Source organism: Parasteatoda tepidariorum, chromosome 6 (genome assembly GCF_982258835.1).
Source record: "Parasteatoda tepidariorum strain Cologne lab strain chromosome 6, Ptep-v5.0, whole genome shotgun sequence".
NCBI lineage: Eukaryota > Metazoa > Arthropoda > Arachnida > Araneae > Theridiidae > Parasteatoda > Parasteatoda tepidariorum.
In genome coordinates, this window is record NC_141760.1 from 36,814,539 (window position 1) to 36,886,627 (window position 72,089).

The 72,089-nt window shown below is 28.8% G+C and overlaps 1 protein-coding gene across 1 annotated transcript; it reads right to left on the minus strand.

Annotated features, from left to right (window-relative positions):
- Positions 1–4,892: 4,892 nt before the first annotated feature.
- LOC147807780 (prolactin-releasing peptide receptor-like) lies at positions 4,893–32,995 on the minus strand. Its single transcript, XM_071178833.2, has 5 exons — positions 32,852–32,995; positions 23,561–24,037; positions 9,448–9,548; positions 6,960–7,050; positions 4,893–5,200 (listed from the first exon to the last, which is right to left on the minus strand). The coding sequence occupies exons 2-5, from the start codon at positions 23,999–24,001 to the stop codon at positions 5,087–5,089; spliced, it is 747 nt and encodes a 248-aa protein (XP_071034934.2). The 5' UTR covers positions 24,002–24,037; positions 32,852–32,995; the 3' UTR covers positions 4,893–5,086.
- Between the last annotated feature and the right edge of the window lie 39,094 nt (positions 32,996–72,089).

Genomic DNA, 72,089 nt, shown 5'->3' on the forward strand with positions numbered 1-72,089 from the left:
GAACAGTCTTTAGTTACGTATCCTTACAATTATTTATATTTTATGTTTACAACATTTAATTGAGTTTAAATTTTTGTATGACAAATTGATAGAGCATGTGACTTAAGAATTTTTTAAAAGTTAAAAATATAAGAAATTTTTAATTTTATTTATTTACAATTTGTAATTTATCCAGTAAGCGGCATATCTGATCTTATTGTTAGCCTTTTGGAGATGTTGATACAGTTGAGGAATTTATTGAAAATTGAATTATTGTTGGAATTAACTTGAATTCCGAAACGAAAATATTTTCACGGGATTTGAATAATTTAGTTTATATTTTGATTTCAGTGATAAGGATTTGCAATTAATTAATATGAAATTTAAAAAAAATAATCTGCAAAATCAATTTTTCCATATATTATTTTCTATAAAATAAAAATCGAATGTTATATATTTTATTCGAGTGTTACGTATTTTATTAATGAACATTAACGATATTTTCAGTGATTTTAAAGAATTTTTATTTATTCTTAGCAATAACATTTAAGAGCTTTTTATTTTCCACATTTATTACTCTATTAAATGATATTTGAGTTAAGATTTTAAATTGCCCATAACTCTTGAATTAAACTATTTTATTGTCTGAATAGAATGATGTAAATATTCTTTGGTTTTCAATAAAAATGTTTTAGGTAAATTAGAAGGAATGTTTTCAGACTTCCTTGCGTTTTGTTTTTGTGGATGTTACGGGAGCTTTAGTGTTTTTGCATCTGATTTGACCAGTAAGCAAACTTTGTTAATTTGAAAAATTTCTTCAACTCTTGTATTCTTATAACAGACAATTTCTTCAAAGCAGAACAAGAAATGATTATAGTGTTGGTTAGGTGTAATTTGCATGTGAAGTTTCTTTAGGTATCTGGTATTTACAGATCGTGAGGTGTTTTACATTCTACTTATGTATAAATTTATCTTCAAAGATTTATTTCTGCAATCAAATTTTGCTAACTAATAACAGAACGTAAAATATTCATATCATATATTGGTTCATAAAAAAATTTCAATTTTGTATGATTTAATTGGTCATTTTAACATTATTTATGTTACCGTTAATATTTTGGGTTGATCATTATCAAGAATTGCCATATTACAATAGAAAGAAATTGATTTTATACTGTTTGCCATAAATTGATATACTATATATATTTCAACTGCATTTTTAAAATTATTGTGGTTCATTTACAAATGTTCTTAAACTAACCCAGAAATGTATTTTAAATAATACTGATAATAATAATGATATACTTTATAAACCCTTATGCACACTTAAATTTTACAATTTAAATTGGCTTCAAGCTAATTAAGTTACTACGAAGTACTCATAAATATCAATAATTAACTCTCAATTTTTTTGAAATTTTGAACATTTCAAATAAGATAACAATACTTAAATAAGGAATATTGACATCTACACAAAAACACAATAGGGAATAACATGCTATTAAAATGTATTATAAGGATTATGCTATACCAAAGTGATTCTTAATCAGTAATTATAGTAGTGTAACATAATTTCACCCAGATTTTTTTAAGAATTATGAAGTAAAATAATAAACACACAATTACAAACTTTTGTTATCTTATGAAACCATGTTAGTCTGATATTCCAATCCTTTAGAAATTAGGTTGGTATGAGTGTAAAAATTAAAGATTTCAGCCTCTATATTTTTTCTTTAATTATAAATTCCATTAACTGTCTCATTGTTGCTGTTGTTTTGCATGGAGGCATTTGTGCGGAATAATTTAAAGTGATTTTCTTTACTAGGGCGCCAGGTAATTAAAATTCATTAAGTGACATGGATATATTTTTATAATAAAATGAACATAGTAATAAATAGTTCATCTAATATTTTTTTAAATTTTACAGTATCTATTATATTGAGCACAAATAATTTTTCCCTTAAGAAAGTAAGCTATATTATTCAATGCAAGTGCATATTCCATAGGGTTAATTCAAATAGTTACTCATGAATATTTTATTTTATCAAAACATATATAAATTTAGAAATTTTGTTATATAAAAAAATATTCTATTGATTTGAACAATGCAATTGTCGAATAATTTTTTTAATATTCTAATTATTATTAAATAAGTGTCCAACTGAGCTAAAAATATATTCATGATATTCAAAATAAGAATAAATGAGCATTCATATGTAATATGACAATAATATTTTCCTTCATTAAAATGAAGTGAATTTTTATAGATGCAGTAAAAAATATTAAAATAGTAATAACTTTTATCTTCTTGAATATAATATACTGCCATGATAGTATAAATGTTAATACAATGCATCAAGTATGCAAAAATTCAGGTTATAATCCTGATCATAGGCTTGCTATAACAATAATTCAGAAGTTGATAGGGTTAAGAAGAAAAAAAACTATAAAATGACTTTACCTTGAATTTAATACTAGATAGCTGTGATAGTATAAATGTTAATACATTGTGTCACAAAAATTCAGGTTGGAATCCAGATCACATGTTTTCTAGATCATATTAGTTAGTTCAAAGGTTAAAAAAATGTTTAATAAAAATATAGATATACATGTTGCATTTTTAGATAATTTTGCCTCTGAAATAAAAGAGATGATTTTATCTCTTGAAATATAAGAGATGATAATTTTGCCCCTTATGAAAAAGGGATGACTAAACCTAGGTAAATAAAATAACAGTCTGATCAACTGTTTAATTAGAGCTAAAATAAAAGCTCATATTTTTTTAAATGATATGCTCTGCTCAGTATGTTTTTAGTAATAAACTAAGGAATTTTATTGACACTTATAATTATTTGAATATTTCATACTAATAAACATTTTATTAACTTATAATAAGAAATATAGAATATGATATGATAAATTGCACTTATATGTTTAAATATTTTGAATTGTAAGGGTATGTCAATGTGGAAAAGTATTAATGACAATGAGAAAAATATTTGGTAAATGAAATGATTTTACAAATTATGTTGTTTGTTACTGATAAAAGTTTTCTCAAATTCGAAAGAAATTAGAGTATCCTGTTTAGGTGATGACAATGCTCAGCTAATTTTACATCAACATAAGATTTAATAACATGAATATTGAAAAAAAATATTTTTGAAGTATAACTATATGTCTAAAAAATTTTTTGAATAATAATTTTTCTTTACTATTTAACTATACATAAGTGTATATTATATGTTCCATGGATATATTATGCTTCAGTGAATACCTTGTTTTGTAACATGGGGGAGATCCATAAATTAAAAAAACAATATTACATATCTTTTTTACTGTGTCCAGCGGGGGTATATGTGATGCCACAATTGGCATTACATATTTATTTCCTATCTTTTAAAATATCTTTCATTACTTAAGCTTATTTTTATTAATAAAATATATTTAAAATAAATCAAAGACTTAATCTTTCAAAACGAACATAAAATATTTATTCTTCTCTTTTAGATCAATGTAACGGATACTTTTTATTTCATTACTATGCAGACTTATTAATTCACTGTCGCCTCTAATCGAAAACAAAAATCTATTAATAACTTTTTTATTCCAAAGTTTCTAACCGAAAATATTTTTCAATTGCATGGATGTAATAATTCTCATAAATTTATTGGTGACTCGTAATCGCCAAGATATTCTTTCAAACCCAATATAGATATGCTGGTTGGCTTTGTTTTGGCTATGTTATATTTTGATAATTCGCCAATTTTGGATCTCCTACCCATGCTTCTGCGTCGGTTGGGAACAAATTACATGTACTTTTTAATTGAGCTTTTGATTAAGCAGGTGGTGGGGGATTTGTCTCCCATGGCTTGTCCTTATTAATATTATTATGCAAAATTGATTCAACTGAAATTCTTATGGATAATATTTATATTTGGTATCTCGAGCTCTGCAAATATGTTAAATAAAAGCTTTTTATTAGTTCTGATCCGGTTCAAGTATTATTTTCATCATCTTCTGTTTGCATTATTATCTTCAACTATACACCATACAAATACAAACTCCTAACCACCTGAATATCCATCACCACTTAAATTGGCACACTGAATTATATATATATATATATACATATATATATATATATATATATATATATATATATATATATATATATATATATATATATATATATATATATATATATATATATATATATATATATATATATATATATATATATATATATATATATATATATATTCTTCATTTCGGGAAATATTCTTCATATATTCATATATTCTTCATATATAATATTCTCCGAAATATTCTTCATTTCGGGAACTGGCTGGCCAGATTGCGAATTGGCCACGATGTTCCGGCCAAAGTGCGAAATAATTGAAACGATCAGTGAATATTTTACTCTAACAGCCTTCTATAATAATATAAATAATTCTTATAAATCTTCTAATTTAAAAATATCAGGAATAGAAGTTTTTAAATTGTCTATTGAATAATCATTAATTTAATAATCATTATTAAATTGTCTATTTATTTGTTTGCCCTTTTGCTTTCTTTTTTAATTTAAAAGAATAAATATATCTTCTAATTTAAAAATATAAATAAATAGACAAGTTTTAAAATTTAAAAAATTTAATTTTTTACTTTGTCTCAAATGAAATCAAGAAAATATTGGACATTGACCGGAACATCGCGGCCACTTCGCGATCTGGCCGGCCAATTTCCGAAATAAAAAAATTTCAGACTTTGGCCAGTCAATTTACAGCGTTCTTGGCTAATTCGCAATCTGGCCGACCAGATCGCGAATTGGCCGACTTCGAGCTTTGGCCGTAACATATATATTTATTTGTGTGTGTGTGTAAGCAGAAGCTACATATATATAAAGAATTCAATGCTACACAGTTAAAGGATTTATTATTTCACATTTTTAGGACTGTCATACATTTTATCAATAGTCAACATTACATATAACAACAATAGTATACATACATTTATTAACATACATCCATGTATACATGCATTCATAAAAGCAGAATTAATAAAAAAAATTAATTTACAAATGATATTCGTGAAATTTAGGGAAGCTCATTTAAGCATATCTGGAAGAGAATGTGTCTGTAATAGAGGTAACATTTTGTTGAGGTTCGCGAAATATATTGATGCAGCGTCCCAATCTATTCCGAAATTCAGAGTTGAACTTTTCCTAAAAAAGAGCCAAATAATTTCATAATCTATAGTATATCAAGTATAAAATATGTATAAAGTATTCGTACAGTGCGGAAAATAAAAATTTGGAACTTCTTAAAAACCCTTTTTTTTATATTAATTGGATTTTCACGTATGCAACTTAAATTAAAATATTTGCCTTAATTAATTCGCATGCTTAAAGTTAGGACCTTAAACGATTAAGATAACATCATGGTTTAAGGAATCTGATTATGAGAACCTAAGTATCTGATAATGAGGTCCTGAAATATTTAGGAGAAGGTGGTGCAATACCGGGAAGCTGAGATTCGAAGACTTGTTGGAGCTTAGCTGTTTGACCTTGAAACTTCATTGTTTGGTTGTATACAATATATCATCCTTAAAAAGTCGTAACTATGCTATTTTTTAGTAAATGAATTTTTTTTTCAGAAAAAAGTCAAACGAACTAATATGGAAAAACCGGGCACACCTGTTGACTCTCTGAGGAAATCAGAACTACTGGAATTTCAGTGAGAAACTAGCAGACATTTCGATTTTAAAAACAATTCAAAAAGATTATGAAAGTAATTTTTGTGCGATGTGGTCAAGATCGTTCAATTGGTTAAGAGAGGAAAGGGATAGCTGTCCCCAGGTCCAGAACTGCTAAGGGCCCGACAGAAATTTCATATTAAGTTAAACTGTTTATTGTTTTTTCTTTATCTTTATATAAGACTACAATTTTGTATAAGGGATCTATGTGGCATGGATATAATAGCTCTATTTAACATCAAACCAGGTTATGTGCCAGTATGACGATGCAGAAACTGTATGCAAGTTGGCAAATCGCTTTCTCCAGAGATACCACTATAAACACGCGTGTGGTCATTTTGTAGTTCTGCACAGACTTATATTTATTAACAACTCATTTCTATTCATGCGCCCGACTTTGACTTTGATCTCTCCACTGAAAGCACTCTTGTCTCGGACACTAATTCAAAGATAACAAAGCACATATGTAACAGTCTGTGCCACTATCTACGTCTTCGAACTTTTAAATCCGAAATTTGTTGACTTGTAAACAACGTCAGTTCTCAACTCATTGCCTGGGAGGTCCCTTGTTGCCCTGCGGCAAGATGCTCGCCGTCTTGTCTGTTAGAGCACGTGGTCCACTGTACAACGTTTCGTATGCCCTTCTTGAACCCATATGTTGAATATTCTCTTGACAAAAAGAAAAGATCTTCAATCCATGTGAACAGCGATATTGCGCAATATGTAAATCGCAAACTAAGGCTATGCTTGTTCCTTGATCAGAACCAGGAGCGTATTGGTGAACCTTTTCTAAAGACTCTTTAGACGAAAACAAACGTTCAAATTCAAGCTACGTATGAGAAAAATGCTATCAACCCTATGTTGAAACGCATTTTCTATATTGCTTATGACCCAAAGTAAGTTACATCATTCTAAGACTCATTTATATAAGTAAATTACAAAATAAAGAAATATTTTACGGTTCGAAGAATTGTCTTAAGTAATTTAAAAGTACTTACCAAATAGCTTGAATCAAAAGTTTGCAAAACTAATAAAAATCGTAATATTTTACATTATAATGCCGATCACTGTAAAAATTGTGATCGAGTAATTCTTAGTGATTTTTTTATTTACTTCATATTTCTTAATAATTTGCATTTTCATAACACTTAATTTTGCATCCATAGAAAACATGCATAAAATATATAAACAGATAGGCAAGATATTTATTAGTGATTAAAATTACTCACGTTATAAATCGCATAGATAAAAGGATTATAACAGGAGTTACTCATAGCCAACCAGTGACAGCAAAACCATATAACATTGATGTATCTGTACCTAAATCATGATCAAACAGATATATTAAAACAAAACTGTTTGAACATTTTTTAAAGTGAAACTGTCTGTAGTTTGAAATTTATATAATAGAAAGAGTCGAGCTATTGAGTTCGAACTCTCCATTCAAAAATATGTTTACTGATAAGTAGGTATTGATTAAAAAATTAGTTTAAAATTTTATGTTTGTTGCATTAAATTTGGTATTAGAAGTAAAATAATTTATTTTATTTAATTAAAACAATGATACAAATTAATATTTTTTTTTAAAAAAAGTTTGGTTTAGATTTGAAACATCTTTAGAGGTATTGAGTAAGAAAATAGAAAATAGCATTTTATTAATTAGAAAAGCTAATCAGAAATAGAAATGAAACAGTATCCTTTCATTTATATGCATTATTTTTCTTATCCTTAGTTACTTAATACCCAACTGAGAATGTCCTTGGAGGCATTAAATGAAATGAGCTTGCAATCAAGAATTAATCTAATATATATAATTCTCTTACGTGGCTCCCAAATTTTGACTGTATTTCTTTTCCGCCGGTGGCAACGTTTGCTTTGTTTTGTTTACGTTACTATTTCTCTTACACGGCGACAAAAAAAGCCTCATTATAACTCTCCGAATGGCAACGCTAGAAAATCGACCAATGATTACCGCTAAAAATGTCACATGCCAAATCTAGCTGAGGTGGTTCAACATATAGCGCTTTTAAAAACGGAAACTGAAATAACCAGAAAGCATAAGCTGTGGCAATCTCATACTATTAAGCTAGGCAGAAGTGAATAGTCTTTGTCGATAGATGTGTGTGTCTATTTTAGTATTTTGTCACAAGCGCTTTTTTTCACGAATTTATATATTACGAATTTATTTGACGATTTTTGATTTATATCACGAATTATACTATAGCACATTTCTAATAGGTTTAACGAATCACATGTCATTTATTTGAATTCAAATTTATTTTAATGAATTAGTATTTACTAAAAAGATGTAACTTTTAAAAAAAAAGAAAAGTTTTTATATGGATTTGAATGATTGTTTTGAATTCTTAGAATTTTGTGCATTTGCAATGTACCTAAGTTAGTAGCGAGGCAAACCATTGTTTGCGATGCAAACCATATAAGATTGAGTAGCAATTTTCGGGGGTTGGCGAGCGTTAGCGAGCAAGGGACGCAGCCCACTAGTTACAAATAATATAAAATGCCAAGAACAGAACAGTTCTTTTAAAAATAATGAAAAGGAAACTTTGATTATAATATCCAAAGAAAGAAAGAAAGAAGGAAGTTTTAACAAATAATTTAATATCCGACGGGATGACAGAAAACATTTCATAATTTAATATAATGGGGTAAATTTAGTTATGATGAAGAATATTCCACACGTTAGGCCCTTCTTTTCATGTAACAATAATGTGAGAAATGATAGAAATATCTAAAGAGAAAATTAAAATAAATCTAAACTTTCTTATATTAAATACTGTTTAAAAATAGAAACAAAGCAAAATCACAATTCCATGATTTTACAGGGTGTCTCGTACCCTTATCAAAAATGAAAAAAAGAAATATATCAAATTTTGATCGCAAATTTGTATTTTACTGCAGAAAATCAAAAACTCTTTCAGAATGTGAGAAATCGTGGTATACACTTTAAAAAAATGAATTCTCAAATATCACGAAATTTTATTCTTTTTTGACGAAACCGTTTCTTGGTGTATGCTCATTGCAAATTTTTTGTCCAAGTGACGACATAACTATTGTCACATCGTCGAGGAAACAAATTTCGTTAAAGTTACTTATTTTGTCAATCTATTTCTTATAAAAAATATTAAAAAAACTTGTAGTGCCTAAAGGGCGTACATTTTCGAATAATCACTTTATCGTGGGCACCACATAGGTATATGAATGTCGCCGTAAGAACATAAAAAGAACAGACAGAGCAGATACATAAATTACTCACAAGCCCAATGTGGGATTCGATCCCGGGAACTTCCTGGTATGAGACCAACTTCTTGACCACCAAACAGTCTAGACGGCTTGCTTGGTCACTTTAGTTTTTATGGTCTCGTCTTCATTATAGTTTCGTTATTAAAACTAATCTCCCACAATGTATTACGATGAGGTTTCGAGTTGAAACATTTTCGTCTTACATTTGAGAAAATGCGTTTCGTCCTAAATCACGTGATTTCGTAACGAAATTATTCTGAAACTTAACGAAACATAGCTCAAGTATTGCTGAATCGTCAAAAGGGAAAATTTTGTTTCTCAGAGTGCACGAAAGGGGGAGCAATAAACAAGTTCGGTCATGGGAAGAATTTATTATTCTATCATTTATTATTCTAGAGGTCACGCTTATCATTACTTTGTAAGAGAAGATTTAAAAAAACAATACTTCTTACATACCTGTTTATCTCAGGCATAATTTCCTGAAATGCATTATAAAGTTGAAGAGGCAACCAACACACAGCGAACAACGTCACAACTATAAACATCATATGTATAACCTAAAATAAGGTGGAAAAACAATATTTAATTTTTTTATTGAAAATAATTTTTATCACAATTATTTTTAACAGATTTTAGATCTCAGTTTAAGTAACAGGTTTTGAAACAGAACAGGTATTTTTTAACAAGTTTGCTGAATATGTTCCGTAAGATCTTATTAAGTATATTGTATTTATATATATAAACTTAATTGGAACGGCACAGGTGACGTAGATTTCAAATTCGCTATTAAGAATGTGAATTATGAAGTAGTTTTTTTTTAATATTTTAAGTTACTTGTATATAGTAAAATAAATCATCAAAGATTGTAAAGATGGTCATTTAAATAATTTCATTAATACATTTAAGCCACTGGCAATTAAATTTACATTTAATATTTTTTTCGGAACATCATTAAGAATTATCACTAAATTTACGAAAACAGAGGCATCTAAAGAAAGAAATAATTTTTTAAAGAATAATTGAAAGATTTCTTCGAACTGTTGATTTGAGCATTTTAAAAATTTAAATAATACACCAGTACAGTGCACCAAATAAATAAACGAAATAATATTTGATCTGATAATCGGATTTTTGCGCAATAAGACTCACTCTTCGGTGTTCGAAAGTTAAATCTTAAACATATTAACTAAATATATAAGTAAAAAGAAACTAATTAACTAATGCAGACAGTATATTAAAATGCGAAATTAAAGCAAATTTTTTTATGAAATACTTTCCCAATCATGGTGTTAGGATTCAGTGACAGTTCCAGACGCAATTACATTATTTTAAAATCACGCATTTTCGGGATGTCCTCACTTTTTATCAAGGGTTTCTGAAAGGGAATTGGTCAAGAGATTTTCTTCAATGTAATCAAACGTCATCTATCTCGATTCCCATTAACACGTGACACCATATAGCCAATAGGGAACTTTTGGTATTTCTTTATGAGAATATTTCACGAATTTTTATCCATAAACTTCAGAAAATATTCTTTTAATTGGAATATTGAATTCATGGCTCTTGTCACTTCTTTTGACTCACATATGAGAATATATTTTAAGCTGTGGTTAAAAATTCTTTGGAACATTCTAGAACTAAAAAATTATAGATATTCATATTCATAATTTATGTATATTTTAAAAAAGAGGAATAAAACCTTAACAAATAATAATTGTTATGTCGTAGTCTAAATTTAAAACTAAACTAGCTGAAAAACAATAATTCTCGTCTCTGTGCTAATGTTGTTAAGTAGTGGTGAAACGGTTTTATATTATTTACAGCTAATCTCTTTGTAATTTACGTAATTTTCTACCATTTTATGCTTTCTACTATTTTATACTATATGTATTTTAATCTCGTTAAAAGTTTGATCACTTAATTTAGTGCTTTCTTCCGAGGTTGTTAAAAATAACTATAATATCTGTGTTTATTTAGATATTTTTTCTTTAAGAAGAATTATCCACTGCGAGTTCCTAGCTGTTTGGCAGTCCCCAGATCTTTCTTAAACTTTATTATCTTTAACAGGAAACCTTGGGGACGTAAACATTTGCTACAGAATACTTATAAATCTTACCTTACTTTTTCATTACCTTATAGTATCTTATATATTATTCATTTTCGTTTCGTGTCTTTGGGGCATTATGAATCTTTTTCGTACGGTACCTGCACAGGAAATATACTACCATAAGTCATTTCTGCTTTCTGTCTTATTGGTATATTATTGCTCCTTGAAAGTAATTTAGTTGAAAAGGATAAATAATGAGAAACGTGAATATATGAGCAATATAAATCGGCTGGCAACCTAGAGAAAGCGGTAAAACGCTGTTGAAGTTTATTTATTCGTAGTCCATTTTCAAATGGATATGTTTTACTTATAGAATTCTTTACGTTTAGTTACTTTTTATCATGAATTCAATTTGTTTATCAATAAATTTCTTCATTACTCATAAAAATAAGTTTAAAATGGAACCATATAAACTGATAATTTAAACCATTCTATTGTGCAACGTTTTTGAAATTTTAATAGGTTAAGTTAAAATTACACTCATGGACATAAACAATTAGCGCACCAAGAAGTAGTCGTCGAAATGAAACGAAGTTTTACATACGTAATGACTACTTTGATATAAGTAAATGATTAGAAAATCAAAGAAAAACGATAATCTTTGATTTTTCTAATCATTTACTTATATCAAAGTAGTCATTACGTATGTAAAACTTCGTTTCATTTTGACGACTCCGTCTTGGTGGGCTAATTTTCTTGCCCATGAGTGTATTTTCCGCAAACCTACAACATATTGTTAAAATGTGATAGTTTTATTAAAATAGTGTGATTTTATTTTTTTGTTTTACTTTTTTTACTTAAACTATGTCTCAAGATTCTGTACAATTATTTTTATTTACGCTTCTAAATTTATTTCAAATCAATACTTTTTTAAATAGTAATAATTATCTAACTTTCTAGCCTGTTAAGTTATAGCCTGCGTAGTAGCATTTAAAAATACCAATATTTTCACATATTTTGTTGGCCAATTGTTCGAAATGAAGAATGCTAATTTATTTGAAAAAAGTATCTGTGTTAAATCTGATTCTGTAACTGACAATATCGTCAACGCTTAATAAATAGCATATTTAGGGCAAAGATCCTCAAACAATTAAGATTGTGTTGTGTTCTTTTGTTCTAGGGTGTGGAAATTCAATCATTCGATTAAAAATTATTCAGAGAAACTATATATCTGCCACTCTATATCTTTTTGTAGAATCGAATGAAACTAAGCACGCGTGTATAAACAAATAATTTGAATTTTCAGTATTTTTAAAAAAATAAAAGTTATTTCTGACTTGAATTAATTTAAATTTTTGATATTGCTATCTCGATTTACTGTATTTTTTTAATTTTTTTACGGTAAATGAAATAAATCAATTCCAGATCAATAGAGCTGTTAGAGTAAGAGGTAACAAGGGTTGTTTTCGGAAACATTTTTCTGTCTTTTTATAAAAAGTGAGAGCTGAAAAAAATCAGAAGTTTTTATAAAAAGTTAATTTATCGACATTTTTACAAAATTTATTCAGTCAAAGTATTCTATATTGCTCTGAAGCACAAGTCTTGTCTTTTTCCCCTTATTTGAACCATCTTTGGAGCTTTAAAGTTTCGATATCGTTCAGTGCCGAAGCTGTTTTTACCATCTCCACATCATAAAAGCGCTTTTTTTTAGATATTTTTCCTTCTCGAAAACAGGAAAACGTCACTAGGAGCCAGACCTGGCACTGGCAGAGAGTGGGGATTGACAGGTCATCCATGAGTTGCTAAATGATGGCTCACTATTAAGGCTGTGTTTGAGCGAGCAACCCATTTGCAAATCCTCAGTCAAACCACTCTGTCACGAGCTCCAGCTCACCCCTGTCCCTTCAGAAACGTAGTAGAAAGTGAAACGATAATCCTTGTTGATTTTTGGCGAAATGCTTCAACGATTTCATCGTTTCACGATGATGAAAGGCACTGAAAGCGAGTATGGTCTTCAACACTCATCTCACCATGTTTAAAGCACACAAAATCACTTAAAAACTTATGGCTGCTTGTAGCATTCACCGGTTGAAGCATGAGGTAAGCTTTCGTTGCTAATATTTTAAGCGAGAAACAAAATTTTAATTCGCAGGTGGAAAAAATTAACAGTAAGAGGAACACAATATCACCCTCAAACTTTAGCTTAAGAACTGATTCCGTCTGCTCGTACTCGTTTCGTGAAGATCTCTACTATTTCCGTGTAGCGGAAGCTACTACGACTGCAAATGATGTCGAGCGACTGCAAATAACGTCTTTATTTATCGGGACGAAGGAGGTTCTTTCTTGTACTTAATTAAAGGTAATCAGTAAAACATTCCTGGTCATATTATGGTAGAAAGTATCAGCACTCAGGGTTACCGTAAAATCTCTTTTCACAGAATGTTACGGAACAAACAAATCTGGTATACTGTAATTTATACAATAATTATTACCGTAAAACCATCGAATCTCTTTATTTAAATAATTATTACTGTAAAATTTAGAGTACGGTAATTACAAAAATTACATTTTACAGTAAAAATGGGTTTAACGGATGATGCACCCAAAGTGCCGGTACTTTATACCTGATTTTTTACAGTGTAATTTCCCCTGCTCACTTCACTTATCAACCTATGCCAGCAAATTATAGCTGAATCACTCAGAAAACGATTGAAATCAGCATTATCATCTTATATGGAGCAACTGTTAAAATTTGAGAAATCTAGCTTGTCGGAAAGAGGTGGTCATTTCTATTTAAAAAATTCCATAGTTATTACCACGAAAGCAAGTTAATAAAACGTAGTAAAAATCCTACGAAAATAGACACAAGAAATTTGTCGACATGAAATCTTTTTTCGGAATCGAAATTTAAAGCACGTATCATCCAACTTCGATCGGAAATATTTTCAGGAATGATATGCGCCGCATATGAAACGCTTCCGAAGAGAATTTGAGTATAAATTTGTAGCAAAGGCATCGAAAAGTAATCCGAAATAAATATTTATTTTGTTGATTGTGTATCAATTTGCTATGCTTGACAAAAATTACTTACAATAGTTGTTATGCATTCTATGTACAAGAAAGTTTTATATATAAATATATTATTTAATTCGCTTATTTATACCCCTCTTCTCCTCTCGAAATCAGATGAGTAAAGGCTTAAGAGGAAAAGACGAAGTATGTTATTATCATTTTACTTGGAATGACTGACATTTTTAGGGCCGTGTGCCTTGGTGATGACTTAGTCGTTTGCAGAGGTTAGCAAAATTTCAGTTCGTAATTTTATTTTATTAACTAAATTTTAGAATTGAAACGATAAGCCATATTTATATTATTACAGTATAAATAAATTACGGGGCCTGGATAGCCTGGTTAGTATTGCGTTGGGCTAATGTTTAAGAGGTCGTAAGTTCGATCCTTGCCGGCAAAAGACTAAGACTAGTGCATGTTAAATCTGCCGCGTGACAAAGTCCCCCTTGTTCCCATTACAAATAATACCTCTGGGGGTACTGAATTGGAGATTGATTGCTCCCTCGTTCAGGTCAAAATTACGATCTGTGGATGAATGAATGGATGTATGATTGGGTCCGCCCTTTAAACGGGCTGTGACGAGTATGTATGGCTGAAGTCGTTTTCTCGTCCATAGATGGCGCAATTGAAAAACAACAGCCGCACTCTCTGCCTTAAATTCACTTGGTTTTACCAAGAAGGCTTGCTGGTACATTTAGCAAGTGTCATTATAAATAACAAGAACACAAGTAGTTATAAGTATCTTAAATAGAAATGTTGTAACATTCAGCCGCTTGCTAAACTTATAAAAAGTGTTTCAATGTGTAGGGGAACAACAACAGTTTAATTATAGCAGTAACTATATTTATAATGTTACGTTTTTAACTATATTTATAATGTTATCTAAATTTTGCTACTTAAGCTTTTAAAATTTCAGCACATATCAGTGCAAAAAAACTTGAAAAATAGCTAATACATTTTGCTTCGACTAGGGCCTTTAAGACTCCAAACTTTTATGAAACAAATAAAGAAAAACTAAAAAGGCTCCATTTCGATACTCTGCAACTGTTAGAGTAATTAGACTTATTCACAGTTACACTAAAAAACATGCTTCTACGAATTGCCAAAATGTGTTTGCCTCAGTATATTCTTTTTGTAGCTTTTGTGTCAGTAAAAAGAGAGGAATTAATGCAAATGGAAGATGATGTGGAATCTCGAAGTAATTAGTTTGATTAGGGGGACCAAGTGAACACTGCAGGTGAGTCCGAAAAATATTTCGAATAATCTGATTTGCGCTTAAAATACTAATGCTGAAGATGCAGAGCAATGCTACCAAAAGCAGCAGTAAGAAGCAATGAAGCGTGGATCGGTTAATTCGTGTAGGTGGACCAGCTGGTCACTGCAGGTGGCTAATAATATAGTAAAGATACGAGGTCTGTCTAAAAAGTATCCGACCTTAATTTTTCTTGCTCAAAGTAGTGATTCTAAGGCAGCGCCACTGTCCCCGGTGGAAGGAGGAACCTTAATGCACAGGCTTGAATTTTTTCTCCGCGTTAGCTTGAGCAAGTCGCTGGCTGGTAGTCGCCAAGTAAGGTGCTGTTCGTAGTGTTCGTCGGATTCAGTTTTCTCGCAAGATTGCTGAACGACTTGAGCAAAGATACTGCATCAAATTCTGTCAAAAGCTTGGTGATTCTCAAAGCCACACGATTCGTAAGATTCAGCAGGTGTGCGGAGAAGAAGCGATGGGTGTAACACAAATTAAGGAGTGGTGACGAAGATGGTCGCACATCAGAGGAGAGTGAACAGATTTGTGGCAGGCCCCAAACAACTCGGAGTGCAGCTAATGTTGAGAGGTTGCGAAATTTGGGGATGGCAGATCGTCGTTTGACAGTGTGGGAGATTGCAGAAGAGGTTGGAGTGAGTAAAGATTCCGCACATGCGATTTCGCATGAAGATTTGAACATGAAACGAGTGGCAGCGAAATTCGTACCAACGAGCCTGCACATTCATCCAATTGATCCTCACTTTCTTAGCCAAACATGGAATTACAATAGTTCGCCAATCTCCCTACTCTCCAGACCTAGCTCCTTGCAACTTCTGGTTGTTTCCAAAATTGAAGACGCCACTGAAAGGATCCCGTTTTGAGAGTAGTGAAGAGATAATGCTGAACGCGACGACGGAGCTGAACACCATTCCAAAAAACGACTTCCAGAGATGTTTCAAGCAGTGGAAAGATCGGTGGACTAAGTGTGTGCAAGCCCAATGGGCATACTTTGAAGGGGATTATGGTTCCAACTCCGTCAGGTATTCGAGATATTTTTTCTGGACAAAGGTCGGATACTTTTTAGACAGGCCTCGTATTACCCATAATTACTATATTGAATAAATATTTTAAAATATTTTCAATTTCTATAGATCGCTAAATTTAGCGATAGAAAGTGCTAAGCCAAACAAAACCATTTGAAACTGACCTAACTGGACTATTGTAACTTTGGTAATTCTTAAAGGTTAGATATCTACAAGTATTTACTTTTTAATTTATTGTTAATTCAGAATTATTTATTAATTAAGAAATATTTCATGGTATTAACCATATTAAAAGTTGATCCATTGCTAGCTAATATAAATTCTTAAATTTATAAATTATAATTCTATAAATTCATTCTTCAATATGGTATTCCAATTTGAAAATCGTTCGTTTGTTAAATATGAAGTTTTTTTTTCAGGTTAAGATAGAACAATTGTTGCAAAAATAACTATTTAAATACTGATAACTTTTGTTAAAAAAACTCACTATATTTAATTTATACCAATTTTAATTACAATTGTTGATGGGCTGGAGTTCAATAATGTAAATAACTACATAACTTTATGTTTCATGTAACTGTTCTAAGTTAACATCAAACATCGGCATGTCTAGAAGTTAAAAATTCATTAAAGAACATAATTTTAACCTTCTTAATGAAAGCGTAATCTCCTTAATTATGCTTTTAAAAGTTGTTGTAAAGTATACACGTGAAACGTGTAACATGTTTGAGCAAAAAATGAAAAAATCTAAAAATAAATTTACCTGACAACGTTCTTCCATTTAATACAGAAGTTATTTGCATCAAAGCAATACGAAATTAAAAATTCTTCTCTTTCTTCCTTGCGGCTTAAAGGAAGACCGGTAAAACATTCTTTGGATGACATACATTTTTTCCTTTTTGCTGCGCGTCTTCTCAAAACTTAATAAATCTTATTCGTACTGCTTGTTTTGATAAAATTATTTTTATGTTTATCGTGTAAGGTTAACTGAAATATCGGTTTATGCGTCACTCATATCTTATTTTCAGAATTTCGCGAAGCGCAGTATGGGACCGTTAACATGCAAGCAAAATAATAAATAAATAAGTTTATTTGTATAGTGTTGCGCTTCTTGACTCATTGAATGGAAATTAAAATATTTGCTGAAATAAATATTTTGATCATATCGATTGTTTATTTCCGTATTTTATCTAGTTTTATAAAATTTGTATCTTAGCTATATTTAATCCAATCATATTTTTTTATTTGCAGCTATATATTATTCAGCTATATATTTTGTTTATATCTATATTTTATCAGGCTGCGCTTTTCGATTGTATCTATATTTTACTCAGTTACATATGCTGTTAATTTTGAATTGTTACTCTTAAAAATGAAAAACAGTGAAAAGAAGTTTTGATTTTTACGTTATTTAAAACTAACCTAAAAAACATATCGACTGACAGACTGATGGTTTGTCCCATAGTGGACAGATCGTAATGCACGGTTCGCAATAGAACACTGACTTCAAGTATCACTGGCTGCAATCAGTGTACAGGTGGGTGACCACTTTAATCAGGCTACAAAGGGACCAAGGGTGTGTGGTTTCGAACCCAGTTAAACTGTTCTACCGTAAAGTACTCAGCTTCGTGCGCCGGTCGTCATGCTATCAACGCGAGCTCCTCCCACGTGATGGTATGTCTTCGGATCATCTTCAGGGATATTTTCCAGACCATCACAATCAGCCCATTGTGCAGCTCTAGTGTGACGTAAATAAACAACTGCTATCGACTAATCTGATAAAAATCTGAAAATTCGTGGTTTTTCACCGTAACTCTGTACTGTACTATGCTTTTGAAATCCACTGCCATCACCACACATAGCTAATGGGAGGCGATCCGAGTCAGTGTTTTACTGTCAGTGAAACTGCAAGGGAAACGATGATCGAATCACTTGAAATGGCAGTTTCTTTGATTATTATTAGTTAATAAAGTTATGAACTCACTAGCCAATGAATTAGAAACATGTATGATTTTCTATTAAGTGGATTTTCTATTAAGTGGTTGTCGAAGTATGCAACACCTGTGTATGACTTGGGTAAAGTTCCATCAAATGTCCATAAACGTAAGGTGCAAATAATCATTTAACGATAAACGCTTTTGCATAGGAAGGATGACAGATCTTTTGTCATTTGATAGTGGTTTTCTTGTTGGTGTCTGCTTAACAGGAGTTGCGGTTGTGGAGACAGCAGAACTAGCTGGATTATAGAAAGTAGCTATATTAAAGGTTTCAAAAGTTGGAAATAAAAATTACAGCAATTTCCTTAGAAGATGTAACTTTTTTACAAATATAATTCCCAAAAAACTGTCACCGGCTTTATTTCTACCGACTTGCAAGTCAGGAGGAGGGACTCTACTGTGTTTCAGCAGACAAAAACGTTTAAACAATGTACTGCCCAAGAGATTTCACCTCGATGAAGATATGCAGAGGAGAGAAATGAGTAGTCAGTTGCCCGAGAGAAATCCTCTCATTTCTGTCCAAAATGCTAGAGTTCGCTTACAGTGGAGTTGGGAAAAACGACGCTGGACATCTGAGGACAGGAAACAGTTAATATGGGTTGATGAAATACACTACGCCTTGTTTTCTCTGGTGAGAGACGATGAATTCAGCACGAACCTTACGAAACCATGAACCCCTCTTGTTTTTGATTTATCTTATCACCGTCGTTGGACAGCTGATCGAATTTTGAGTTTATGACAACTAGTAATCAACTACGTAGCGATTATTTTGTATCCGATCCAAACGACATGAAAATTCTAGTATCAAATATTGGGAGAAATTTGTCTTCGATGTGGACTTTTTGATGGAACTAAACCACATTTGCGTTACACCTAGAGCAAAATCACGAAAACCTTAATCGGTTAGAATGACGCCAAGGGGACACCCCCTCTTATTTGTACTGATCATGGATCTGGTGCGAGTATCATGATATCGAGAATGTTCTCCTGGACTGATAATGGGGCCCTGGTGTTTCTTGCACGTGAAGCAAACCCATGTAATATCCAAACATAACGGCAGATGAAGTGCATCCTGCAATGCTAGGCTCTTACTTCAAAAGTGACGATACTTCATGGACTATGATGCAATTAAACATTGTGCCAGAAGCATTTGAATTTGGTTCAATGAATAACAGTCGGGAGGCTAACACTTTTTCTGGCAAATGCGAAGCTCAAATTTTAGCCAATAGAAAATGCTTAGACCATGTTGGGAAGGCACATCCATTAGTAATCTCCACTTCTGTCAAATTTACAATTATTATACACATTAGATTGTTGTTCAAAGATCTAATAAGTGCTGAGCATTTTGCTTTTTCATAAACGGCACCTTTTTTTTTAAAGAAAAAAAACCTTTATTACCTTTATACCATGCACACTGCCACTCTTAAAAAGATGTTCTGATTATCTGGTCGTTCTGTTTTAGGGTTACATTATTTTTTAATCCCGACTTGGGGATTATTTCACTCACTGAATAATTTTAAAATCTGCTTCACCAGTGCATGATATACTAAGGACAAAAACGCACACCAAAAGCTAGTAGGATCGATTTTCTTACTAATATGGGCTAAAGGGGTCCAATAATCAAAGGTTTCTAATTCATCAGACAGTGTTTTAGAAGTTTATATTCTGGCTCAAAAATAATTTTGATTTAAATGAATTTATTTCATAATAAACACAGATAAATTAATAAAGCTACTTACATAATAGAAAAAGTTGTACAAATGTATATGCACATTCATTGATTCTGTGAACGAAAATCTTGTAACTTAAAATGGAAAGCAAAAAACTAAAACACAATCCTTATTCTTTAGAAATTGCCTGATTCTCAAAATTCCCAAAGTATAAATTATAATTTAAGTTAAAAAAAATAAACAATTTAGGAATGAAAAACTTAAGGTGAGTACATCGGTATTGTTATATTCAGTGAAATATTTTTTTATTCTCAATCTAAGTGCATTTACTTTTCATTTTTATTATTATTCCAAGTTAAAGGCTTGCGGCTAAACGTATTAATTATTAAACAGTTACTTTTATTATAAGCTTTGTGTCAGATTCTTCTCCATCAAGACATACATTTAAAGTAATAAATGAGAAAATGTAAAACATTCTTAGTAAATAATCTCTTACGCCAAAAACATTTAACGCGATTTCATAGCAACCATTAATTAAATGGAAATTTAAAAAAAAAGTTGTCGAGGAAGTTGCAATGGTAACCAAGAGAATTTGTTATTACAATGAAGTTTTCATTTTAAAAGTTATTTTATTAAAATGATTACTGAGAAAAATGACTTATGTTCACGAAAAGATTTTAGTAGAATCATAAGAGAAATTGCTGCTTTAAAAAAACCAAATAGTGTTGCAGGTGAGGCACAATAATTCTGGTTTGTTGCAACCAACAGTAAAAAAATGTCGTTTGTTTCAGCATATGCAGCTCTTGAATGATCACAATGGTACTACATTCGTAACTGCATTTGTATTACATTGGTAACTACATTCGCGAGATTGAATTTTTCCCTTTTTGCTTTTCCGACGCCATCATTTCCCCTTGTATCGACTCTAGGAACTATTTTATTTTATTTCATCATTTTAGAAGTCGAAATCCTCTGGTCTAATCTATGGATTCTGTGCTTCATCACATCTTGTAACATTTAATCCAACATTTTAGTTTTAAATGGTTCTGAAAACCTCACGTTTTTTAATCTCCACCTCATTTAATATTTTAAATCTATTATTCTTATAAATTAATTTATTAGACAAACTTCTCTGCAATAATCTATCTTTCTAATATGATCTTTAATTACGTACATACGATGGTTGGAGTTCAATAGATCAATAGATCAACCAGCAAGAAAAATATTTCTCAAAAAATACTGCTTTGTGAAATGAAATATTTATTTTTTCATCAGATTTCAGGTAAAACTTTTTACAAATACAATCCAGTTTATATACTGAGATTTAATATTCCTGGAATCATAGAATATTTTTATACGAATGAAGAAAGAAGGTGAAATTTATTCGTTTTTAGTTAAAAATGCAAAGTCTTATTTCTTTTCTCGTTGGCTTCGATAGCCTATATTTAAACCACCTAAAACAGATACAACAGAAAGAAACTATGCATTTTATAACAGAACTATTGGGTATTAAATTTATAAACACTTGGTGCACAGTAAACTTAGTCAACGATAGGAGACTACAAGGAGAAATAGGACATTTATTATGAAAATATTTTCTCTGGTGCAATATCACAGTTTCAGATTAATATAACTTACCTAAGAATGTATATTTTATTATAGTAAGTTTTATAGTATTTTATTATAGTAAGTTTTATAGTATTTTATTGTAGTAAGTTTTATAGTATTTTATTATATTATTTTATTATAGTAATTTTATTATAGTATTTTATTATAGAGATATTAGACTTATAAATAAAGTAAAATGTCTAAAACCATTTCAATCAATACATCGTTCGGAATGATTTATTTTTTTGAAAATCAAGAGCATAAGTAATTTACTAAATACTCCACAGAATAAATAAGTTTATATTATTTGTACTGCTACGTAATCATAAAACAACAACGGAAAAACTTTACTAAGGACTTGCACTTATGGTTAATTTTTGCTGTGTATTTTTTATTTAGCATTTTATCTTCTAAGTCGAACGAAAATGAAATAATAATAATAAATAATTAAATAAATTAAAAAAACTATTAGTTCCGTAAGTGAGGACTACTGAGTCTTAAAATACGCTTTCATACGGAATATTACTGGCATTTCAAAAAAATGGTTAAAAGTTTGTAAAATCAATTAAAGAAAAATGTAGGAAGTTGCAAGTAAATGAACGGTTTGGTACATTCTGCTAGAAAGTTAGGACATATGTTTATCAAGTTTCAAAATTAATAACAAAGTAGAGCTTGTGATTTTATTAGGTTCGAATATTACTGATCCCATCACAGCGCGTTATTTGACTTCGTTCGAAATCACTGACCCACCTGACTGTTGACACACCAAAATTGTTAAATATTGAACTCTTGTAAGTAATATAAGATCATGATTGGTGTCTAGTTTTTCACAAACAACGCATCTGCCTCGAAACTTCATGAAAAAAAAACGATTATACATACAATTATCAATTTTTTAAACAATCTTTTGCAATTTTCGAACATATTTTCTGCTAATAACCTGTCTTTGGCAACCACCTTGGTCATCTTTACAAAATTCTCTTACACAAAATAAAAACTATAACAGTAGCCTGGACGAATTCACAGCTCAACTTAATTTAAATATTCTAATTCTTCAGCTTCTCCTCCTACCCTAACACATTATTTCGTTTTCAGTAATATATTAACTAAATTTATTTTCCGTCTAGCTGTTGCTCGAGCAAAATTACTTTGATTTCAATTTTAACTATTTTTAGGAGACGTTCACGATATTATTAAAGTTCTTTATGTGTTTAATTTTAATATTAATATAAATTCTCTCAGACAGCCATTAAATCAAATAAATCACCATAAGTATGAGTTTGGGACATTTCAGCACAGTAAGCAGTAGAAGTATTAAAATTATCTCCATTTCTGTCATGAGATAAGATTAAACAAACCTCATCCTTATATACCTCTACGTAATATACTACTTCCTCAAGCACGTCTCAAGCCATAAGTTGAGTATATTTACGATATTGCTCGGAAAAGATAAGCTCCGGCATCAATAAATTTTTGAAAGAGCATACAGCACCATTTATGTTAAAAAAATTTTACAGCTATTTTAGCATGGATCAAAAATAAATCTAAATAATTATTTCGTTACTAATTTTTCATATCTATAAAACTCAAACTTATTTTAAATAAATATTTAACGTCTAACTAACTATTATACACTTATTACGACAACAACCTAGGAAATGAAACTAAATAAATATTTAAATTTTTAAATTTTTTTTTAACAATGTTCTTAAATTATTACTTAAGACCACTAAAAATAATTAATAACTGAAGTGCTGCCAATACATAAGAAAATACATGAGTTTCTGGCGTCACATAAGAGAAATTTATATGTAGATTATTAAATGAATTTGAAAAGTTACATGAAGCATGTAAAAGTGTTGTAAGATAATAAACAATTTGAAAAATCTTACCTTCTTTCTGTTTTTTAAAATAGCATAATCTCTTGCTTCTTCTCCATTCCCTGGTATCTTTGTTGCTTTGAGCTTCAAACCAATTGCTATGTACACTAAAGATATGAGAAACAGTGGCACGATGTACTGAAGGAATACTAGAATGTGATTGTAGATCTTCCACGTCTCCCCGGGGATGCCAACATTGTTGCAGAAAGGTTTCGAAACAGTTCCAGTATCCGAATCGAATACCATGGTAACCCTTAGAGCAACTGCATATGGAACACTGATTAGAGCACTGAATATCCAGATGAATAGGACTATCCATTTTGCCCTTAGCTTAGTAGTTTTTGCCTTTAGAGGATGCATCACTGCCCTGTACCTGTCCAGGGCAATCGCAGCCAGGGAGAAGACACTGACGTTTACAGACAGGACTTGAACAAAAGGGCAAAAAGCACACATAAAAGGGGGCAAGACCCATCTTTGCAACAGTGCAGCCTGAAAATGGAATGGGATCACAAACATACCAATGATCATGTCTGCCACAGCCAAGTTTGCAATGAAATAGTTTGTGACATTTTGCATGCGGCGGCTCAGAGCAACTATGACAATCACTGAGAAATTACCAACTACGCTTAACACAGAAATGAGTCCGTAACAACAAGATAAGATTATAATCAGCAGTAAAGGTACTTCATACAAGTCACTCACATAATGTGTGCCATTTTTAAAGTGGATGTCGTGAACTGATTCAGTTTCCAAAGTTATATTTACGTTCTCTATGCTTATATTGAACACAGACATCTTCTTGACTGTCATTTAAAATGTTTCAGTAATGATAGATAATCTGTTAAAGGATATTAGTTTAAATTGATTGAAAATTGCATACGGAGGACTTATAAAACAGTCCTTGTTACATGGTGCGATAAACTTATTAGTGATTAATAGCTGGTAAGTAATTACATATTTCTTTAAAAAACATTGAAAGTTTCAGAAGATGCAAGTAGTTTTTGAATGAAATATTAATACCTGAAAAAAGAAATTTTTTTACAAATATGTTGCATTATCAAATACATAGAAACATTCATTATATCTCTTTTTTCATTAAATTTAATTAAAAAATTAAGATCCTATCACTTAGGATATGTATCTCTTTATATTAAAAAATCGTTAGGCCACAGTCGCCGATTTGGGTGTTGAATTTTGTTTTGTTGCGTCAAAACTCTAATAATTAAAAACTTGAAATTGCGAAGGATTGAAGAAAAATAGACAGAATATACAGAGAGTACAGTGGAAAAAAATTTACTATTCGATAATTAGCTCGAGATGTATTAACTGTTAAACTTGACGCTAAATAAAAAAAGCATACTTTTAAGAGTTTTTTCTCAATTTTTACCCTGCTTTACATTTTGTTTTGTTGCTCAAAAACTGTAATACTCAAAAATTTGAAATTACAATGGGCTGCAGAACAATTTGCAGAGATCGAAGGAAAAAATTAGCATTTGAGAATTAGCTCGATAATTATTATCGGCGATATTCGTATAAAAAAATACCTTGTTTGTTTGAAATGTAACCTGCTGAAATGCAACAGCAGACTTGACGTGCTAATTGAACTATTTTGTATTATAATTTTAATGAGATTTTTTTTTTTTGAATTTTTATTAGTTCGAAATTTGTTACAAATGGAAGTGATATTTTGCGATTTTCGTAGCATTTTCTTTTACATATGGATTACTTATCTATTATTGCAGAAATTGTATTTTTTCTTTATGAGATCTTTATTTAAAAAGCTTGTGCTCATGTGGATATCAATCAAAAGTTGCCAAGAGAGAGAGATTTACATGCATTGCATTGATTTACATATTTACATTTAAAAAAACTAACATGAAAGCGGTGAAAACCGTTCCTTATTTGAATTATTGTCAATGAAAAAAATTACTTCATGTTTATTTCTTCTTCTATCTACTATTATTTATTGACTACTATTGTTATTCTATTGACTAATACTATAATTAGTTTTATAAATTGTGTTTAAAACGTTCTGGTTACTCTTTATAACAAAATAGAAAGGTTTTCTAATGGGAAGTCAGACATTTTTATATTTGAAATAAATAAATATTTTACATTAAAGATTACGCATATTCAATTTATATTAAGTACAATGTACGAGATATTCGCAGCTTTTAACAAACATTCGAATTTTTTTAACCACTAAATTAGTTAAGATCGTTTGTTCAATATTTTAATTACTTTTCAAAGAAAAGAAAAGACTGAAATAAATGTATTTTAGATATTTTATTGTCGTGTTAGGTCCGAAACGCAGTTCGGAAACATATTTAAAAATGTTTGGGGATAGCTTGATTTTTTTCCTGCTGTTCTATGACTTAATAAGTGTACAAATTATGTTTAAAAATATTTTATTACGCAATTAAAAAAACTGAAAGGTTAAGATTTTGATGTCCTTAGTTGTTTATAAGCTAAAGGTTTCTTTGAAATTAACGAGTTTAAACTTTCTTTGAAAAACATAAATAAAAAAATAACCATAAAAAAACAGAACTGTAAAAACTAAAGTGACAGAGAGGGGCAAATCAGGATAAAATGCATTTTTACGCTCTATAGAATAGTTGTGAGGAGCTACTGTCGTTAAGAAAGGAATCAGCTTTCATATGAATATATTAGATTCCAGGGCATCAAGATGAGCTGATTAGGAGGGGAATAATTTCGTCATCGTCGAAATTGAATTCGAAGATTCCAACAACGATGATTTCTCGTATTCCAGATGACGAACATATCTATCATGTACCTTGAGTCTGAATTTCAACATCATCGGACAAACTAAGTGCTCTTTAAAGTTTAGAACTGCATTGAACAAACTAAACAATCTTGAAGGAGTTCCTCCTTTATTTTTAAATTTTTTACTGCCGACATTAAGTTATTTATTAGTTATTTAAGTTATTATCAGGATTATTTATTTAATACCAAATGAATGGTATAAATACTGTCTATTTTGGTTTTATTACAAGAATTACATTTTTTCTCTTTTTTTTCTATCAAGAATTTCATTCGAGAAAGTAATTTTGTCAGAATTGTTTTCTCCATTCAGTATTATTTTCTGACGGATCATTTTCATGGGAAGAGTTACAACTTTTAATTTAATAACTCATATCGTTTCGTAATTATAGTTAACTGCTTGTAGAAATCAAAAAAAAAATATGTGTCGCCACTTAGTGAAAACAAACTAATACAATCTATATATAATGAATTTCCAAACTTCGTACTGTTATACTTTTAAAGTATTAAAGATATCGTTCTAAAAATGACGAAAAAGAAAGAAAGAAAGAAACATGGAAAAGTGGTCATGTAGAAAAGAGCCTTAAAAGTTTACGTGTTTTTCATAGATCATCATTAATGTAAAAAGCATTATTAGTAAAAAACAAAAATCAGTTTTATGTAACGATTTAGTTTTATGTCGCGGTTCAGTTTCAGTTGATATATTTCAGTTTTATAGTAGTACAAGCAAAATTCCCCCATTATTTGATAAGAAATTAATGCCACATTTTTTAATATTAAATTTGAAGGCGTTGTAATCAATGTAAATGCATCTTTTTTAATGTAAGTGAATCTCTTTTTATTAAATACTACATTCCTTAAACCATTTTACTACCTTAGCCTGTCAAATTTCAGTAACCAATTGAATCAAGCAGAGTCGTTTGAATCAATTAATCGAGAATCCTATTTTGCGAACTGCCACACATCTATTCATTACGTCCTGTCTACGTTAATAAGCCTTATACCAGTGCTTTATACTCCTTGACTATATACATGACTCCTTGATTACTAAATGTGTTCACGTAACTAGCATGGAATGCATGTTAATTCGGGTTAATAGACGAAGGTTTAACATGACTCGAAACTTACCTAAACCTATCAGGTATTTAAATTGGTTACGTGATATAATTGCTGTTCACACAACTTAACTGCATAGCAAATATACAGCAGTTGCTTTTCCATACTCATGGAGAAAAGAGTTCTGACAAAATTACCGTACAGTATGATAATGAAGTTTTCGGTTAAAAAACATAATTATAGTTAATAAAACAAAAATATACGGAACTTAAACCATTCATTTTTTTCTGTTAATATGGTAACAGTATACTGCTAGAAATTTCCTTGAAAAAATGGTTGAATAGCAATTTATTTGATTTTTACTTTACCATACACAAACAAAACAGTTAAATAACCATTAATAAAATGGTATCCAAACTGTTAACTGTGAGAAAAACAGTTTATTAACTGCTTTCACCTAATATGGTTAAACAATCAGAATTTTATCAAACTAACAAGATCAACCTAATGAATCCACATAGTTTCGTGAACAGTTGGATACATATAATAGCCGAGAGAGATAATCTGTCTTGACCAGCAGAACAGGGGTTCGAGCATAGCAACCGACAAATGAGGTCATTGAGATCTTCAAGGTCTATTAATGACGTCACAATAGGAGTTTTTAACTGAGTAACAGCTATATTTAAATACTTGTCATTGAAATGAACAAACAACAGCTTCGTTTGTCCGTTGGTTGTACTATGCTTTATATCCGTTATTATAAAAATTTTAAGCATGCCATATACTTGTACAGAATAGAAATGTAAAGGGAATTATAAAAATGGCCCTAGAATTTAGTCCTAAAGTTTTAATTTAAAAATTCCCCATGACACGACTTTTATAAGATACCCCATCTTTGATTTTTACGAAAATGGAAGTAATCAATTAAATGCGAGATTTATCAAATAGTAGTTATTAGCCAGAGAACGTAATATTTATCTTTTATTTTTCGCTATTCGGTTTTACGCACTTTATAAAAAGGTTCTTTATTACATAAAAAGAAGTTATATCTAAACATTACAAAGTTTCGGGTACTGTTTATTGTTTTTAGCCGATTTTATAACAAAAAATTAGCAAAATACTCCTACTTTCATAAAACTTGATGCCGTGAAATAAAACCAAGTTTAACATTTGTTTGCTTAAATATTCATGAATTGGGACCAAATATAAAACTGTCTTCGAAAATAAAATTAGTAACTTAAACAGTTTAATTTTATTTCTAGAAGATAGAAAATATTAATAGTTGACTGGCACTTGAAACTAATTTATTCTTAATGATAGTATACTATTATCAGACTTAAATTTCATAAATATTTTACTTGAATGCAAAAAAACTGTACATTCAATAATAATAATAAAAAATAGGTATTTTAGACATTGTTAGTTATTTAAATTGCTTTGGGTAATAATTTTAAATTAGTTTTAATGAAACTGTTTTTCATGCTTCATATACATATACAAACATAATAACATATACAAACATAAATTACACAAATAAATTGCTTAACTGTATCTTGTGATGAACTCGTAAGTAATTTTTTATTGCATTAAGATTCATCATTAGATTTTATAATTCATTTTAGGGAGTCAGATTAACCAAATATTGGCAGAAGTATTCGAAAATAATTTATTGTTCATGTTAAATTTTCAAATAATCTCAAACACACTGAAAAAAAAATCCTTTCTCTATCTACATTATTTAAAAAGGTTTGAGCGTTTTTTGGAGAAAAAAAAAGCAAAAACAAAAGTTTTTCAAATGCATAGTTTTTGGATATTAACATGTCGTTTGACTCTCTAGGGATTGTTGTTGAAGATAGAACTTTAAATAATTTTTTTCAGAATCAGTTACTAGTTGTAAATGGTTAAAAATCCTTATAGTTTTGTATTCATGGTTTTGAAACTATACTACAAGTTGTAAACGGTTTTAAAATCGTAAAGGTAAAACATTTTCTTTACCGTAAACTTGACGAAAATTGTACAGGCAGACTCCTGTTGGTTATTTTACCCTAATTTTAGAATGAAAATTCTAACTGCGTGTACCGGAAATTCTGGTTGGTTTTCAAAATTATATATCTTATTACCACACATTTAGTAAATATTATAATACTGGAAAGTTAATTAAACTAAATAAATGATTTTTATGCCATGCTCTAAGGTATCAAGAAAAAATTACTATATTTAACAAATTTTATCACATATTAGAGGACAATATTTCGTCTTTAATTTTACCAAAATCATTACCAAAGTGTTTCGGTTAAAATTACCAAATTTTTCGGTATTCCTATAGAGCCAGTAACACTGTAATTGTTTTTTTGTTTTTTTTCTCAAAAGAGTTTTGATTATTAACTGGAAAATGAAACTCTTATTCGTTCCTCAAGGAAAATACATAACAACAAATCTCTAATTAATTTTAGATATTGCATGAAAAATTTAGTTAAAGGGTCTAGTAATGTAATATAGTGATAAGCCATACTTTTTCGAAAGGTTCTTTGGGTATGTTTATACGTGTAAGTTATTTCTCAACCAGAATGAAATAATATGATTCATAATTTGGATGTGTAAATATGTGTTTCATATCCAGATATGTAACTAGATATGCAAATATCTGTCGTAAATTTCGTGTCCAGCGGAAAGACGACAAAAAAATATTGCACAACTTGAAATGATGATGCATTTAAAATCTTGGAGTATTTCATTCGTAAATTATTATGTCCCTCTTTAAAATAATTTAAGTTTTATTGCATCACGAATATTTTTTGGTTAAAATTATTTTTTATGCTGAAAAAAAAGTTTGGTCAAAACAACCGGAATATGATAAAATTACCGTTTTCTGGCTCTATGGGAACTCTAAAAACCTCACTCTCAGAAATGAAACTCTCACTTTTAACTATTCAACATTCCTTGGGCTGTACTTAGCTAGTTTTCAGAATCGTTTTGTCGCCAAAAGTGTTTTGTGATTCGTGATGAAACGGAAACTCTCAAATGTATGACGAAAATATTTCCTCAACTTGATACCTCATAGCAGCGCATTATGGGAGACTATTAACTAGAATGATGGAACTAAAATGAAGTCCAGATGATCAAAAATAAAGTGACGAAAGAAGCCGTCCGGTCGTAATGTGGGTAAGGACTTGGCTTCCTACTAAAAAGATCTCAAGCTCGAATCCCACTACGGACATGTGCGTAATTTATTTCTTTGCTCTATTTGTCTATCTTATGTTATTAAGGTTACAACGACCGATCTGCATGGTGTTCACAATAAAGTGATTATTAGAAAGTTAGATACGATATTTTTTTTTAAAATTTATGACGAAATAATCTTTCACTGTTGGCGTGATTTGCTTCTTCGGTAAAGTGACTTCAGTTATTTTCGCTACTTTGGCGAAATGTTCGCTCCGAACATGAATCAGGAAACGGTTTCGTGAAAGTTGAGCATCCATTTTTATAATGCTCGACAATTTCTGAAAAAGTACTTTCGTAATGATTTTGGTAAAATTAACAATAAAATATGGTTTTACATTATTTGATAAAATTTGGTTAATGTGGTAAAGTTTGGAAATTTTATCATGATACCTTAAATCATGGCATAAAAACCATTTATTATTTTGTTTTCCAGTTCAGTGTTTTTAATAAGAACTGTAATTTTGAAAACTGGAATACCCTGTAAACCGTTACCATGTAAACGGAAAAATTACCAAATGAGTTGCGTAAATATGGTTTTGATTGTATTTACGAGAATTAAGATTTTTTACCAGAAGTAACATTACCATGCACTATGTTAATTTTAAGAAAATTTTTCTCTGTATACCTTTTCCATAATTCAATTTATATGAATGTATATTACTTTCGAATGCCAGTTTTATCGAATTATTGTAAAATTTGCTTAAAATCAATTAGTTTTATTGAATTAATTTTATAGAATTGTATTAATTATTCTAAAATTAATAAATAATTCAATTTTAAAATACATTTCAATTTCATAAATTTTATAGGAACGGGAAAAAAGACTTTTCAAATAATAAAATGATATCTTTTTAAATAATAAACAATAATAATTAATTAAAAAATAACAGCATAAAATATCTTAATTTTTAATTAATTACAGCAGTTTTTATTACATAATATTTGTTTTTGCACAATAACAACTGTATTTAGACAGCTATTAATAGGGCTTTTTTTCTAAAATAAATTTTTGCTAAAGTATATTTAATCAACACAGTTACTTCATGTTGTTATAAAAATTATTATAGGAAAATTTTAATTTTAATTGGATAGAAATTAAAATCTTCTATCAACAATTAAAATAAAAACGCATCGCATTTTTTGCATTTAACTCTGGAGGCGAATAAAAAGCATTGAAAAGAATAAAAAGAAATTTTATTTCTGAACTCTTGTTAGTTTTTGATAAACTAAAATTGGTTTTATTAAATAATATTTTTTATTGAAACATGATTGTCTTTAGATAATAATATTTTTTTTTTAGTTTTTTTAAGATTAAATTTTGTAAAGGTATATTTTATCAAATAGGTTTTAAACAAATTTTTTTTGTAATTAACTTACAAAAACTTTTTTTTGAATAGGAAATAAAACCTAGTATTAATTAATGCCATTTATTTGAAAACGCTCTTCAATTTTGCACATTTTTGGTAAAGGCAATGATATTAAAAGCTTCTAAAAGAATAAGAAGTCGGTATATTTACTATCTGAAGCCAATTTTTGATAATTATGAGTAAAACGATATTTTTATTGAGTACTATTGTTCTTATTACATCATGATTATATTTAAATATTTAACAAATTTTGATTTTTCTAAAATTAATTTTTGTAAGGATATTTTTTATCAGATAAATGGTAACAAACTATGATAAATAATATTGAAATTTGTTTATTGGAATGAATAGCATGCACTTATTTTTTAAAAATTTTTCAATTTTTTTTTAGAAAATGAATAAAAAATATTTTGAAATGTAAAATATTAATATGTTTTCAAAGTATGATATTTTTTGGTAAATTTTAACAGATTCAATTAAAGCCTACCTTTTTTTAATGAATAATTCCTAATTTTGAAGACAACATAATTCTTACTCTTTCATAAATTTATTTTTTTATCGTTTGATAGTTATATTTTTCGAACTATAATAAAACTCATCGAAAAATAAATATTTTTATTGGATTAAAATATTAACCTAATATTAATCGATTGAGTATTTTTTTTAAAAAAATTGTGTTTCAATTTTTCAGCGAAAATAATTTTATTTGCCCATAAAAATAAAATATATTTCATTACAAGATAATTATTTTTATCGAATTATATAACTCAAAAAAATATAAAATAAATAAGACTTTAAAAATAATTACTTTTATCAGATTGAAATATTAATCAATATGATTTATCAAAAAATAGCTTTCCGTTAAAATTTTGCATACCTGGCATTCCAGTTTTATCCGAGAAATTAACTGGATTTCCCGGAAGAAAATTCCGGACCGTAAGTCAGAAGATCTGGTTGAAGAGTGAAAGTCGCCGCAACGAGCGCTAAGAGTTTTGTTTTCAAAATCGATCGTAGGCCTTGAGTTGTTAACTTTACTGCCTCAAATATCCCAAACTTTTCGATGAAAAAGCAACGTTGGAGAGGCAATCGGGTCATCCACAGAACCATCCAAATGTTGATTTTGAGTTTTATTTTATTTGGAAACCTCGGATTTCTAAATTTACTACAAATTTTATGAATTTAAATTTACTTAAAAAAATAAATCAATATATCGATCAAACTTTATAGTTTTAGGGTAGATTCTAAATTTTAGAATGAAAACATGAATTTTCTCCTTTCTTTTTATTGATATTTGCCATTTATTGAAAAGATGTATAATTTTTTCTAAATAGCACTATGTAATGTATTTTAAAGATTTTTTGCAATGGCATTGGAATGGCAAGGCTATTGGATAACTTAATAAATTGAGGATAATTGTTTTACTCGAAGTCATTTTGAATCGAGTCAATTTCAATTTACACTGCGAAACAAATTTTTGGAAAATTAAAGCATTGTATAGCATTGGTATTTCTGGTTAAAAAAATATAATTCTGGTTTATAAAACCAAAATATCAGGTATTTAAACCATTCATTTTGTATTTTTTCTGTTTATATTCTAACGGTTAACCAGAAATTCCAGTACGAATATTATAGCTCTTATTACTCCCCATTTAATTAAAAATACATAACTGAAAAGTAATTTAGCCAAATAAATTATGTTTAAACCATGCTCTAACGTATTGTGATAAAATTACCAAATATACCAAATTTTAAGGCATATTTCAAAATCATATTTCCTTCTTAACTTTATAGAAATCGTATCAAAAGCGCTTAGTAATATAAACGAGCGTTTTAGTGCTTCCATAAGACCAGAAACACGGTAAAATTTTCAGTATTCTAGCAGATTTTAAAATTACTTTTTCTCAGAGTACCAGTTTAGGAAAAACGTTTTACAAATTAGTGAAAGTATAGCAGCATTTTATAAACAAATAACTTTTAGTTTAGTTGTTATACGAAGTTATTTAATTTCGCTGTCGAATAAATTCTGATTGTGCGTGATTGCGATTGTTTAAATCCTTCCTTAAATAGTTATTCACTAGAAAAAGACAGCAAAGCACAAGACAGATTTAATTTTTAACTTTCTGTTCTTCTGTCGCTGCATATCATTTTCATTATAAGAATTCACTTAAAAACACTAATTGTTTTTGAAAAAATTTCAAATTATTTAAATAGTTCAAATCTTTTATTCTATTAAAGGTAGGTATTTTTTCCTACAAGTATATTAAGTACATGAAAATGCAAAAATTCAAATGATTGTTTAAGATTATTTTTAAACTTTGATAGCAAGTATAAACATGTGTTGAAAATTTAATAAAGAGCAGTTTGTGTTTTAGATCACAGACATATATTTTTTTATTAAAACAATGCTTCAAAATTAATTTCATTTACTTGAATTCTTTTGTTTAATTAAAATTCATGTTCATTAAAAAAATTGTATCATTTTTTGTGATACTCCTTTCAACAACATAAATAAATTACATTTTCGAATTGTTTTGTGTTTTTTAATTTCGATTCATAAGAATAATTTTGATGTGTAAAAATGGTTTACTACTTGTAAAGTAGAGGTTTATTTTAATTATCTTCATATTTCAAAAGCATGCAATTGTACATGAAAATCCAGGTGGCGAATTAATTAATTCCAAATTAAAATGAAATGAGTGAATGATGTTTGCGCTTGAAAGAAATTAAAAAGTAAACGTTAATTGAATGAAAAGTAAGAATGGAGAAGAAACAAGGCTAGAACAAAAATAAATATGGATGATTAAGAAAGTTTTTGAGAAGATGAACAAAAAGGATGCAAAAGGTTTCCAATAAAAGTGATAATAAAATCAATTTTCTATGGTCAATTAATTAAACGCCAGTCTGTTTTCCCAAAAATGCAAATAACCAAGATTGTTACTCTTAAGAATGTGGTATTCTATGTTATATTTCTAGAAAATGTAAAAGGAGTTATTTCAGCTCTTTTATTATTTCTATTTAAAATAATTTTTTTAAACACCAAAAAACAAAAGCAAATTGTAATTTAAAACAAAAATCATAATATTGATATTTATAAGATTTGCTTTAAGTATACCTTAAGAACTACTATTAAAATTTTAATAATGGATAGAGTCTTAAATGTTATTATCAAATAGCACCTTAAATGTTATTATTAAATAGTACTTTTGTTTATTAGATATCATCTTAATTCAGAATATTTGCTAGTAATATGAAGCAATTCAGTGCACTGTTACAGATTGCTCGGAAAAACGGTTAAGTATGAGTTGAATTAAATATGAGTTTATTTATTTGTTATATTACCCTTTTTTTAACCAAAGCAGTTAAATAACCTTAAAAAATATGGTATTCAAATTTTTATTTGCTAGAAAAAAACATTTATTGGCTGTTCTAATCTAATACGGTTAAACAACTGATTATCTCCCCTAACTCTCAAAAAATGTAACTCTTTTGGGGTTAAATTAGACGCCATGACCCCATGAGGATCGAGTACCCATTCTTCGAAAGCTGCAAGCTTAGCCGCGAGATAAGAATTAATAATTCATATTTTTATTTTCCATTATCGTATGCTTATCCCAATAGGGGGTGCTTAATTATCTTACAGTACGATGTGTGTGAAGTCAACTTATTTCCTTTCAACGAATCCCAGCATTGACACCACAATGTTTCCTACATTACTTCAAACTAAGTTTCCAATGTCCAGCACTCTTCAATTTGTGACACTGGCGAATTAAAACATGAAACTGGAGAATTAAAACACTCATTTAAGCACAGACGGCTGCACCACGAAACTATTAAACACACAAAAGTTAAGCATTTTCCCTCTCTCACGATGTATGGCACCATCAAATAAACTAGTCAAACGACATTTCAGAATTCACTTGACAAAACACAACTAAACTACAACAAAACTTCAATGTTCATTGTATAAAGAATTTGCACAAATGCATATGTAACATTTTTCTAATGCTAGTTAAATTTCCTGTTTATGGTTTCGAAGCCATGCTACTTGTAAATGGTTGCAAAACAGTTTAGTTTTATATTCATGTTTTTTTTTTCTTTTTTTAGCTATACGAGTTGTAAACTCTTTCAAATCTGTAAAAGTAAAGAAATGTTTTCAACCATAAATTTGCGGTTAATTGGGTGTATAGATTGCTGCCTTTTACTTTACCTTAATTTTAGAATGAAAATTCAAACAGTGTAATGAACTGAATATAATAATTATAAGATGGATTAAATATAACATTAGTTAGAACAAAAGTTATTTTAAGAATGACAATAATAATAGGAATTTTAAAAAAATATTTGTTAGACATTATATATTTTTATATAATATGTTTTTTTACCTCTTGCACAAGGTAATTAAAAAAAAATAAGCGTTAAACTTTATTTGGTTTATTATGTTATGCTTAAAACAAACTAAAAATTCTGTCAACAAAATCATTTTTATTAACGTTTTATTTTTAAAAAAAAGAACATGAATATTTTAAAACAAATACTTTGTTCTTCAATTTTTCTTTGAGGCATCAACTCGCAATCTAAGAAAAGTCAGTTTAAAAAAATTCAAGTATTGATAAAAAAAAAGGAAATTGATTTTGATTAAAAAGATAATTAATTAATTTAATTATAAAATCATTGTCAAGTACTTTGCCGTTAGGGAAAATAACATAAAATGGTCGCATCAATGTGTGCATGCTTTATGTAACATAATTGTTTTTGCTCTCACGTTAACTTTAAAATAAATTATGCACATTTGTTTTAAATATATTTGCCTTACTTTTATTTCTAAGAAAGTAATGGTAAAGTAATGGAAAGCAATGCAAAAAATTGTTAACCCCGCCAACTAATAAATCTGTGATAAAATAGTTCTTATACCACATTTCTGATTAAAGCTACTCTAAATAGGTCACTTACTAAGTTCTTTCTATATATTTAAAAATTGAAGAAAAATAAACACATAGATTAGGAGCCGCAAACAAATATTTAGCGAAGGCAAACAGAAACGCAATCGAAATTCGACGAATCATTACTGAGGAAGTTGGTACTGAGAACATCACAATCTGTTTAATTGTAGATAGAAACAAAGGGCAGTTGAAAGGTGGTTATTAGAAACACCTCGAAATTTGTTGCAGAAATTAAATTATTTCAACATTTTTAATTAAACGGTTCTCATTGCATACAATATCTAAAAACTGTATAAAACATTTAAATTACCTTGAATTAAAAATTACATTCTCTCATTGGATTAAAAATATCTCAAAAATTGTCAAAATCTACATCGCAAGTTTAAGTTCCTGTTATATTTCTGCTCCTTTCCAAAACCCAGAGGGGGTAGGCATGCAATTTTTTACTTCTCGCTAAGTATACTAGGAAGGAGTATACTTAAAAGTCTGTCGCGGAGTTGAATTTTGCTTTCGGAAGTATGAATTAAACTCCAGTTTTTCCGTACTGATATTGAATTAACATTTAGGTTGTGTTCCCAATTGTCAAAAATATTTTGACAAGGATTTTACAAATGTTTACTGAAGGTGATCATTACGGAATACTCTGAATTAGGAGCACTGGAAAGAAGTCTAATTTGAACAAGAAGGAAAAAAAAATAAAATTTGTTGTTGTCTTCCGGTTTTACATTGCACTAAAAATTTCAAACTGACAATAATTATTTTTTTAATTTTAGTATTGCTTAAGGTCATACAATCAATATGCTACAATTTTCCTTATTTTATGTTAGCATAAAATGAATCGAGTTACAATATCATTATTATTTGAATGTCGTGTTATGTTTTTCAAAATCTAATTTTTTTTTCCAATTATTTTTGCCACTTACAGTCACGACTTATCAGCTTATCGACTACAAGATGGTATATAAACAAAAGATTAGAACAAAATTGGACATCGAATTTTGATAAGTATCGTCAGTTAGTCCTTTTGCGTAAATGGAAACCCACCGCTCCTTTTATTTATTTTTCGTGACGCTCCAATTACAAGCAAAATATATATTCTGGTAATTTTTAATTATAAAAAACAGTTAATGGTTGTTAGACAAAATCTTTTAATCTGTTAGATTCTGGGAATTATATTTGTCCAGAAATAAAAAATTACAAAAAAAGTAGTTTAAATTATTTTTTGAATTCATACTCAAAAATTTATCAGTTGCTGATTTTGATAAATGAAAGAAATTTTAATGCTGAATTACTGTTTATCGTTGATCTAAATAACTGCAAATAAGTACAAATTTGAAAAAGAAATATTAAAAACTCTCATAAAAAATCTAAAAAAAACTCTACAAAGAAGGGCTAACTGCGGGAAAAATAATTTGAAGATACTACACTATATTTAAATTACTTGAAATCTGAGCCATATTTATGGCCACCAAAAAAAAATTTCTTTTTTAATGCTTAATCATACAGACATGCATGATTTCAAGATGACTATAACTATTTCTCAGAAGAATGGAACTAACTTCATGCAAAACTTAATTCGTTATTGGCCTTTCATAGCCATCAAAAATGCTGCAAATGTGTGAAAATTGTTCTAACCGTTAAACATGACTTTAACATACTTCGATTTTATGAACATGAAAAATATGTCCAAACTCAAGATATTAACCGATCTTCCCTCATTCTACGTAGTTGACATTTTATCTTCCCTCATTCTACGTAGTTGAGATTTTATTCAATGGTTTGAATTTTCTTCAATTACTGACATTGACTGCAATGAATCATTCCATGCACATTCCTTTCCATTATGGGAATCCATTCATCGAAAAAAATAATAATAATTATGTATTTTTTCTAAGATTTTGCTTTTTCCCAAAATATAGAAATTTATTTTAATTTAATTTCTACATCATCCACAGATACCCACTCTACACTATAAAATAATTCCAGTTTAAATTACGGTATAAAGTAATTAAGTACTGGAATTTTGAGTGCATCACCTGCAAAAGCCATTTGACCTTTAAAACCATTTTTACTGTAAAATATTGTACCATAATTTTAACAGTGATATCGGCTTAACCAGAGTGATTCAGTGTTTTTCCGTAATCATAAATAAAAAAATTATGGTAAATCAGATTTTTTGTTCCTTAACTTATTCCGGTAAAAATGGATCTTACGGTAAATATTAACGGCATCCTGAGTGCCGTTACTTTTTACGTTTTCTTACAAAGTGCGTCCCTAATATACTGCTTCTTCTTACCTCTCTTTTTGTATTTGATTATCTTGTTCCAGCTTGTTCTAATTCTCTTATTTGTGACACCATTTTTTCTATACTTGCAAGTTGTTTGCCATCTGTTTCTTCTATCATTTTGAGTAATTACAAAGAGGGAGGTCCTTATTTATGGAACTTTAATAACTGTATATCTATATTTATCTGACATTATATGTGCTTCATTCTCTTTGTTTAGCTTTAATTAATTAAATTTTAATTTACTTAAATTATCCTTTTTGGAACAGTATTTTGCATATCTTTTGACTTCGAAGTTCACTGTATTATGGTTTCTAGAAAGTCAGTGCCAGATTTTAGTTAAGGTCATATAGGCAGGTTTGATTAAGAACAAATGGCATGCGTATGTATCGCAAGAGACAAAATTCAGAAACGTATTGTTCCCACACTGAGACGGAAAAGTATAGGCAAATTTATCAGAATATTGTGACATTTTCCGTGTTTCTGGCTCTATGGAAACACCAAAATATCAGCAAATTTTACCTAAGTGCTTTGGAAAGGATTTGTGCATAATTAACAATAAAATAGGATTTTATAATGTGAGTTAAAATTTTATTAAATGTCGAAAAATTTGCTAATTTTATCAAAACTTAGAACATGGCATAAAAACCATTTATTTGATTAAATTTATCCGTTTTGTATTTTCTAATAAATGTGTGGTAATACGAATTAAAATTTTTAAAACCAGAATTTTTGGTTAACCGTTACTATATGAACGAAAATATTACCAAATGGAATACCGTATATTTTGGTATTAAATATCGTATATTTTGGTTTTATTAACCAAACTTACGTTGTTTTTCTTACCAGAAATCCTATTACCATACATAACGGTAATTTTACCAAATTTCTTTTCTCCGTGTAATTCGGCAAAATGAGACAAAATGATTTTTACTGTAAAATATTATACCATTATTTTTACAGAAATATCTGTTTAATTGGGAAGCAATTAACAATTAGAAATAAATCAAAAAAGGAACGTGCTTAACAATAGAAATGCAGAACTTCATATATAAATATAGCAATTCGATAAAATGTTTCAGAAATCAGTTGGGATTCCATTCATTGTATTAACTTAATCCTGAACCCTGGGGATTACAAAATTCTCTAACTGGAAAAAAATGTGCTGAAAGACAATGTTAGAACTAAAGAAGAAAAGACTAAGCTGAAAATCTTAAGAGTTTATTTAGGAATAAAATATTGAAGTTGTTAAAAAAAATTGAGAAATATTGTGGATCAGATTGAAATTCATGTAATTTCGCAAATTCATACTGGAACTTAAATACACAGCTGCTGAATTTCCTTTAAAAATGGCACAAACTTTGCGGATGACCCAACATAGTGGATTCTGTTGAATAATAATGGTAATCTATATATATAATAAAATAAAGAATTTGTGTTTGTGTTTGCATACCGGATTGTGGGATAAGCCGTTGACTCCAAAAATTCAACATGAAGCTAAATGAGTACAATTTCAATCAAATTACGAAGCCTTATTTCCGATGTAAGCCCTTTCTTCAATTGTAGTCACAAACATTTAAAAAATGGAATTTTCTCATTGGCTTAGCGGAAGTCATTGCTTTAAAGCTATAAGAGATTCAGTTTTGTCAAGGTAACATCAATATATAGCTAGCTTATAGCTACAATAAAATAAAGTTAGTTTATTGTGTAATGCTTAGTTAATTTTTATTCGTTATGCTATGAAATTTAAATGATCAACGTGTTCATGATAGCATAAGTGAACTAACTCACAAGATTAAAATTTCTAAGGTTATTTGAAACCACGTGTTTAATTTGTCTGTAGTAATTCTTTTACAACGTATTACTACTATAAAAGCAAATAATTCAAGATCAATGGTTATTGAAATTAAGAAATAAAGTATTTAACTTAGGAGCAAAATTACGAAAAAATAGTAATAATTCTCTGTAGAGAACGCAAAAATTCCTTTTACTACTATTGGTTCAGTTACGATAGGTTTAACTCCTTTATAGGTACGAAGTATTTTATGAGTTAACTTGGAGATTAATACTGCACCAATACTGTACATTTATATACTGTATTTCTTAACTCCCCTCGAATATAGAAGTACCGGAGAAAATAGCTTGATTGGGGTAAATTTTAAATATCATTAGTTGCCTCAGGCAAACATCATTGTGACAGATCATACTGAATAAAACATGTCAGATGATGCAGTTAAACTCTTTTTGATGGTATGAACTACTAAATACGTATTTAGTAATACTACGTGTTTAGTAATGCTAGTAATACTAAATACTACTAAATACGTAAAATCACCAAGAAGAGTAACTAATGGTAAACAAAAACATTGATGAGATTATTTTAGCTTTATTATTTGTGCCAATATTTGTCATACAGTTCTGTGCATGATTTTATATCAATGATTTGGTGATTCTATTTTTTCAGCCTGTCTGGAGAATGGGTATTTAGCTAGTAGTTTATATAATATACAGTAAAAGTTAAAATCAATATAAAGTCAGTGTAATAGTAATAGTTTCTAATTCTAGTTATAATAATACAAAAGTAATAATACAATAGTAATAACAGTGAAACAGAATTCAATAGAATTATAAGACATTCACAAACAAAAATTCAAATTTTACTTTCTTTATGCAGAAAGAGAGAATATGTTTCCCATGATTCTGAACAAAAATATAATGCTTCTAAGCTCTTTCGCTAATAAAACTATTCTGGATCAAAATTGCATCGTTTCAACTGATATCCATTTGAATGAATTCTTTTACAATGCATGATTTCCAATTGGAAAGTATATCTTATGACTGCAAGGTTTAGGATGAAGGTAATAGTAAGCGATAGAGATCATTCCTCTGGAATCTATTCTTCAAATCAATTTTGTAGTCGAATTCGTGCAACAAGTTGTGTTTATTCGGTTTTCCATCATCTTTGAAATTGCATTTGAGTTTGCACATCCTTCTTCATCGAACCTATAAATGAAATCAACTTCCTTGGCATTGGGAATTCTGAAAATGGTTCGAATATTTCCTTCTTTACCTTTGTGGTGCATGATTATTTTTGATCGTAAATATTAATATTTCACAGAAAGGAACACGTAGCGTTAATAAGAAATTAAATGAAATATTTTATGGTATTTTAGTTCACATAAAATAAAAAGAATAAAATCTGGTATAAAAAGGGAGAAACCAGGTGTAAATATAAATTGATAAAAGCTTAGATATGGATTCATATATTGCATATTTTTAATCCCACTTTTTCTCTATCTGACACATCTAATAACTTATGTGACGAGTAAATTTTTCTAAAAAGCTTAAAAATGTTGAAAGTAAATAATTCCAAGAAACTGAAGAGGTAAGAATCCTATTGGCATTGATAATCGGTGGGACATTTAAAACGTTCCTTGTCTGTTCGTAAACTTTGAATACTCTTTTCTACATGAATACTCTTCCATGCTTCTTTCTTTTTCTTAATTTTTAGAACGATATATCTCTAATATTATAAAAAGTATAACATTAAGAAATTTGGAAGTTTTGTATATACTTTAAATAGATCGTTTTGGTTCGTTTTCACTAATTGGAAACACATAATATTTTAGACTTTTACAAGCAGTTAACGATAATTACGAAAAGATATGAGTTATTGAATTAAAAGTATTAATTTTCTTCAGAAAAAAAATCTAACAGAAAATAATTCTGAATGAAGAAAACAATTCTGGAAAAATTACATTTTCGTAATGACATTCTTGATTAAAAAAAGAGAAAAAGTACATAAATCCTGTAATAAAACAAAATATACAGTATTTGAACCATTCATTTGGTATTTAATAGATAATTCCAAGAAATTCAAAATGTGAGATAATACTTGATTAAAAACTTCATTTTCTTAATTTGCAAAAACTTCAGTTGCTGAAGTACAAATTGGAATACGTTTCAAGCACTCAATAAGCACCCATTTACTAGACTTGTCTGACGGTCGTTTCGACAATGTTAAAATTATTTTTACTCCTGTCACACCAGTTCACCTTGATGTTCTGGAATCTTATCTGGATCATATGAATGCTGATTCCCTTGTTAACAACAGTTGCTCCTTACCACCTCCCCATAGCACCTGGAAATGCATTTTTTCCTGACTTACCCTTCTCGGCCACTGTGGTTTATCTTGCTCTAGTTTTCTTCTTTATCTCTCACGGCTACTGGGTATTTTCTAATTTTGTTTCATACCTTTATTTTCCTTTTTTTGTTGGCAACTTAGCGTTTTGCTTTATTTCAAATCGGTTTTGCTTCTTTTCATTCACGTCTGGCAAGTCTTGAAAATGGACGCCTATTTTTGAAGCACTTGAAACATGTCGAATTTTATTTCCCATTTGTACATTTTTGAAACGAATAAAGTTTTTAATCAGGTTATAAAAAGTAGTTTCATTAAAGATTTTCTATTGTATTACAATTAAAGTCGAATAATTTAGCCATGAGTTGTATGTATGTTGAGATAATCTGTCATATATTTTCTTCATATGACTTAGAAGAGACATTTTTTTTCTAATTTGAAGCTTTACTTTTGCCCTCTCTTTAATATATTCTTGTAATATCTTTCATTTGAAAAATAGTCAGACAAACAGCTGTTTAATAACTTATTTTTGCAATAATTTAAGAGTCTTTATTAAAAATAAGGGAAATATTTCAGAATGTTTTCGAAAAAGTGAAGTAAATGCAATATTAAAATCTTTCAATAATACTCAAAGAAAAAACTTAAAACTCATATCATATAGTAGAATCAAATCATGCTTAAAAGGTTAGAATTTCGAAGATAAAAATGAAATTGACGGGCAGACAGGCTAAGAGTTTTTTTTTTTTTTGAAACGGAAATCGAAAGTAAGATAGAATATTTTATTTCAAAGCATGTTTATGTTTACTTTTTCAATATTTCCCTTTTGAGTCATTTCATAATATTTATCTTTTAAATGCTTTCCACCTAAAATAAATATTTACTGAATATCGAACACAAAAGAATTTATTTAGGAAAGGATTATCTACCATAAAAATTAAATATTTTTCTTTAAAACTTTAAATATTCATGATCGTCTTTCATTCAAATTATTGAGAAATTAAAATTCTTTTTGTATCTAAAAAAGTGGATATTTTAAGAGTAGAAATTTAGTCTATTCGTATAAATGTTACAGAAGAGGCAAAATCACTACATTCATTTGACTGAAGAACTGAAAAGTACCTAAAAAAAGGAGCTTAATGCAATGAATGGAGAAAAAAATTGATATCATTGCTGCAATTAAAAATAGTTTTTTAATATTCATATCTGGGCTACATTTTTCTTAGCATTAAGGGATTTTTTAACTAAAAATACTCTAAAATATACAAGTTTAAAAATAACGGACCAGCTGTTCCCCAATAGAACAAGGATAGAATTCAATTTTCAAAAGTATTAAGCTCAATGAATTTGTTTTCAGATTTAAGCGGAAATAACTTCTGCTTTTGAATTTGTAGAAGGGGTGTTTCAAAAAGAAAATAATTTATGTTTCAGTTTTAAAGTAAATTTTTTTTCAAGTTTTACTTTGTATACAATAAAGTAGAAACATCACAGGGAAACTCATTCACAAAGAAAAAAATTGTAGGTATAATAGAATGCACAGAAAACAATTTCCGATTTCATCATTTTTTTTAAATTCTCGTTTCTGCATATACATGAAAGAAAAATACATCATCGTTTTTAAGCTTGAATCCATTTTCTAACTAAATTTTCTATTTGAAATTTTATAAGTTTAGAATATCAGACTTCCTGGTCGCAAAAAGTTACTTAGGAGCTTTTACCAAGAAGCCTTGAGCGCCATATTTTAATTTATTTATTTTAAATTTAAGTGAAAATAACTCTTATCATTGAATTTTCAGAAATTGTAGAATTAGTTTGTTTCAGAAATTGTACTGAATTGTAAAAATTCCGGAATAAAATTTATAAAAAGTAACCTTGCCCTGTGTATCATCAAGAAAATTTATTTCACTGTAAATTCCGTTTTTAACGTAACATTCTATCCCCTACATTTTGCTATAATAATTGTTGAACTACAGAGTGATTTTAAAATAAATATTACTGTGAAAATTAAGGCCCAACACATTCCTTGTTCTTTAAAATTTTATAGTAAAAATGGATTTTACGTTAAAAACTACCGGAACCCTAATTACCGGTACGCTTCACCGGAACTTGATCCTGATTTTTGTACGGTGCAGACAAGAACTTATGATTCATTTTTTATTATGATTTATTTATTAAGATATTTTTACAAGTACTTCCTCTAAAATAATTCTTTGATCTAAAGAAAACAGAAACAGAACCCATTTTCAAAAAAAAGTGAATGTATTACTTTGATTAAAAACAATTTTCATAAAGTAAAAATAAATTTAAAAGTATATAAGTTCTTAAATAATTAATTGCTTTAAAGAGAACGTCTCAATGAAACCCACTCACTAAAATGAAACTAAATGTATAAGAGAATGTCTGAACAAGCATTTTGTCGTTATTTAAATTACGAGGGTTGCTATTTATATTTCTGGCCTTGGCAACAGTAAGTGTTGTTTGGCGACCGCAGACGATTTTAATTGAAAGTTTGATATTTTTAAACATAAATTCAGCAGACGATTTACCATTACAGCTTCATTTGTGTTGTTGACAGTAAATTGAAAAGTTCTTCTCTTTCAAGAAATGGAATTGAGTCGTTAACATTTTCGTGCCATTATTTTTCATAGCTTTCGACGTGGATTGTCAAGACAAGAGTGCTTTGATGAACTTAATTCTTTATTCAGCGATAAAACGCCATCCTACAGCACTGTAAGAAATTGGTGTAACGAATTTAATCGTGGTCGATGTTTGATCCAGGACAAATCTCGTGCAGGTCGTCCAAAATCCGTTGTTTTGCCAGAAAAGATCGATGCTGTGCGTGAACTGATAAAGCAAGATCGTCATGTGACATACCGTGAGATAGAGGCGTCTTTGGACATTAGTATGACTAGGATCAATAAAATATTGCATGAACATTTAAGCGTAAAAAAAATTTGTTCGCGTTGGATCCCGCATAATCTGACAAACGCTCAAAAAAAGGCTCGTGTTGATTGGTGCAAGGAAATGTTGTAAAAATACGTTCAAGATACATCAAAGGCTGTGTATAACATCTACACAGGTGACGAATCATGGATCTATGCATACGAGCCGGAAACAAAACAGCAATCAACTGTATGGGTCTTCCAAGACGAGGCAAAACCAACAAAAGTTGTTCGAGGATGAAGCACATCGAAACAAATGATTGCCTGTTTCTTCGGCATTAACGGTCACGTGGCAACAGTGGTGTTAGAGCAACGCAGGACGGTTAATTCTGAATGGTACACGACCATTTGTTTGCCAGAAGTCATCGGAGAAATACGAAAAAAGCAGAAGAACAGGCGAATCATTCTTCATCATGACAATGCGAGCTCTCACACATCGACTCAAACAAAGGCATTTCTGACGGAGCGAAAGATCGAACTGATGGGTCATCCGCCGTACAGCCCTGATTTGGCACCCAATGACTTCTTCTTATTCCCACACATCAAAAATAAATTACGTGGACAAGGATTTTCGACCCCTGAAGAAGCGGTTGATGCATTCAAAACGCATGTTTTGGAGTTACCTCAATCGGACTGGAAAAAGTGCTTTGAAAATTGATTCAAACGCATGCAAAAGCGTATTGATCATCATGGAGAATATTTTGAAAAACAATAAAACCAATTTCGATCCTACATATTTGTTTTTTCATTATTAGGCCAGAAATATATATACTATGTGCATACTTCAACTCAAGAATCATTAATTTCATTACAATATTTTTTAAACGAATTTTTTAAGCATTATATTTATTTTTCAATAAGCAAATACAAAATAAAATCATTAAGAACATTAACTTACACTAAATGCATCTTTTATTTTCCGTTAAAAATATTCAAATGAATTTCAACTTGAAAAAATGGACAATTTATAGAAAATTAATAATTTTGAATCATCGACATAAATAACTAAAGCATTTTTTTTAATTTAACTGCAATAGTTAAATTAATTAGCTTTCCTACAAAAGCATTTTCTTGGAAAAAATTTGCAGCAAAACTATTTTATTCCTTTTTAAATTTTTAAAGTGTTTCAGTTAAGACTCTGAAAAGAAATTTTCTGAAATTTTCTTTTTTAACAAGTGCTTCATTTTTATAATTTAGCAAACATTATTCATGCTAAAACTCCATATTTATTGTCACCATCTCAACTCATTCTTTATTTAAAAAATGCTTTTGAATCTTTCGAAATTTTAAGAATCGTGTAGAATGTTATATTTTTTCTATTGATAAATTAAACTTAAACTAATCTAGAATATAATTTAATGATGTTTCCCATTCAATAGCTCTTTACAAATTGATTCTTTAACAAATCATCGAAATTATTTTTACAAAAAATGCGAATCAAAACTAGGTTAATAGAAAATCTAAATAAAATTTATATGCATTATCAGGAAACTTGATTTTTATTTAAGTTTGGTCAATTATAAGAACGTAACTAAGCTTTTTTTTCGCACCATAAAGTAGTGATCTATATTTTCCGCATCGTAAAACACACTTAATTTTCTCTGCTAAAAATTTTAATAATATTCCAAGACTTTACCTTAATTAATTCTAACAGAAAGTTTAACTATAACTTAAACTATAAGTTAAATAAACTATATCCTTTTCACAAATTATAACTATTTATCCAATTACTACTTCCTCCGCCTGTTAACCACCAGAATTGTTTGTGCATATAGATAATTTTCAAGAGAAACACCTAGTAATTATTCTATAACCTTTCATCAGATAATTCATTAATATAAAAATCATAAGAGATAAATTTTTTTGAAAACATTAATAAGGAAAGATAAAAACTCATTAAGACATAGCTTAAATCCAACAGAACAATTATTTCTTTAATAATGAGCTTCTATTTAATATCATTTTTTTCCCAAAAGCCAGACATCACATCATAAATTTTTATATAAATAGATCTTTCATGTGGCACTATATACTGAAATATATCTGCATTTATTGGCAACACTGCAGTTATTATTCATCTTGTTAAGTTGTTCTCAGTAATAATTTAAGTAGTGTTAGAAATTTAGTTATACGTTAAGTATTTATTTAGATTGATTTCGTTAAGTTTGTTTTATGTAATAATTGAAGTTATGTTGAATTATTAGTTATAAATTAAGAGCTTATTTAGAAAAGAATTTATGTATTTATAGCAATAAAAATTTGGTTAAAAAGCAGTCTCTTAAATTTATTTCTTGTCCTTTCTGAAATGGCTGTAGAAATTTTAAGCATAAACTCAATATGGTTCCGTATGCTGCCGTACCATTATTAGTGACGGCTCTTGCATTTTTCGAAAAATCGAGTATATTGATTATACCATGCTCAAGTTACGGTTTGATAAATATATCAATGAAGGGATTGATATTCCAGTTTATATGTTATACAAGATAATTTGGAAATGTGATCTGATCATGTTTGTCTCCAAAGTCAGCTAGTTATTCAATAAATCATTTCCAAGATACCACCTCGATCTTTCCTTCAATCAATATTCAGTGGCAGACGTAGTTTATCGCGTCTTTCGCTTAAAAACCGAAATACGCAATGTCGTTGATGTTTGGCGGCGCATTATCGGTTTCGAATTTTGTGCCAATAACGGTTTCTCTTAAAACTATCCCTGGAGAAATAATTGAGTCATTTGACATTTAAACTCTCAAAGGGAGCTGAAAAATTCCTACCTAGTTTAATAAGAAATCCGTCAAGAGTTTCGTCCGACATTTCTATAGTTTGCTAACTAATTCTATAAACTATTTTATCATCATAACACAACCATATTTTTTTAATAATATTTTATGGAACAAAAAAAATTAAATTATTAAATAATCCTTATAATTATTAAACTCCATCCATTGTTATTTCCTAATTAAACTCTCTTGACCTAAAATCCTAATAATTTTACACGGAGAAAAAAATTCTGGTAAATTATTTTACTGAATAATAATGGCATATTTGTTTAAAAAAAATAATTTTAGCAATAAAATCAAAACATACAGTATATAAATCCAACCAAAAATTCTGATTTTCAAAGTTATAATACTTAATTCCACACATTTAAGAGAAAATACAAAACGAAAAAGTAAATTTTACCAAAGAAATTATTTAAGAAGTCATGATCATATTATCAATTTTTTTGATATTTGATGAATTTTAAAACAAAATTTTATTTTTATACATAAAACAATATTTTATCGTAAGTTTAACCAAAATTCTAGACAAAACGTTTCAGCAAAAATTACGGTTCTTTTTGGTATATTCTATACGCAAGACCATGCATTTTGGACAAACTTCCGGCTTAAAAAACATGAAAGATAGGTTCTAACCCAGAACAATAACCGATCTTCATCGCTACAGTTGGAATTACATAGTTGGATTTCCAATCCCATGTTTTAGTTTTCTTCTGCTGAAATAATACAACATTGCTCTTCATTTAAGAGAATCATTTCATATTTTAAAGCATTTAAATAATTTAGTTAATGATATTTTCAGTATCCACCTTCCAATTAATGGAAATCTATTCTAATTGCCCCTTGGGGTTTCCGCCAAACACCTCACACCTTTTTTGTATCTACGTTTTAGCATTATCTTGTTCAAACTTCTCCCTCTGTGCCTATTGGTTTAACTACTTTTCTGATGTTTATCTCTTTCCTCAACTATAATTTGGTGTTTGGACACTAATGGAGATCCTTGTTTACAGAACTGAAACTATAGTATGTCCATTTCTGCACATTTAATTGTGTTTAATTCACGTTTTTTTTTTTTTTTTTTTTTTTTTTTGATAAATTATATATTCCATATAACCCAAAGCATATCCTATCTTTTTTCCTATCTAATTCCAAAGCAATAGAAAAATTTCCTTTTTCAAATGTATTTCCCTACCGATCCAATTTAAAAAAAATTTACGAATTTCAGGATCGGGAGCTAAAATTACTCCTTTCACCCGACTGCTCTAATTTCAGAACTCATTGGCGCACCTCACGAACTCAAACTCTTCATTTCATTATTATAGATACTTTTAATAAGTGCGATTATAATTCAGATTTTCTAAAACCACAAATTTTACTGTTGCATATTTAGAGAAACACAAAATAACTGCACGCAAATTTAATTTTTATTTAAAATAGCAATCACATCCAAACATATCTCGCAAAGTGGACTTACCATTGTTGTTTGTAGAAATTATGCATAGTTTATAAGACATAAATTAAGCTCGCTAACAATTTATTGTTCTTCAAAAACAATTAATCAAGTGCTTCTTTTCATTTCTTTCTAATTCCTTCGGAAATTCGTTAAATGGAATTTCTGCTGTAAGTACAAATAATTAAGAAAGTTTACAAAGCTAACGAGGCACACATCTGCTTCTAGAAATTCTCTCTCCAATAAGTCTTAATTAGTTCTCATAAAATGCATAAAAAGATACAAATTTGTTAGAAATCCTTAATTAGTAAAGGATTAAACTCACCCATTATACTCTCCTGCAGATTAAAAATTGTTTTGTAACAATGCAGCGAAACAGAATGTAATTTTCGTACGAGTAATTTCCTCTTGAAGTGAAAAGATCTCCTCATTCTTCCAAAACATGTTTAAAAAGTTGGAAAAGAAATACATTTCGTACGCAACATTGGTTGAACGCATTCAACCTGTTAATATCTTAAATGGAGTTGGCTTTAAACAGTAGTATTTCAAATTAATTTAACGAAGTGCAATACTTTTATGGTATTAAAATAAAGCTTTCTTCTCAGTTTAACGAAAATTCCACCCCCATCTATGTAAGTTTGGCTAAGTAAAGTTTATGAAGAAAGTATTACATTTTTTTGTAAATATATACATTTGAAGTTATTAAATAATTCAAAGAACTAAAGGTTTGATAGATAGTGTTTTTTATTTAGTGTTCAAAGTGCATTAAATTTATTTGCGCTAATTCTATTGTAGTTAAATGTAACATGCCATTCTACAGTTATAAGAGTATTATAATTCATAAAAGCCTTTTCAATTCAATTTTCATTTTTAAGTTATTCACAGACATCTATTTTAAAAGAAACTTTAGGACAAAACAACACTATACTTTAGACAAAAAGATACTTCCATGTATTATGATCAAATCCAATAGAAATTTAAGTATTTTGTAAAGCACCTATCTAGACACAATGCTAAGGAGGAGTTTGAAGTAAAAGTGTCACACTGAAAAAATGCGAATCATATCAATATTACCCATACTTCTTCAAACAGTAAACTTTATTTAGAAACTTATTTGTTATTCATAAAATACCTAAAATTCCATTTCCGGTGGGGACCAAGCATCGGGGTTTCTAGAATAATTTAGGAAATCATACTATGGAATTTTTAAACCTCCTATTCTGAGTGCTTCTATAAGTCAATGAAGTACGTTCGACTTACGTCCGAAGCATTGCTTTTGCAAGCTTAAAGTTGTTTACCCAGAGGATCACTAACCATATGGAATAACGCTTTTCTTTGCAAATAATGTGCTTTTTTATAATTACTGCGAGTTTTCAATAGTTATTCTTGATTTTTAAAGTTTTGTACAATTTTAGAATGAAAAATCAAAACCATTTACATAAATGGCATGAAATTTATATTTTGAGCAACTTTTTTTCATTCTATCTAATTTTTTTTGTAGTATTTGAAAAGTTAATCCTATGTTGCATTGTTTGAGCTGATATAAATACACAAATAAAAAAAAACGAGAGCTACTCATAGTGATTAATAATTTTCATCTGGGGATAGAAATCTTGCCAATTCGGCTAATTTTTTTAAGCTAATAGTCTATTTAATATTTAAATTAATTTTTCGTTTCAAATTTCTGGCGATTTTTTTCAAGCGAATGATATTATCAGTAGATAACTATTAAACATTTGCTTCCAGTTTAAGGCACTCAAACTATGGCTAATTTATCTTCTTTGAAAGGAAAGAAATGCTAATTTGATAGATAACTATATAAGAAATATATTTAAGGAATTTGAAATACATTGTTAGAAATATTTTTTGACAATATCTACATAATATAGAATTATATTTGCATTTATGTATATTATTTATATACACTTATTGTGCAAAAATTAGTGCACCATTCTGCAACGCGTTCTTTTTTTCCTTCGCTGATTACAAACAGTCTGCAAGAGGCCTTTGAGCAATTAACAGTTTTGTATGTAACAGTAGTTTGGGTACGATAACGAAAAGAAAATACAAAACTTGCAAGCATTGTTGCAGAGTAAACTCGCCTTAATTTCCTTTGAATAATTTGTTAATTTTGATTTCATTGATACATTGATATATTGATATAATAAAGACCACGAGAACCTCCCACGGTTAGCCTGACGGCAAGGGGGCTCAAACCCATGATCCGTCTACCACTGAGGATATTTCACGTCAGCACTGTGGTAGGCGCAAGCCGGATGCGGAATTCGTATCGACTGGGATACGAACCCGGTTCGCCTCATTGGAAGGCGAACACTCTATCCCCTGAGCCCTCGCGGCTCAAGCAGTGTCTATTTTATTTTATTTTATAACCGTCGTTGAACAGCCGACCCGATTTCATGGGTTTATGACTACTTACGTTCAACTCCGTAGGCTTGTAATTTTGAACCAATCCAGAAGACGAGGAAACTCCTGGATCAGTACCCCCAGAGGTATTGATTTGTTGTGGGAACACGGAGGACTTTGAGACTCGACAGATTTAACGTGCATCAGTCACCATTTACTACACGGGGAGTCTTCGGCCGGCGAAGATCGAACCCACGTCCTTGGATATGGGCCCAGAACCCTACCGACCTGGCTATCCCGGCCCAAGCAGTGTCTATTGTTGTAAACAGTCTTTGTCCGTTAAGCATTACGGGCTCAGATCCAAAATTAAAATTCTGGTCTTATTGCTTCACATTACAAACACGCATTTTGAGCTATGTCTTGTTTTGTAAACACGCATTTCGAGCTATGTCCATTTCTGTAAAAACGCATTTTGAGCTATGTCCATTTTCAAAAATTTACATTTCGAGCTATTTTCAGATTTAAAAGCTCACCTACGAGCTGAAACCAAAAGAAATGCCAAAAATATGAGTTGATGAGAGTGATTCTCATAAATTAGTTCTCAGATTTTCTAAATGAATGGACTCTCGCAAATTTGCTTGATATTTATATTAACGTTTTTTAAAGCTCAAAAAAGTTCTTTACTTTTTTTACCACTATAAAAAAGAAGACCATTTAACTAGAGGTGGTTCGGGGGATAACTATCTGTTATAGTTAGAAGAAACTTTTTTTCACCAATTCTTTGCTCTTTCATTGAATGCAGTATAGATCACATCATTCCTCTTTTCCCTTGACACTTTAAACCCTTTATTTAGTCCGTGATTCCGAAGATTTTTGCTGCGGCCAAAGAGAAAGAGAAACAGATGAAGAAAAAAAAGAACAAGAAAAATCCTGGTAACAATTTTACAAACCTTCTCTTTGTTTATTAAGCACTTCTAAGCCAATTAACTATTTGTTAACTATTTAACTATTAATTTAATTAACTATTTGATCCTCCCAAAAAATTAAAATTATACTTTTTGTTTTAAAATTTTTTTGTAAATTCAAGTTTAGCTAAATGAAAAAAAAAGTTTTAAACAATTGTAGTTGGTTTGATAAGCAAACGATTTTTTTTGGAAAACTAATTAATATATTTCTTTTTTAATTTTACGAAAGAAACCTATAACCTAGATCAGTGATTCTCAACCTTTTTTTTGTGACGGCACACTTTTAACGATTTCTAAATTTGACGGCACACAATGAAAAAAATTAGTTTAAAAGTTATTTACTTAACTATAATACACTGTGTTAAATAGTTTGTGATAATAATTTTGAATGTGAAATAAAGTACTACAAAAGCACATTTATTAAGGGATTAATTATTTCTTTCGACTAATTTTTTATTAGTTAATAACAGTTATTTATGTTTTTTGCTAGTTATTAATTGTTCGCTTGTTTTCTATAGCTAGTTTTTTTGCTGATTATTAATTCTTGTCAACTAGTGTTTTTGCTGATTATTAATTGTTAGCTTATTTTTTGTTAGTTTTTTTTTATAACTTTTAATTGCATAGCTTACTTTAATGATTAGCCTTTATTTAAGTTTGAAAGTTAATATTTAGCTTTGCTTTCCTTTGATAATTAATAATTTTAATGATCATTAAATTTCCTACTTATTTCAACATTTTTTAAAATTGTCAACGACAATTTAAACACTTCCTTCTTATTTTAAGATTGTCAGAGACAAGACAATCGCTGACAAAGATGTTCCCGCGGTTAAAGAGTGGAAAAATTATAATATACACTTTTCTTTAATTTAAACTTTACTCGTAATTAAAAAAGCATTATAATTTTTACTGTATCATTTCTAATATTTGGCGGCACATTTTAAGAATTTGGTGGCACACAAAAGTGCCGCGGCACAGTGGTTGAGAATCACTGACCTAGATTTATAGTTATGCCTTGCAGGGCATTAAACCCGTAAACAAAATTTTATTTTTTTCGAATGATCATAAATATTTATCTCTTTATTTTCTGATTTTAAAAAAGAATTTTTTCCCGAAAAATCGAAAAGGCAAAAAATTTGCTACAGGTAAAACTAAAAAAAGGAATTGTAATGTTAAAATTAATAAATTTAAAGAAAGTTTAATACGTTTTCTATAAATTTAATGTCAAATAGAAGCTATTATTGTAACTCTTAAAGCGTAATAAAGCAGTTTATAAATTATGTTTTATTTGTTCAATTTTGTTGAGAAATTTTATTCATCATACATAGTATTTTTTCATGTATATTATTTTTTATGTAAAAAGAGGACGTTAAAACATGGTTTGTACAATGCATGAGAAAATGAACCACCTTGAATAACTTTCAATCAAATGATCAGAATTTCATGTTCTTGGACTCAATTTTAACTTTTTGCTTACGGCTGGTAACACTGATGATCCAGAATATCAGGTGGTATCTGGAGCCGTAGGCAAAAGGTTAATGGTCCAAAAGAGTGACGACCTCAGTTATGTTAATTAATTAGTAAAGACGATATTTTAAGTTACGAAATCATATACAGAAAAGTACTTCTCTGAATAAACATGCCACAAACTTTCTACCGATTCGGATTTCTGAATGAGAAAATACAAGGATTTATTTATTTTACCACTGAGGATATTTCACGTCAGCACTGCGGACGATGAAAGCCAGATGCGGAATTCGTATAGACCAACCATCGCCGGGATCGAACCTCAGCTCACCTCATTGGAAGGCAGACGCTCTATTCCCTGAGCTATTCTAGGAAATGTGGTTCCCAAAGTTTGGTCAGGAGAGCGTTCAAAAGTTTGGATAGCTTAATGGTAATTTTTCTTTCTGCTAGTTCACCATAACTCAGGAATTCAAATGAATTGTAAAATTTTTAAACTCGATCATAAAATTCATTTATCTTCATTCAGTTCATTGTCAAATTATTTTTCTTATTTTTTTTCTTAATTCTTTTATTTATTACCAGTCGAAAATTTCTTGAATCGTAAGGTACAACATTTTTTGCATTATTTTAAAGATTGTATTTTGCAGGACATCATACAAAATTTGAGAGAAATCTCTCCAATGGCTCCTGAGAAATCTAAATATATGGTTTTTTCAAAATTCAATTTTTCACGAACTATTTGATCAATTTCTCTCAAATTGTTAATTTTGCCATTTAAAATTATGTTTTTTTAAAATAATGCGAAAAATTGTATGCATTTCATTTCAAAATGTGTCAACTATTATTGAATTAAATAATAAAAATTTATGAATATTTACTTAAAGGTATATTTTTCATGGAATTATATTTGAACAGAAGAATTTTGCAATTGTGTGCCAGAGATATTCTAATATAGGCCAAAAGTAAAACTAACATTAATGGGTTCAGACCTTTGACCTCTCTCCTCACAAAACAATAGGGTCCGTATTTCCTAGATACAGCTGAGAGTTTAACTCCCTACAGCTGAGAGTTTAAAATATGAATTCATCGAAAATAGGTATGTTCATTCAGAAAAAGTACGTTTTTGTGTCTGATTTTGTAAATTAAAATATCGTCTACACTAATTAATTAGCCTGTTTGAGGTTACTCTCTGAAACCATTAAGTTGGAGTCCTAGAATGTGAAAGATACAGTAATTAGATAAAATGTGATTTAGAAAAGTCCCAGCAATTTTTTTTGTGCCTTGTACATTATAAGTCTGAAATTACACAAAACTGTGTAGCTTAAAAAAGGTCACTTTAAAGCGAAAACTTTAATTTTGTCTACTTTAAAGCAATGAATTTTCCTTTATTTGAATAGTATAAATATTTATAAACCTGTAATCTTTGTCAAAACTTAAAAGCCTAATTCTTTTTTTCTAAGGTGTAATTATTTCGCTTACTATTACCTAGTTGTTAAAGAAAGAAAACAAAAGTTTAAATCTTTTTTGTGAAAAGTTTTCTCAAGTTTCGATAAATTTATCGTTGTATTTACTGAGTTTGTTTCAAAAATCTTTAGTTAAGACAACATCCTTCTGAATATGTAAAAGGTTTTTCTTGTAAAATCATTTAACATTTACAGATTTTTTCATTTTATTCTAGCATTTTTCTAAATAATGTACTTGAATATAAAAACAAATGTTCTATTTTGAATTTTATAATAGATTCTCCGAGCAGATTGATTCTCCGAAACATACGTACCATTTTTGAAAAGAATAGCTTAACTGATCTTTTGGTATAAGGTGGTTATTAATATATATATATATATATATATATATATATATATATATATATATATATATATATATATATATATATATATATATATATATATATATATATATATATATATATATATATATATATATATATATATATATATATATATTACTGTATTTATTTATAAAGTTTTATCCCTTCCGGTGAACTTTCGTTATTAGATTATGCAAAGCACATTTTTAATAGTTCATCCCATCAAAATAAAAATTAACTTTATTAAGTATCCTTTGGTATAATGCTACTGATCGAGGTAAACTCATGATAGTCAAAATTACCACAGATCGAATTTCTTTGGTATTTCAAAAATATAAAAAAACTTCTTTCTACAGTATCTGTATAAAAACTGTACAATATTGATGCAGTTTTTATAGGCTCCAAATATATTTATTTTACCTATATCAGTGTATTTCCGAATGAAATGATTAAAATTGCAGTAATTACCATAATACCATAAGCTTTTATTACTAAAATTAATTAAATACCATTGGCGCGAATTATAAAACGGTGAATTTTTATGTTTCTTCTAAACGAATTGGTATTCAGGCTATTAACTGTGAGAAAACCGTTTGTTAATTGCTTTCACCTAATACGGTTAAGCAACCAAAATTTCACCGCACCAACTAGGTCTACTTGAGGAAGCCACTTAGTTCCTTGCAGCTGGTTGCATGTTATGGCCGAGAGAGCTAATCTGTCAAAGATTGAGGGTTTGAGCCCCAGCGTTGACTCCACAATATTTCCTTTATTCCCTTTAACAAATCAAGAGTTTTCAGTGTCTAGCACTTCCCAATTTGTGACACTGAACTGTTAGAATACGATGGTCTCATTGACGTATAGATGGCAGCACTATAAGGATGCTGAACACAAAAAGTCCAGTATTTCTTATGTCTTACGATATGTGAAACAGCTAGATGAACTAATTGAAGCGCCTTTCTTGGTTCTTTCGACAAAACACAACTCAACCACAACACAAGTCCAATGCACATTATCTAACCTTTGGGGTAGTACAAGTTAAACAACGTGAACACAATACGCTAGAATCAAAACAAACACTTCCTGAACTTCGTGGGTACTATCAGTTAGTGAAAAACATACGTTTTGTTAAAGATATGGCTTGAAACAATTTATTTCAGCTTGCGTGTCATCATTACATTTCAATTTTGAGATCATTTTTTTCCTAAAAAATAGCATAAAATAAAAGCTCTCAACTTGAAAGTTTCTAAGTATTAAGGTAACCTCAACTAATATCATCAAATACTAGCAAAAGAATGAGATTGATGATGAGATAAACAAGTAAAAAAATAATTATATCGAATATGTTGATATACAATTGTTTCTAGGCGATTTCATAACTCAAAATATAGCTTTCTAAAGAAGACTGTAAAGATTTCGTGTAATTATGCTTGATGTTTGTAAAATATGTAACATCAAACCAAAGATCTTTTAGAGGACAAAACAAAATATCTTTTAGGGTTCATACATCATGCTAAGTGGATTGTAAAATTCCACTTCCCTTTAAAAAGTTTAAGTAGTTTTATTTTCAGTAATTTTTTCTGAGATAGATCTTTTAAAGTATCTGTCTTTTCTTTATAATGTATCTCTAAAAAAGTTAAGATTAATGATGCGATAACACCATATCAAAACTTAAAACTAGTCAAAGTTTTAATTAGTTTGGAAAAATTAGATACCTAAATATTAAAAGTAACAATATCAAAATGTTTAAAATGCTCTCTAGTTTAAGAAGTTGCTTTTTCTTTCTTTTTTTTTATTTTGATAAAAATCTTGAAAAAAGTTACGAAACTGTCTCCAAAACTATTGTCACATTATGAACATGAAATGGCTAAAGAATATGGTTGGAATTATTTAATATATTTTTTTATCATAGTTAGTGGCTCTATGTTTTGCATGAATGATTGAATTATCTGAATTAAAGTTATTATTTTCTTCAATATGTTTCTTTTTTCTTTTTTTCAAATGGACATTTATGCATAGTTCTTTAAAAACAATTATTTTTATTTATAGTTTCAAAGAATTTACTACAGTTACCAACTGTGCGCAAATTTTTTCTCTACATAACTTTTGCTTGTGAGGATAGAATAAACCTCTTTTATTATTATATATGCTTATAAAACAAAAACGCTTTAATTCTAAGAGTTTTAGACGAAAGCATTATCTGCAAAATTAGCCCCGTATTTATGATTCTACAGCTATCCGTTAAGTTTTATAGTGGATAACTATAATTTGTCAAAATTAAGAATTCAAATAGCCATTTGTTTAGGCACATTTAGGTGACTATGGCAACGAGGTATAACTATTTCAAGTAGATGTGTGAGGTCGGTGAAAAAAAGGGAATCTTTTGTATTTACCCTGAAGGGAAGAGAAACTACCCTCCCTGAAATGCACTATTCTTGTTACCATAGCAGCAGATGGCCTCAGATTTTTCGGCTGGAGGGAGTTCTTTACGTAGACAAACTATAGACATTTTTTGAAGAAAAAAAATCAGTTTTTTTTTCAACTTGGATGCTTGCGGGAGGGTCTTAACATGTGTTTTTTGAGCTGAAACGTTCTGTATATCAGTTTCAAAGTAAATTGCATATTTTTAAGAGGTGCCGTCAAAGAATTCTTCGTTCTTATGACTACCCTACAGATCTCAAGTTTTATGTTTCTACTATGTTGATATTTGTATTTGTTGAAGGTAATATGTTTGGTGTAATTTATTCTCTGACTAGTACTAAATTTAGTTTGATCAGTTATTGTTATTTTGCATTGATATCGATTCGGTTTGCCTAGGTTTAATGGAATCCTTATATGCTTCTAAATATTGTAACAAAATTTAAAATAATTAAATATAAAATAAATAAATATAAAACATGACCTTTAATATTGCAGCTAATTTAGTAATGCTTTTTTCAATTGAATTAATTTGAAATTATGCGCTGTATTTTCATTTTACTCTAATAGAACGTTATAGAACATTTCTATAATTTGTAATCGACTAGTCTGTTTATATATGTGTTAATTTTGCTCGCGTGAAAAGAGATATTGCATAGAAAAAAACATAATAATATAAAACAACAAATTTAGTGTAAGTACTTCAAATAAAATTTCCTCAAAAGAATATTTTAATATATAGATTGTTTTAGCTTGTTTATTCTTAAACCTAAGTGCTCAAATATAATTAAATTCGTACGTAAAAATATTAACTAGTATAAATTATAAATAAAATGTACAGAATGTAGAAATTATAAATAATTGAAAAATAATGAGACTTAATCTTTCAAACTTATTCAGATCATTTCACATGAAAATAATATAAATATATCGAATTAATTTTAATGAATTAATATAATTTAATAAATTAATTTTTATACAAAAAAAACATCACATTTTATTAGAATATATGTATATATATTTAGCTTACAATAATTTTGCTTTTATTTGTTTTAAATAAAATGTTATATGGTAAAATTTTTTCATTAATATCTGTATATGGAATTTTAAGTTTTCGGAAGAACTTTGAATTTCTTGCTAGATTGAAAAAGGTATTACATTTATATTTTCAATTCTAAGAAGAGAAAACAAATTATTAAAAAAGCTACATTTCCAGTGGAAAAACGTGCCATGCTGCGGAAATTCCATAAGAAAATTGAAACCAATAAAATACATAATGAAGTAAACAATGAAAAAATGACAACCGAAGCTGACGTCATCAAGGGGTACCAGCCCCGGAAGTCATAAATGCAAAACATGCATCTATCACTTCTGGGTACCCCCTGACGACGTCAGCTTCGGTTGTCATATTTTTCCTTTTTTCATTGTTTACTTCTTTACTTCTTTATATTTTCAACAAACCTTGTTAGTTAGCCGTTTTAAAAATAAAAATTATTTATAATTAAAGTCAACTGATATTGGAATCAAAACATTTATATCTATATATATATTTCTCTTACACGGCACCAAAAAAAAGCCTCATTACAACTCCCAGAATGGCAACGTTAGAAAATTGACCAATGATTGCTGCTAAAAATGTCACATGGCAAATCTAATTGAGGTGGCTCAACATATAGCGCTTTTAAAAACGGAAATAATAACCAGAGTGAGCATTATCAGGTTGTTCAATTCAGATTCATTCCCTAAAAACATGATAATATTTCATTTAAACTCAATTAGAAATTAATTAATTAATTGAAGTGAGAATGCTTTAAAAGGCCGCTGTTGAATTGATATTTTTCTACTGGGAGCTACCTAAACGTCTAAAAAACGTCTAAGTGTTTGTATTGAATGCATTGAATTTTTTTATATTTCGCGTTTATTTATGCATTGAATTTTCACGCTTTAAAATGCAGAATATTAGTGAATCTGCTAGGGCTTTTAAACGTAATGAAAGAAAACGTGTTCGAAGAGCTCAAGAAAGTGTTGAGGAATGTTATGGAAGACGTAGATTGCAGAGATCAAGTGAAATAATAACTGTTCAAGATGTAACAGTAGATGTCGAAGAGTATAATTGAAGAGTATAAGGAAAAATGTAATTGAAACTTCTATTGGCACTAGGCAAGGGGAACTGCCAAAATCAAAACTCCCCGATTAGAAATGCAGCATGGCGACCTCCACGTGGTATTTCTCGGGTAATGCTAACAGCCATGCATTTTCATTTATTTTATGTAAAACATCCTTATTTTGTTCTAAAATGTTATGTACTTTATCACAAATGTTAATTAATATAGAAATTGATTTCAATAATGCTGATCACCAAAAAATATTTCATTTGGCGATAAAACAAATTTTTGTGTTCTTGAAAATGAAAGACTTTTTGAGGTTCATTATCTCACAAGGAAAAATTAGGGTTTAAAGTTTATATTTTTAAATAATAATTTTTTTTTCTAAAACTTTCAGAATTTCTAGCATTAACTAATTTATTATACACATTTAGTAGAATTTAGGTGAGTAACTGCAATATTTGATAATTTATCTTGCTAATATGTTTCTCATTTAGCTAATGTTTTGATTTTTTCACCATGTACAGTCCGCAAAAAAAAAACGAATCACCCTGAATAACTTTCGTTCTAATGATCGGATTTTCACGAACTAAGTGTCAATCTTAATGGTTCCTGGGGGTGACCTCAAATATGCTAATTAATTAGTGCTAACTATTAATTAAGTTACGAAATCAGACACAAAAACGTACTTTCTCTGAATAAACATATAATTTTTTTTACATATTTGGAATTTAGACCCTTGAATTAGGGGGGGTAGACAAAATTTTAAAAAAGTTGGGTGGTAAATTGAGCCGCAATAAAGGTTTATATATTTGGCGATAGTCCAGAAAACCGCCAAAAAAAGTCGCCTGCGCAAATAAATATTTTAAGATAACCCATTGACTAATTCAAAAGAGGAGTGCTTAATTTTACTAGGTTGCTACGCAACCAAACTCTAATAGTAAAAAAATTGAAATAATGTTCAGTGATTGCTCGGAGGGGCTTAATTTATTGTTAATAGAAAATATCTCGAAGTTTCCAGGCCATAAACAATTTTTTTAGGGTATCTCTGTCCAAAAAGCAAAAAAAAATATTATTTTAATCTCCTTTGAAAAGTAAATTTGAATCGATTTATAAATTATTTATGATAGTTTTTAGAATTTAAATACATGAACTTTTTATCTGATATTATTTAGATTACACTGTTTTCACTATATTTATTCGAGGATTTTATACTAAAATAAAATGAGCATAACTTATTATAGCTATATACAAAATTTTAAGGATAATCATTTTTACAGTTTTAATCGAGTCTTCTAGGCAAGAAAGTTTGAGGAAAAAAAAGTGCTTGAAAAATAAAATGTAGATTGTATAATAATTCTAATGCACGTTCACAAGGCTTTCTATAATATACGATATTTCTTTTTTCTATAACTCAAGGAATTGCTGAATGTTTAGTGGCATTTTAAAAAGATTGAAATATGTTATGTTTAAGAATAAGATATTGAAATAATATGTTGCAAATTGTAGGATTCATTGCTTAAATCGCTTCATTCTACTAGATATTTAGGTTACATCGTTTTCTTTGGATAAAGATGATTAGCAAATAGCATCCTCATGTTTCGATACATTCTGAAACTTATACGTTCGCAAATTCACCATAAAATGTCGCACAGCATATTCTTCAATTACGATAAGCTACATTTACCCCCAAATACTGTTACTATGGTTATTTTTGCTTTCTTATATATATCTGATGATCTCTTTTTAAACAGAGCTCGTAAGATCCTTAAGATACTGAAATGGGGGCACAAAAACTTAAGAGATAAAATATTTAATTTCATTAACTCAAAATATCTGGTGTCAAAATGTTAATTTTTAAGTTAAATATAACTTTTACAATATTGATGTTCTTACATTTTTAAAGACCATATGAATCCTGATAAAATATTAAAATGCATATGTTTACTTTAACTAGTGTAAAATCCTTATCAAAATAATGATCAAGACCCAAATGTAAAACAGTATAATTGACGATAAAAACTCAACTGGCTTCAAAACATATGAAGAGGGAAGTAAAAGTCGACATGTTTCGAGTTTTCAAATATAATCGCCCATTCTCAAGACTTGTCAGGCTTGGATAACTTGTGACTTTTATTATTGGACGCTCAAAACATGTCTATTTTGATTATCATGTATTATTTTTTTAAATCAATGAAGTTTTTATATTTTCGATTCAGTTTCTTGGGATTATCCATTTAGTTACACAACATATTAAATTATTTCACTCGATATTAAAATAAGTTTTACATATGTTATAGGCACAGGTTCTTAGATTGAAAAAATAATAATTCACTACTTTGAAAAAAAATTAATGCAGTAAAAAAAAAATTTTTTTTTTTTTTGCTGCAAGCCTTAACATTTTAGTTTAAGGTCATAAAAAAATTCCGTTTACAATTGAAATTTCAAAAGTCGAATGTGAAAATGGAATGTCCCCTAGTACCAGGAATCGAAATTAAATAGTAACAAGGACAACTTTTTTAAACAAGTTAGCGTTTCCGTCCTACTCGAAGTTGTTTGAAAAGGTATTTTTTATATATCGATTCCAAAGTTTATTCTACTTATATTTCAGGGTATAATTTCGGAGTATTTCGATCGAGTTTATTTTTACACCCTTATTTGCTTAAAATTATTAAATAATTTACTTAAAATAAATTATTCAAGCTACATGATTTAATGCATTTATAGTATAATAATAAACGGAGCTTCCGACGCATATCCTTAACCTTAATACCGCTATCATTAAATAAATGGAATAAGCTTAGATAAATAATAAAAGTTAATTTTTCCCTCATGTAATTTTCAAGGAATAATATGTTTCGATCAAACAGATTTCATTCTGGAAATAGCGAAATTATTGAGTAGGTCTCTTGGAGCAATATCATTCTTATCCTCTTTTGACGAAATATAGGAAAAATTAGTTTTCACAGTTTCTGTAAAAAGTATGTTAGCCTACTTGCCACGTTTTTTTTTTAAATTTTTTTTTATTAAAATAAGGTCGGAAAATGTGTATTGTGTGCGCAGCTTCGGAATCCTTACAAATTTCAATTTTTAGTATTTCCTGATTAACAAAATAAGGCATTTTCCTGATAACAAGTTATACTACAATAATATCTTGGAAATCATGCTAAAGTAAAAAACTAAACTAAATAGTTTAGTGTATTATCAGAAAAAAAAATCTACTTGGTATCATAAAGAGTAAAAGATATAATGAAATAATTAGTGAATCACACGTGGTCAGAAAATTAAAAATTTAATTTCACAACTAAGATAGTAGGACGACATTTAAGATACTGAGATATTTTAAGACACTAAAAAAATTGGCTACGTATTCCACAGCTTTTTATGTTCGGTATCTTTATCCTCTTTGTAGTGACTTATAAAACATCAACACTATTTTAGATAATCTAAGTTGAAGTCACAAGAAACAAAAAAAAAGACAATCAATAATTTATATTCTTTTTTCAAAAAAATAGTATGCTAAGTAAATAATCAGCTGTTTTGCATTAAATAATTTTAAACAGCTGAATGTTTTTAATTTCTTAACAAGGTTTTATTCTTAGCTAGCAGACAATAATTCTTTAAAAAAAACTTGACTATAATTTGAAAAGGAAACCTAAATTAAAGAAAATCTAAATTAAAGTTCTAAAAAATTATTAGTATATTAATGAAGAAATAATAAACGTAAAATGGAAAAGAATAAGAATTTTAAAATGTTAAAATTTTATTAAATAGTTGGTAAAATAGTTCTGCGATACACTTCCGGAAATTTCTTTTAAGATTAGGATGATATAGGGTAAACCAACAAATGAAGGAGCATTTCATAGATATTTCTTAGAAATAAGATTTTAAACGTTTTAATTTAGATTGATTGGTAAGAGTAGCTTACTATCTAACAATAGGAAGTTCTTTAACAATGCATTTAGTTATCTGGTCTTTGAGTCTTCTCTGGAAAAAGTTTTGAATTTGTTAGTATCTGTTCAACGCCTTGTTTCTTTGACAAAATTATAAGGTCAGTGTTTGTTGTTATAAGTTTAAACTACAATTAATTGCATATAATAATGCTTTTTCTTTTCATTGTGAAAAAAAGAATTCAGAATATGGTCATTGAATTTACGTTTTATTTATTTTAAGCATCATAACATAAGCAAGTACTGAGATTAGGGGGTGTTTATTAACTGGATTACAGAACGATGAAAAACCAGTGTATAAACTAGTGTTCCTTTACTGGGATTTTTTCAAGTTAATGAAAATAAAAGAAAATTTTTAATTTTCTTGTACCTTTTGTCATATTATAAATCAAAATTATGTTAAAAATAAAAAAAAACAACTTCTAACCAGTGAAGGAACAGGCATGTTCCTTCACTGAGAATAGATTTCCCAGTGAATGAATAGTATGTGTGAAATATGATATTACTTGGATAATTAGTAGTTCAGCGACATAGAGGATTCCTAAAATTCAGTTAAGTGTTGTATGAATAGTTCCTATAACTATTTCATTTAAATATGCAAATTTAATTGCTAAATTTATTTAAAGAATTATAATAATAATTAATTTATTATTTATCTTTATAAATGTAGTGATTAGTTATTACATCATACCTTAGACTCCTTAATAAACTATGTTTATTAACTAAATATAACAACTGAATATAATAATAAAAGCTTGAATGGAATCTTTGCAGGATTTTGTGCCAATAATTAGCTAAATTATTATCCTATTGCCGTCTTTAATGTCCTAACGGGAACTGGTAGGAAAAATCCATTTAAAGACAATTATCAAGGTGAAAAATGGGTGAAGTTTTTTTAAGGTGACATCCACCGATAACTCAGTGCAATGCGAAGATAATTTCAAAAGGCAAAACTTCCCTTAGAGAATAATATTCGAAATACTGGTTTTAAGAACTTCAGAGAATCTTTAGGAGGGAAGTAGCCCTGGCATCCTTTTATAAAGTGATTGCATTTACAATGCGAATGAAACAAGAGTTGAATACTGCCCTTAAACGAGAAAAATCTGCGGCCTTAAAAATTATAAGGATTTATATTCTAAAGTACCTAGGAAAGAAAAAGTACCTCCATTGGTAGTTTTTCCTTACAGAAGAATTCGTAGAGATATTACAGAATCAGTCCCTGCTACATATTTCATTGGAAAAAGCTATTCATGAAATGAAACGATGACCGCAGCAACATTTTACAAATATATTGCAAATGTTTCTACCCATGGCTAATTAAAAATGCAATCAAATTCCTAATTTTGCTTCTTCTGGATAGGTATAAATCTCATATCAATTTGAAACTGAGCAAGTTTTGTTCCTCAAAAAAAATTTTCTGGTTTAGTTTTCTACGTAATTCTTGGAAATCTCGTTAGATCTTGAAAACAAAAGAATTGTAAAACAATATGTCTAGAAAATTTTACATCCATTTTTAAATAAGATTTGAGGCATCAACTGATGAAGTTAAAATGCTTTTATGAAATGCGATATTTTTTTATTCGATGTAGAAAACGTTGACTGTAACAAATGCATGCAAAACAGACACCAAGAGTTAATGAGCAAGACAACTTATCAACAAAACACATGCTTCGAGAGTAACGATGAGCTATTTCTTCAGAAGCTTGAGAAGGAAATCTCACAAGTTATGTTGCAAATTTTTAAAGGAACATTGACAGCAAAGTTTAATCTCCCAAATATCCAATAGCCTGCGCTTTTCTCAATATTGAAGAATTTATTTCAAAAAGAACAATTGTATAATCAAATTTTGGCTCTGAAGCTGAGACAACTAACATTAATAATGAAAGTATCTTGAAAACCGATTTTGAGATAAATCCTCTTGAGGCATTGTTAGTTGCAAACACGATTGGTTTCATAAGTAACTACTAGATATAAGTCAATGAGAGATGGGTTTTACTCAAACTTCGAAACTCCTTTTTCTCATTTATTATCCAGTGAGGAATTCTTGAAATGGAACTGGAAAATCAAAAGAAATTTCGAAGATACATTTACATTGGCCAAAAATTTGGAAAAAAGAGGAAGGTTAAATCAAAAGAAAAAGAAATAAATTACTGATGACGAATAGAAAAAAAAATACTTAAAAAGATTTAAAAAAAGCTTGAAAAATATGAGGAAAAGATTAAACAAAAAAATGATCGAATTATAATAATAATAAAAACATCATCAGATTACACAATGATAAACATTCATAATTTAGAACGGACTATTAAACTGTGAGAAAAAAATGAAAAACATTTTTTTAAAATTATGTATTCAAACATATTTTACTTTCCATTCCATGACTGAAAAAAAAGTAAAATTTTCCACATTAACTATGGTTATATGTCGTAATTCCAAGAAAAATCTTGTTTTTGGACATTTGTGTGGCCTATGGATTCCTAACGAGCATCAAACATTATCAAAATTAAGTGTTCATTCTCTGGAAAATTTAGTGCTTATTCACTGGTAAGAACTGTTCCTTCACTTGGTCATCTTACTACTTATTATTTAAACCACCAAAAGCTTAAAACAATATTATGTAAGTTATCTAACTTTTTTTACGTAATTTGCATTTAATAACAAATATGTCGAAACCATCATTAAGCTAAAATTACAAATTTTGAAATTTTTATGAATTTTTTTTAAAGGCAAGCTAAGCTTAAGTGTTCCTTCATTGTTTAGTTTACCCTATAAGATGTTGAGAAATTTGCGATGTTGTGAGAGATGTTTAAAAATGTTGACTACGTATTTTTAATAATATTTATAAAATATATATTCAAGAAATTGATAAATATATTATTCCAAATCTATGCATACGTATGTATATTATTGAAATTGTATCAGTTATTGAAAAACAAAATAAAAAAAATAAAAAATAATCACATTAAATAAGCACAATCTGGTGTATTCTATCAGAAGCACGCTTTTTTAAAACTAGACATTTGTTGAATAAAGTGTTTTTTATTCAAAATTCTTTACTAAATTGCAAATAAATTATTAAATGACTAAAAAAGAAACATCGTATTTTATAGTGTGAAAGAAATAAAAATAAAAAGATTAGCAAACGATTATTAGCGAAAAAAGTATGAATGAAATTTTACGCTACGCGCGCGAAGTCAAGTTCCTCCCAAGTTTATCACATTTTAATATTAATCGACCCAATTAGTTATTTCTTTATTGTCGCCAAATTATTTTTTTAAAAATAATTAATTTTAATTTTTCTCAGCTTCTAATAAATAAAAACAGTTGAAACTTTAGATTTTTCAATTGAAAAATATGCAGATTAATATGGTATAAAAAAATTCATACCTTATAATTCAATATTTTTTCATCCTCACTTTAATTAAATAATAAAAAATAATAAATAATTATTAAAAATTATTTTTTGCATGAAATTATCTTTGGGTAAATGAGTTTTATGAGTGGGTGCTATTGTTCAACATTATTTCTACATTAACATATATACATAATTAAACATATTTTGTGTTTTGTGCTATTTTGTGATTTTTTGTGCTATTGTTTTACGCGTTGTATATAGTAGAGACATTTTTTAAATGACTAAACATTTGTTCTTGAGAAAATTGTTTTAATTTTGCTGTTTAAAACAGTATAAAAATATATAAAAAGCTCCTTTTTAACCTTCTAACTGACTGAAAGAGAACACTTAATATCAGAAAGCATAAATAGCGTGACAATTGGAAATTGAAAGAATTCGATGCGACACATAACAAAAGAAGTAAGAAGAATGTTAGAATTAGATAATATTAAGAAGAAACTGAGTAGGAATATGAATCAAACGTACATACGATGACTCTTGCAGCGAAAATTATGATCCCTTCAAGATCAAGAGTCCTAGTACTAGAACAAATCTCTACATTACTCTTCAATCTCTGGCCAAATTATTTGACGCACTATAAGATTCTGCAGCATCTATTCTTTCATTTCGAACACAATTAGTTCCCTGATTTAATTTTCTACTTTATGTGTCATACGCATATTTAATAAATATTCTTTTAATTTTTCGGAAAACTATTTTATTTTAATAATTTTTCTCCTTTTCTTTTCATTAATCTTTTCTCTGTTTTCTCTAGGTTTTCTCTGTTTTTTGTCTTTTTTGTGGGCGCGCGCGCCCACAAAAAACACAAAACAATTGTCGTTACGAAGGAATGCCGATTTCCTTCGTAACGACAGGAATTCTTTACCAATACTCCTAAAAACACGGAAATGCATTCTGCATTTGATTTGCCTCTCTTTGGCACTGTAGCTTTCACTTTTATTTATTTATTGTTTCCTACTTTAAAATTTCTGCTTCATTTTCGGCTACCGCTTTTTTTTCTAGTTTTTTTTCATATTTATTTATTTGCCATGAGTTCGTTGGTTGCTTTACATTTTTCACTTCAAATCTCTTTTGTTTCCAATTTTCATGAATAGTGAGTTTTATGAAAAGATGTCAGTATTTAAAATATGTCTAGCTTTTAACACTTTCATAAGTTTTTAAAGCAAATGATGTTTCTATATTATAAAGCATAAAAAAGTACTTTTGTATTCATTAGAACATGACAACTATAAAGAATTTGCAGCTAAGCATTTCATTGAACTAAAATTTAAACAAATATCCTAACAATTACAGCCAACGCCTATCATAAATTCAATTAAAGATTAGAAAGAAAACGATTATTTCAAGAATCTAATAATAGTTAAGTTTTCTAACATAACGTAGTCTTGAAACCATTTAGGCGAGAGTGTTGTCCTTTTGCCACACTTTGAAAATACATTGCTTTTTTATATTTTCTATTAATAAAATAAGTATTTTATGCATATTTCTCTGTTTATTCAACGTGCGAACGTTAACATAAAAATCCAAGCGTTTTATACACAATTTATTTTTGAGACTAAAGAAATTATTAAGTTAAAATCGTGCTTGTTCACAAGTTTTATGATGAAATATAAAAACGTTCCTACTACTATAAAATTCTACGGTAAATCTAAATTATTCCACAATGCACTCAGACTCGATTTGTTAAATCTGTGAAAGACATGATTATTAAAATTAATCATTATCCATACGAAATTTCAATACAACGATATAAAATTTTGCCCATTTGTTTGCCGTGAATTGAGAGATTCACTAACTTAAATTATGTAAATATTCCGAAATCAGAAAGTGGCATGAAGAATTACTTGAATCTGCATTTACTGTTTGGGAAAACTGGTTTAAGTCAAAATATATAGAAAAGGTAAAATTTTATAAATGTATTTATTGATTACGTTCACTAAATATTTATGTAATAGTTGTCGAAAAGGAGAAAGAAATGTTTGATTTAATTATTTACTCCAAAAGCGTTTACATTTTTTCAAATAAGAAACAAATCCAAGTTTCATGCCATTTAAATCATGACATAATTCACTTCGCCTACATTGCAAATATATTTTGCGATTACAATGAAACAGAGCTTTTAAACTTTCGAGTATTTTGTCAACAAGAAATGCATGCATTTTATATAACATGGCGTAATCTACTATGCACAGATGTTTGCATAAGTTACTGTTATTGCAAAGTATCAAGTTACACAATTCGAATTTTAAGATCGTTCCTTTTAGGAAGCTTATTTTAAATTTTTATGTTCTTTGTTTGCTTACATTATATCATATTTCGCAAAATAGCCTTGAGGGATTCGTGTGATTCTCTTTTTTTAAATTTAGGCTATTTAAAATTTCATTCTTTGCATTAGAATAAACATGATCGTGAGTCATTATTTCATGAATATAATGAAATTTAGCGTATTATGGAATGAATCTACATTAAAAAACTAAACAAAGCATTTAATCAGATTAAAAGAATCCTCACTTTAATAATGCATAAGCTGCTAATGTATGTAATAAAATTATTTTTGTTTTCAACATTATTAGTAAAATAGCAAAATATATTTGCATAATGATGCAATGAAATGATGCAGAAATATAGATGATGCAGAATATCTTTGTATAACAATTACTTAATTTGAAATGACGCCACTTAATTTCATAAATTGTGTTTTAGATCATTTTTAATTAAAATTTCTGAAACTTTTTACTTCCGTCTGTATTGCAAACATTTTATTCTGTTTTTCTTACTTTTTTATAATTATTGCAATTTAAAAGGAATTTCTATAAATCAATCTTACAACTGGTATACATATGTGTTAAATGGGGGAAAAACACAAAAATACCCTCTGTAGTTAAATATAAAATATATCTGAAAGAGTATAAAATTTATTCTAAGAAATCAGCATTACCGTCTGAAATCAGCTTTAAACATCTTCAAAATTTATCTACAATCCTACAATAACCATCCATCCGGACCTTACAATCATGATTATAAATAGGCGTAAGAAAATAGAAAAAGTCATTTTCGATGCAATTGTTTGCAAAAGTAAAC

Bases quoted from the DNA above. Each gene is read 5' to 3' on its own strand.
- LOC147807780 (XM_071178833.2), bottom strand. From the start codon at position 24,001: ATGTGTGCTTTTTGCCCTTTTGTTCAAGTCCTGTCTGTAAACGTCAGT. The intron at 9,549-23,560 runs GTAAGATTTTTC...ACCTTATTTTAG, and splicing joins TTTTAAAAAACAGAAAGAAG to GTTATACATATGATGTTTAT. The intron at 5,201-6,959 runs GTGAGTAATTTT...GCTCTTTTTTAG, and splicing joins TTATCTATGCGATTTATAAC to GAAAAGTTCAACTCTGAATT.